Here is a 52,750-nt window from a genome sequence, read left to right on the forward strand (position 1 = left end):
CGCTATATAAATAAAGGTGACTTGACTTGACTTGACATCAGTGAACAAAGGGTGGTGGCAGCTTTGATTTGACTTGTCCTGGCAATTCGTTTTTCAACAATTCTTCTTTAGGGGGCATATTACTTAAAGATCCTAGCTTTAGAATTCCATCTTATCTGTTTGGTGACCATGGCAATTTGAGTTAGGACAAACCTATTACAGAATAGCATTTCCTGAGTGCATTGTCTTAACTACAGAGAGAAAAAGAGGCTATTGCAGAAGCATAGGATAACCCCTGATTAAAAACTTTTTTTTTTTTTAAATCCAACAGTAGCCCTGTCTGAGAATGGTGTTACATTTACTGTATCAATGACACAAGATGAAGACCAGCGATGTTTGATGGTGGAAAGACTTTTGAGGGTCCAGATGCCGTGCTGCGCATTGATGACAGAGCACTAAAAAAAATAGTTACAGACTCCCACGAAATATGATAATACCGAGCTTATCGAAACTTCTATTTCTGCAGCATTGAAATTAAAAGGCCACTGATTTTTATTTCTCCATTTTAATCTAATGTTTACTTCACAGCAGCAGTTTGCGTGTTGCTGGTTGCTTGGTAACAGACGTAAGAGTTGATTATCGAACTCATGGAGCGTCACGAATGGTTGCAGAGACGAAGACGATGAAGAAGGCAAAGTTCCAAAATAAGCTTTAACAATATCCACGGGTATATCCAAACGTAGGCAGGCAAGCAAACACAACCATAACACCAGACAAGGAACTGAACTAAACAGGGAGTATAAATAAGAAGGAACTAATGAGGTAATTAATGAGGACACAGGTGAACATAACCATAATCAAAGCAACAGACTGAGAAACTAGGTCAAGAAGAAGACTGAGCCAACACACAAAGAAACAGAACAAAGCTGTGACATGAAGTAGTTTACAATTTACTAATTTATAGATAAGATAAAATAAGATTTTGCGAGATAAGATAATAATCCTAAATGAAGTTAAGATTTGCTTCTGCAATAAAAATGTGTGAAGAAAAAAAAAAATCCAATTTGTCGTACCAAATCTTAGGTTAAGCCGTGAGAGAGGTGGTTTCTGTAATAGGTGTAAATTATTCAACTCAATTATTCAGTTCTGCTGTCAGAGCTGTTTATTAATGACAATAGTCCAGGAAATGGTCATTTTTTAAGGTTTTTTTTTTTCCCGATGAGAAAAATGCTTTTAGTTTTGTCTGTAGACATATTGTCAGTTGACATATAGAAAATGAAATCTGTGAATTATGAATGGAAAAATTCACAAAGCCGGACACCGGGCACCTCATATAGCTCTTATAATAATTGCTAATAGAATTGTGTGAATCCGTAAAGCAACCGATCATCTGAATAGAACATGGAATTTCCCTGCGTTAAACATCTCCATATAGAGCTACCGGCCAACTACCCGGCCTATAAATCATGAAGACCTTGACCGACATATTCGGCCACTCATATTAGTAGCAGATGCCACCCATGGGGAGCAGGTGTTGGTCCGTTATGCCTACCAGACCTGAACAACAGTAATAAAAGGTGAACAGCGCTGTACTGTTCATCTGAAGATCCCAAGCTCAGTCGAGCGTTGCCCTCCACCAGATCTGTGCCTCCAAATGTAACAGGGCCTCCTCTCAGGTGAACACAGGGAGAAGATTTCCTCTGGCTGTGTAAAGAGTCTTGATTGCAGATGTGATGTAGTTACTGCACATATCGATGTATACAGGCATATCTGCTCAAAGTTCATTTTGTTCAATAAGCACATAGATGGTTTCAAAGTTAACAGACAGAGAAAATCACAAAACCTCAGTTTTGATTACGCTGGGTGCCATATTAAAAGAAATATACATCTATATCTCTATCTATATCTATCTATATATACTGTATGTATATATTACATATAAAAAACATCAATAAAAACAATGAAACTGAGAAAGATTGTAGATTAACATGATAAATAGTAGGCAAGTAATTTCAACATGGTTAATGAAATTTGCATTACAGCTAGGTGTTAAATCCGCCTGTCTTTTGGGGAGCGTTTTGAGATACTCTTAAGTGGCGAATGGCGTCTTCATTGGTTGTGCCTTACGTAGTAAAAATTAATAGGATATAATCATCGTAAACCAGCCAAACACTGTTATCAGCATAGCCACGTCAGTGGTCAAGATCGGTCTCTACCAGGATGAAGGGCATACCTTGAGCTCTCTCTCTGTTTTTTGTTTTGCCTTTTACATTGGATTAATTTCAAGCATTGATTTATTCCAAAGTGTGTGGATAGAGCAACAGAAACACCTAATATACTAATATCAAGTACCTTACAACGAAGAACCACTATTTCTTTTTTAAACATTTTATTTTATTTTATTATTAGTAGCAGTAGCAGTTTTTTTTTTTCTTTTCAGAACAGCTTTCTTGGTGATACTATCATACTGTCCCTCTTTGGAACGCTCTTCAATGAAGACTAAAAACCTTTGAATTCATTTGTATTGATAAAATCTCCGCTGAATTTCTTTAGCAGTGTTGAGGGTATTATGACCCTGTAATATGAGTATGTAATGAGGGGACTGTGCATGCATTATAACTTATTGTTGGTTGTATCCCAAAGACGGGTGTGAAAACCTCACCAAAGCATTCGTTGTGGATAAAGTTGCCTTTATTTCATAATACATCATAACATAAACACAAAGGCCCAATACAATGTGTGTGGTTGAGTGTATTACAACAGGCGCGGTCACAATAGGCTTTAAAGACTGACATTAAAGTCATACATTAGGAACAACTGTGCTCATCGTTGCCATATAGTGCTACCAATTAGATAACTGAGAAAGATCCTGTGATGGCAGCTTGTTTTTACTTGTAGGCCAGGTATATTTTCCAGCCTTTGTTGCCCTCGTTCAGATTTTTGTCGATAACGGTGATACCAGCTTTCTGATACTCATTCCAGGCGTTACAGTTGATCAGCAGAACCATGGCTTGGATCTGCGATTCACATCCTTCTTTCTTGTGCCAGGCGTAGACATCTTTTCCACTGGTTCCTTTATTGAGATTAACACTGAGCTTTTTAAAGCCTTCAGCCTGAAGCTTTGATACCTCCTGGAGGGAGGTGGATATGTTAAGAGCAGTGAGAGCTTTGCTCTTATCGGTTGTGCGCCGATACCAGAGGAAGACGGGGTTTCCACAAGCGCCTCGATTGGTGTGTTCATCCACACGAGTGTAGCCCATCTGAAACAGGAGCTTGTCAGAAGAGAAGTCAACTGATGCTGTGATCTCGCAGATATAGCTCGGCTTCTCTCTCTTCACCCACAGGTAGATGAAGTTTCCTCCTGCATACGGTTCAGATCACAGCCCAGCCTTTCCCAGCCATCTTGCAGAAGAGCAGGCTCTTCTTTGGCGTCTGTGGTTACCTGCAGGTTCACAATAGGAATGTCATATTCAGTGCTCCCGTAGAAGTACCACAGAAAGACGTGATCTCCACGAACTCCTGCGTTCAGATCTCGGTTGACCAGCTCATACCCAGCATCAGCCAGACCAGGTTTCATGTTCTCATTGAATGAAAACTGGATCCTGGTCACAGGTCTGTTGCCACACTCTTTCTTGTACCACAGAAGGACCTGGTTTCCACCAGCACCTTGATTGAGGTCAACATTGATGAGCTGATAGCCTTGAGCTCCGAGTATTTCCTCTTCGTCCTTAGAGGTGGAGACACTGAGCTTTGTTATTTGCTGTCCATTGGCCATTTTGTTTTCTTCTGTATTTTTGGCACTGAAGAAGTAGGTTAAAATTCTGAAAAAGAAACAAACAAAAAGCATATTTAATTATCGCCTTTTTTATATGATTAGGAAATTATATACATTCAAGAAGTCTGAAATGCATACTGTTTCTACATTTTAGTACTAATTTTATGTCTTGGCTCACCAATCTTTTTGGTACGAAATAACGTGTTTTTAGGTCTAATGTTACAAGCGCTTCAATGGCAACATTTACCTTTTTCTTTTTAACATGTACTTTATTTTATTTATTTGTTTAATTAATGCATTTATTTATTTTCTGCTCATAGCTACTTATTATACTTTCCTCCTTATATTTCAAAGTAGGAAAAGACAAAAATGTTAAATGGTTGTTGTCAAATTGTCTAGATTTTCTCCAGATGAATAAATGATCACCCTACCAGAAAATGTCGTGGAAGACAAGGCTGTTTGACTGACGATCACAAAACAGATCTATAAAAAAAACCTTCACAGGGCTCTCCCTTATATATCACATAATCGAGTGGGATACTCCCCCTAACACACACCTGTAAGATACGTGTGTTTCTGAAGAACATGACTGACTGGTTCAGTCATGAATATATTCTCAAGAAAAAAGTTTTTAAGGTAAATTCCAAGGTGGAGTTCTGAAGAAGAATTGTTGAGAAATGAACTGCCATTGGTAAAACAAATGAATGCTTTTTGTTCACTGATTTCATTTTAATCAAGCCCGCTCCATCCAATGGGAAATCATTTACCAGTGGATAATTAGCGTCTCCCAGAATGTCTAAATGCACACGTGAATAAATAACCAACACGCGCAAATATTCTAGCCATACTAAGTTGCATTGTAACGGCCATAGATCCTGAAATCTTGGTGGAAAAGGATGTTTGCCGTCTCCATAGCAGTGAGTAGACCTTTCAGGAATGTCCGTGTGATCGCAGAGCAAACCACAACACAGAGTGAAAAAGAAAGACCAGATCAGACACAGAAACCTGACATGCCTTAATGCATGTAGTAACATCATTGATGAGTGAAGGCCACTAGAATGGGTTGCGTACCAAGAATATAGTCCTTTGGATGCCAGGGTGTCCATAGGATCCATTGGATCGTTCTTTTTTGGCGTAGAGTGTGTGGTACAGTGCATAAGGCTTGGCTGGAGGGCATTCAGGTGGTACCGGGTCTGTTTGCTGCGCTCTCTGAATTTCTTCCATGATGTCCCTTGCTTATGGGTGCGGTAATGACAGAGGGTGGTTATATGGGCTCATTTAGAGCATGACGACGGGGCGAGAGCATCAACTTTGCTGTTCTTACTGCCGGGGCGGTAGATGACTGTGAATTGGAATCTTGTAAAGAAGAGTGACAAAACATCACATTAGGAGCATGTTATCTCACTTTTCGGACACCCTTTGGGAGCCGATGGAGAAGGTTTAGATGCAACAGGCTAATATGGCGTGGAATGAATGTCACCTTATTATAGCTGAAGCGAAGGAAAATAATAATGCAAAAGAACAAACAAGAGAAAGTGACACACGAGTGCATGCAAACAACCTTTTTTTTAGCTGTCCAAAATGTTCTCCAAAGTCACTGCAATGGAACTCCTTAAAGAGTGCATCAGCCTCCTCTGCACTGTGCACAACTTTACACCTGTTCTCTCGTTGGGATCCTCTGTTTCGGATGTAAAACTGAAAAAATATATATAATAGTAATATTATGTACACGCCGATGGCCTCGTGGGCAGCGCACCGACATACTGCGCCATTGTGCTTCGGGTGTCACGAGTTTGAGTCCCGGCTCGCGGACCTTTCCCGATCACATCCCCCTCTCTCTCACCCACTTCACTTCCTGTCGACCTATACTGTCCTATCTAAATAAAGGCATAAAAACGCCATAAATAAACCTTTAAAAAAAAAAAAAATTTGTAATATTATAATAGTTGATTCCAAAGTAAATGAGTTCAAAAGGGAAAAAAGGTTGGGAGCCACTACTATATATGTCCTTCGTGGTATTATAAAGAACAATATTTTTAATTTATAGTTGAATTAATATGACTTCTCATTGTACGAACTTTATGCTTGGTTCTGAATGGGGAAACACTTTGATAACCCATATGGGTTAGGCATGGTCAAACACAATCAGTCCCATACAGGCTGCCTACATGGGGCCAAGGTAGTACTCACATAGTTAACACTAGAACCGCCAGAGGTCGCTGTATACCTAAAAGCGCCAGCAGGTAAATTTTACTCACGCCCATGACAACTGTATTTATATGGCTAAAGAGCATATTATTTCACTGTATTATGCCACTGTCTTCACAAAGAAGTGTCTATAGAGTCATGAAATGATTATGTCTAGTCATCAACTATATTTTTATCCTGTTGTTTTATGTTCAAGACTTTTTAATGCAGGCTACACTAATCCATAACGGTCAGCCTAAGATAAAAAAAAAGCCTGCACTGACAACGGAAATTAGAAGGTAGTAGCCTAAATATTTGTGTGGTGTAATATTATAATACCATAATAATATAATAATGACATTAATCAATATATTAAGATAACCCATGCTATTTAAATGACTAAAATAGCCTATAGACAATAATGAGCAATAATAATTCACCACACTGCATAGGATGATGCGATGACAAATTCAAACGCACAGCTTCACCTAAATATTTATTCATTTGTTTAATTATATAATTTATAATTTGAATAAGAGAACAACACCATTAAACTTTGGGTAATCAAAAAAATGGTTTTATTCATAACATATAGCTAGATCGGATTTTTTTTTTTCCTTCGGGAAACGGCAAGACTTAGAATAGCAACACAGTAGTGAACAATAAACGATATGGCAAGACAAAAATTAAATAATTAAACCAAAGTTTGACCAATTAGAGTAACGTTAGGCTAAAACATGTAAATATGATATCTGGATCACTGTCAGATGAGCCGTCAGATGCTGAGCCGACCCAGGACGCATAACTTACCATCAGACTCTCCATCACTCGTGGCATTTAGCGTTTCTACCTTCCATAAATCGCCTTTTTTTAGTAATTTTGACTTTATTTATGAAACTGATAACCGCTAAATCAGTGAGTGAAAGGCGTTGCCTAGAAATGTACAATGTTAAAACATAAGTGGCAAGAAAATGTGAAAATACATGCATTATATAGGTGGGTAAAGTTTACCCGCTGGCGCTTATAGGTATAAATGCCCCGTTTTTTTTATCTGGTTTTATCTAAATAATTTTTAACAACATTGGATTGTAAATTACATAATTTTAGTAAAAGTCAATGACTGGGAGACTTGAATGTTTTATTTTAAATCTGTTATGTACATTTGAAAAACAGCCATGGGTAAAATTTACCCCATGGCGGTTCTAGTGTTAATGTCTATATGGGTCCTGAATGGGGAAATACATATGGGGCCCGCTTGGCCTTACCAATTGTGTAAGACATGGGCAAACACAATCAGTCCCATATAGGGTGCCTACATGGGGCCAAGCTAGTAACCACATAGTCTTTATATGGGTCAGTTTGGTTAATTTATAGTTACCAAGGAATAACTACAATAACTATGGTTTTTTGGTTTTCATTGTAGTAAAACCATGGCTAATTTCATAAGGGACATATGGGGTCCTCTTGGCCAAACCAAATATGATTCTAACCCTAATCAAACATAACTGTCTAATTCACAAATAATTTGGAGCATTATGATTCGCTTGTTTGGCGTGTTTGGTTAGAGTTAGAACTAAACTCAGCAAGACAATCACTCACAATTCTGTCATCACAACCCTCTACATTGCGAGTAAATCACTCGCATATGCGACTAAACTTCATGCTGGGCGACTAAATGATGTATAATATTAGCCAATGGCTAATAAATTCTCAGATTTTACTCGCCAGTGTGTGAGTTGGAGACTGAGTATAAGTTTAGCACAGATATATTTTCACTCACCAAACACTCTCTGACTGAGTGCTTCAGAGTTTCACTCTCCGTCAAGCGATCTGTGCTATTTATCATTTCATCTCAATGGATGCGCAGCGCACCTGTGTTTGTGTATTTGGCGTAACGTAAACTCTAGTGTGAAGGCGCACAACTCGCTGACGCTTTCTCTCACACGCGCAAAGTGAGAGAGAGAGAGAGAGCGAGAGAGTCTTACATAACATGCAGAATTGATGTGATACATGTAAACGATATTCTTTGTTGTATTTTCCTGTCAAAATAACGAAGTTCCTTTGGAATTCTTCTGCTTTTAAGAAATGCCGGGTTTTCCGGTAGCGGGCGGAACTAATGCGCAAACGGCAATCTCATTGGCTGGTGCTCACCTATTATCGTCCCTGTTTAGATTTCAGCAAATCAGTTCGAGTGAACGCACACAACCTGATTAATATTCATGAATCCAGAAGCTCGTTAATCCTTGGTGCGCTTTATATTGTTCTTATTAGTAGAATTCGTATAATTATAATAATAATAATATCAGTATTTTTCAATAATATCAGTATCTTGTCAGTATTATTGTTAGTTTTTTTTTTTTTTTCAATTTTTTACAGGAACACTGAATGACCAAAAAAATCACCAGCACCAGTCCTAAGTTCATGGTGTGTGTGTGTGTGTGTGTGTGTGTGTGTGTGTTTGTAAAATGGCACAGCTATATATATAGCTATATAAATATAGTATTTCAGTCTGGCGAGTAAACAGAAAAATTTACTAGCCAATGGCGATTCAATTGCCAAGGTGTCCGTAGAGGGTTGCATCATTTGCTCACTCTCTGTTCAAAACCTGCATGAAGTCTTTCTTCTGTTGAACATTCTTCAAAATATCTAATTCATAATTTGGATAATGTTGAAAACCAGCCAGTTGCTGGACTCTATTGACGTCCATATTAGGAAATAAATAAAACATTTAAAAAAAAAACTATGGAAGTCAATGGGGACCAGAAACTTTTTGGTGAGCCAAATTCTTCAAAATATCTTCTTTCGTTTTTATTACAAGAAATAAATGAATACAGGTTTGGTACAACTTGAGGGTGAGCAAATGATGACAGAATTTTCATTTTTGGGTGAGCTATCCCTTTAAGGACGGTTGAAAAGTTCAGGATCAAGTCAGGAGTTGAAGAGCCCTGGTACAGGCAAACCAGGTCAAACCTGGGTGTTGTCAAAAATGTCCTACATAGCACATGCCTTCTGATATCTGAAATTGGGCAATAGAACTGTACAGTTATTGGACATTAAATATCCAAAGTGTCAGATTTTAGTGGTCTGATTTTGTGAGTTACAGCAAAATGCTTATCACAATGGCTATTTTTAAATGTATACAAATGCTTCAAAATATACAGAAAACTGTGCCCTTTGATGAACAGGTTACAGACGGCTAATTATCTATCTAAATAATGGGATTGTAATGGCTTTGAGATGGGTGGAAGAAATCAAACCCCTAGCAACTTGTCATGTGCCCTGATTTAGTGGAGATTCCCCAGTTTTATGGTCAGTCGGAGTGAAAATGCAATTCTAGAGATGAGGTATATTCTTTTAAATTTTGGCACATCGGTTCAGATGATGAAATAGCCCAAGTGAAGAAAGATAGAATGGAATTTCATGTTTCTGAAGGGAAAATCCAATGTAAATTCAAAAATCATATTTGCAGCATATGATACAGGAGTACAGGATAAAGTGCGGTTTCATTACCATTTTTGTTGTATGTCCATTTTTATGTCCCGGCACATGACCAACCTTCAAAGTTATAAAATGGTTTGCTAAATGATTGAAAAGGATTAACAAAAATACTTGTAAAAGAAAAAAATCAACTTTGATTTATAAGATCTGTACCATGTCATGGCCAATGACAACTCCCAGATAGCAAGAACGTTTGGGCCAAATGTGGCTGATAGCTGTCACATTTGGCCTAGGTATGGCATGGCTGAGCACATATGGGCCAAACTTTAACCGTATGTTTTGCCATGGATTTAGAATGGGAGGGAATTTTCTTTTGGATGACAATTTTTTTTAGGTATATGGTCCAGATGATAGCACACAACTGAGAGCCATATGTGGCTTGGCTATGGCACACCATGGAATATGTTAACTTATGGTTAACATTTGGCTTTTATTTGGAAAAACACATATAAACTGCTGGCAGGTCAGTGGCAGTCCACATCTCAGCTCATTCAACAATGCTATTGGTTGCTTTGTGTCTTCCCTTATTCCTATTGGTGGATTACTGACATTTTGAAAATATATCCGTTATTTCCCGCTCTGCTTCCTCTTTCAGTCGCCGTTAAAAAAGAAGATGATGAAAAAGCTCCCTATTTACAACAACAGCCTTTGCCCAGACACATTCTTATGCAGGTAAGTGCAGTTTTGGTGTTTTAAATGTTTTCTAGGGGTGTAATGGTACACTTATTCGTACCGAAAATTGTAACGAACAAATACAGTGTCATTTTAACCACTGCACGTGCGGAACTTAATCGTTTAGCTGTTGATATGGGCCAGATCCGCGCCAAATGAAATTTGCTGACTGGGATATGTAAAAGAACAATGTTTATTCTTTCTCAGAGATACCCAGTTTATTTGTCAGCAAAATTCTGCTGCATGACACAAAACACAGATTTTGTCATTTTGATGCTGCAAAAAATTATTATTATTTTTTTTTTTGTCATTTTGTCAAAACTCGTCATTTCATTTTGCGTCATCCTGCGGAGTGTTGCTTACAAATAAAAGGGGACATATAGGTGCACATGAGAAACATTGCAATAATACAAAGTGGGTTGAAAATTGTCAAACTTGCCATTAAAGGCAATATAAGGATAATATTTGTCAGTTTTGAATGGCCATTTACAGTTGCCAACATCTGAAGTCTTTGTGAGTGTTGGCGTCATCTGAAGTCTTCACAAATGAGGCTGGATCCAAACTGGAGCTGGCGTAATCTCTAGTAACCTTGGAATGGACATCCTGAGATAGAAACAGGAAAGCAAAAGGATAAAGATTAGCATTGCTGCTGTTCATATTTCAGACAAAAGATGACTTATTTCATCACATATAATTGGAGTGCAGATGAGATGTGTTATGTGAATACTTGGCTAAAAATGTGTAATTTAATCTAATTTGAACTAAAAGATTGTGCCTGAGTCCCAAACATTATGAGGAAGGCTAGTTAGTTCATAGTTAAGGAATAAAATACAAAAAAAAAAAGCTCTACTTTCTTTAGTGGACTTTGATATATCCTCATTATTATCAATAGTCCAGTGTTTTGTGACCTCATTACAGGCCAAGCATCATAGCTGCTGTTGCCCCTATTTGTGCTTATTTTTGCTACTATCTGGTTTAATCACAATCAGAATGTGTTTAGATCCCTTGGTAAACAAACTACTTGTCCTCAGAATTCGAGAACAGACAGTCTCTATAGAATGGACTACATATGCCACAGTATCAGTTAAAGCAGGGGTGTCAATCTCAGTTCCTGGAGAGCAACAGCCATGCAGAGTTTAGATTCAACTCTAATTAAACACACCTGATCCAGCTAATCACGTCATTCAGACTTATCTGAAAACTACAAGGTATGCGTGTTTGGAGCAGGGTTGGAACTAAACTCTGCAGGGCCGCATGCGGCCCTCCAGGAACTGAGTTTGACACCCCTGATTTAAAGGGATAGTTCAACTAAAAAATGAAAATTCCATCATTAATTACTGACCCACATGTCGTTCCAAACCTGTAAGATCTTTGTTCATCTTTGGAACATTAATTGCAAATTTTTTTTATGAAATCCGAGAGCTCTCTGACCCTCCATAGACAGCAAGGGTACTACCACGGTCAAGGACGTCATTAAAATAGTCCATCTGACATCAGTGGTTCAACAGGTAATTTTATGAAGCTACGAGAAAAGTTTTGTGCACAAAGAAAACAAAAATAATGACTGGAAAAAGTGGTATCGGTGCATCCCTAATTGTTATTATTACTCTATTCTAATTTGTTTGGCTTGTAAAATACCAGTGTGGATGTAATTTAGACTGAGACAGTATGCATAACTAAAAAGAGGGTTGAGCACACTTTAGAGTTCAGGTACAAGTCAATTCACTGACTTTTTTTTTCTGACTTAAGTTTTCTTAGAAACATGGGCTGGAGCTCTTAATTTTGAACTCTCAAAGTGCATTAGGTAGGTAGAAGAATTTCATTTTAAAATGTACAACATTTTATTTATTTAGCCCAAGTCTTCATTTGTCTTTTTTAAATATTGCAATAAATATTGTATCGTGGACTTCTGAGAGTTGTCATGAACTGTTTTTAGCAGCAAATCATCATATTGAAATTATTTCTGTGACGCTGAAGACTGGAGTAATGATGCTGAAAATTCAGCTTTTCATCACAGAAATAAACTACTTTAAATATATTAAAATAGAAAACAGTACTAATTTCACTATATTACAGTTTTACTGTATTAATCAAATAAGTGAAGCTGTGGTGGGCAGAAGAGACTTCTTTTCAAAAACATTAAAAATCATACCAACCTCAAACTTTTAAACAGTATTGTATGTTTGAGATTTGACTTACTATGGTTAATAGCATCTTGAAGATGTTGGCTCCAAATCTGCTGGGGTGCAGCAGGCCATCAGCATGGAAGAATCTAGGAACAAAACAAGCAATCTGTCACAAAGCCAACAATATTTAGTATGCAGTTCCAAGTTCTTAGACGGAAACAAGCTAGAGCAGAGGTGAAATGCAAAAAAAAAAAAAAAAAGGTTTGTCAATTTAGTGTTTTTAACATTGTAATACAGTTTGAACATTAACACTGCACTGTGCTTACATACAGGTCAATAAATAACTTAAATAATGATTAAATTAAAATGACCTAAAAGTTAAATAAAAACTGTACTGTACTCAAATGTTAAAAAAATCATAAAGATTAAATTGAAATGTATTGTATTTTAACATTAATTTATATTTAATGTAGTGATTCCTCTGCGTACCACTAGAGTACTCGAGTACTACTCGTACCACACTTTGAGAACCACTGGTTTAGAAAATGGTAATAAAATCTGACAAACTCAGAGTTAAACTGTGCTAGAACAAATTCATCTTGATAATGTCAGATAACTTTGATAGAAAGGTATTTAATTAATTCTGTTGAATAACTGTCATCTATTTTAGCTAATTTAATAATTTTCAGTCCCAAATTCAATTTTACTGGTAGTCCACTGTATGCAGAATTTTTGGGTATAATATGTCACAGTTTACTAATTCTGCTATCCTCACTTACATAAATGAACTATAGTGTCCTGCACCCACTTGTAAAAAAATCAAAAATTATATCTGGTGTCTGAATACTTTTTGGTATACTGCTTTTCTGGGTCCTCAAAGCGCTTTACATGGAAGGGGGGAATCTCCGCAACCACAACCAATGTGCAGCATCCACCCGGATGATGTGACGGCAGCCATACTGCGCCAGAACGCTCACAACACACCAGCTTACTGGTGGAGAGGAGAAGGAGTGAAGAAACCAGTCAGTGTTTGGAGCTCTTAAAGCAGCCAAATATAACCTAATAACCCAGCTGCTGTGATGTCTGTAAATCAAAGAACAAATTAAAGAAAAAAGAAAATCAGTAACTTTTATAGCTTTAAGGATTCATCTATATTTAATTTATCATTTTGTTTTTGATAACTTTATTCAATTTATGTATATTTAAGTCTAATAAATATTAAAACTGATGGCTCTAAATTATGCTGTAATGTTGAATGGCTAGTCAATGGGGAAAACTATTTCCTAGAGACATCAGTAGTATTGGTATCAGTGAGAAGTAATCAGACCCAGTTTAATCCCACCTAACATTAAAGTTTTTAAATATACTTTTATATTGCAATAATTTCACATTCAATCTTCAAATTAAAGTACAAACAACAAAAAGACAGTATAGTTTTAATATGTATAATTATAATGAATATTTCTAATATTTGTTTAATGCCATCTTTTTTATCACTGAAGGACAGTATCACTGATACCAATACTACTGATGTCTCTATAAAATTGTTTTCCCCCTAATATTTAATCATTGCCTACAGCCATTCAGCATTACAGTATAATTGAGAGCTACCATTTTTGAACATTTATTAGACATGTAATTTAAAACAACTTGTAATTTAAGTGAATTTAAAACAATCTTAACATAAACCCATTCTAATGTCACATTTAGCTACCTGCCCTTCGGCAAGTAGTTAATATGTAGAAATTAAAGTTATCAAACACTAAATTCTAAATGAAATATAGATGAATCCCTAAATTTCCTATTTTTTCTTTGATTAACAGCCATCACAGCAGCTGGATTATTAGGTTATTTTGACAGATAAAGAGCTGTCGCTGCTGAACATGACGTGGATCTGACACGCATTGTATTTTCTCAACTCTTTACCTTTTCTGACCCACCTCAGGTCTTAAAAGTCTCTGGGCTGACGAGATGAATCGGGTGTGTTAGATGAGGGATACAGTGCTGGGCTGCTCCAGGACAGTTCTGAAAACCACTTCAGAGACATGTTCTTAAATGTGACCCATATATAACATATTACATGCATGCACACATTTAAGTCAGCTTTAATTGTCTTTTTGGTAACTTCATGAATTACAGTTTTTTTTTATTCACTTTGGTACTATTTTCACAGAAAACTGTATATCATCAAAAGTGCACTTTTTCAAACATTTCAGCATATTTTCAATTTTTCTTAATAAAATACACACATTTACAAAGTATCCTTTTCACTACACAAAATAAGTGTTTAATCTATGTAAATGTTTCATTCACAGTATCAGCCTCTCATAAAGCTCTTACTATTAAACTTTTCATTTGCATGTCTTCTCATTCAGTTTAATACATTTGTCTATTATGTAATCTAACTCATTTTACAGTTTTTTTTTATTTGCTTTGGTACTATTTCCCAAGTAAGGTGCAAATTTTCAAAACTCTTAGTACAAAAATCCAAACTGATCACGCTTGTAACACCACTAGACATTCTTTCAAAACCTAATCTGATGCTTTCATTACAGTTACACATTTTTATCCACTCAACCATTGTTTCAAAACGTACGATTATTGTATTATATATTGAGGACATTTGATTTAAATCACCGAAACACAACATTGTGATCTTCTTTCAATTTAGTACTTTTAACAATCAGTTAGCCTACCTTGTCTGAAAACGGTTGAGATGTTAACAGACTTTTTGAGATGTAAACTATACTAAGAATTCCGCTGTTGAGCGCCTAGCCCTTCCCCTTTGAGAAATTGCTGGAAACACATTAAGACATTAACAGTAATTTTAAAAATACAGTTGAAGTCAAAAGTTTACATACACCTTGCAGAATTTGCAAAATGTTAATTATTTTACCAAAATAAGAAGGATCATACAAAATGCATGTTGTTTTACCCATTCTACTTAAACCCATTCTAATGTCATATTTAGCTACCTACAGTGTTTTTTATTTAGTACTCACCTGAATAAGATATTTCACATAAAAGACATTTGCATATAGTCCACAAGAGAAAATAATAGTTGAATTTATAAAAATGACCCCATTCAAAAAAAGTTTCGATTCTTAATATTGTGTTGTTACCTGAATGATCCACAGCTGTTTTTTTTTTTGTGTGATAGTTGTTCATGAGTCCCTTGTTTGTCCTGAAAAGTTAAACTGCTTGCTGTTCTTCAGAAAAATCCTTCAGGTCCCATGAATTCTTTGGTTTTCCAGTATTTTTGTGTATTTGAACCCTTTCCAGCAGTGACTGTATGATTTTGAGATCTATGAAAACTCTGAGCTTCTCATCTGTTGTGGAGTGTTTCTTTCTGTCCTCCTGAAATCACAGAACAATTTCTATTAATATTTGTTTACCATGAAAGTTCAAAACACCTTTGAACTAGTTTTCAACCAATATTCATGGTCCTTGTAATATAAGTTACTGATTAACCATGCAGTGCATAAGTTTAGGTTAAATAAATTAACCAGTTTTCAATCACCAATTGACAAATTACCAGCAGAACCTTTAAAAAGCTGACAAAAATTTTCATAAACAATCTTTCTATAATAAACAAACAAACAATCTATCACAATCAATAGTTAGCCTACCTCATCTGAAAACGGTTGAGATGCATATGGACATTTTCAAATATATTTTCAAAACTATTTTTATGAAGCATTCAACAGAAACCTGTCAATTACAAGTAAGAAAAGTGTCAGGAACAGTATGTAATATTTGTGTGATTTTAGGGACTAAACTTACCTGAAAGCAGTGAAATCAGTAGCATGTTTTGCTGTTTGTCAGTTGCAGTGTTGCCGCCCCATTTCTATGGCAACTCTGCTCCACCCTTCAGTGTAGAATGACTTGAATGTTCAACGCACACGCATTAAACCATGTCACAGTCACAGAGCATTGGTTGTAACATTGTCGGTAGCTTTGTTAGAAATACTGCATGATGATAATACTCTTATCTAATAATACTGCAAGAGTGGAACTTCACTGGAAACTTCCAGTTTTATATATTGTTATTTTTGATAAGAAACAAATTCTCATCTTTATAATTATGTCAATTTTTTCAGTAAATTCAAACAATAATTGCCGTTTTGATGCTGGTTGATGTGGCGTGACAGATCGCTGTATAAACACCTAGTTCTAGAGAAGTGCATTTTGTGGAAATATTAGACTATATACTCATAATTTATTTAAGAGATGTCTTAATTATTTAATTAAATAAATCTGTTATGAAACAAGTTATGACAGCCACAAATGAATATATTTCAACAACAAATAGAAATTTTTATAATTTAGAAGTTTATATTTCTTTACTTTACTTTATTTAGAATTTCTTACGTCACCTTTAATGCCACATGCTTGTAAAATTATATTGTTCCTTTTTTCTGGGGAGGCAGAAATTCAAGATTAAACAACAACAAAGAAAAGTGTTCAGATATCTACTGAGCCCTGAATGATCTGGTTAGAGATGAGGTAAATGACTAAAGGCTGAATCCATCAAATTCCCTTGTTTTTAAAAATGCATTTTATTCATTTTATTGTAATTTCATCTCTGTACAGTAGGCCATAAATGAATGAAATGTAAATGTCAGGGTGCATGTAAGGAAAATTAAATGTAATTAAGTTGCTATCTTTGCTTGAAAAAGAATGCCACCTTTAAAATGTGTGATGAGCTAAGCAGCATCAGTGTGGCTCAGGGGAATTTAAAGTAGGACTGCAAAGTAACTAATCCCTAGCTTTTTTAGATTTTGAAACCACAACCTAGATTTCATATTGCACTGCCTTAGCACCAGTCAAAACCAGAGCTGTAGTTTCATTGATTGGCACACTTTTAAAGCTGTGGTCTCTGCCTTCACTGCCCTCCAAGTCTATCTTTGCTCAACTCGAGCCAGTTTTGTATAGCCGTTTCTATCTCGGCCTCTGTGATGTGTGTCAGGGCACCATTCCTAAGAATTGACACTACAAGGGAAAATATTTAGAAAAAAAATAATACTATCAAGAGAGGGAAGCACCAGTTTGGTAACACTTTATAATAACTTTCATTAATAAATCATTAACAAACATTATGTAATGCTTAATGGATCATTAGTTAATATATATTCACATATCTAGAAATGTGAAATAATGTGCTTGTTAATGTTTACTAATAAATAGGGATGTGACGAGATCTCGCGGCACGAGATCTCACGAGATCCGACTGGTCTCGCGAGAATGTGATGATATCCTCGCAAAACAATTTGCAGTGTTTACATTACAGCTGCACGATTAATCGTTTAAAGATCGCAGTCTCTTTTCAAACACGCACACAATCTTATTCCTGAATGACCATGATTCAGCTCACATCAGTTTCACATCGCGAGCTTCAGTGGAGCGTGAGAAGCATGTTTTGTCGCTGCCCATGTTAATGAATCATTCATGCTGCTGCTGATCCAGAAAGAGCAACACAAACAGTCTTTTCAACCACACATCATTATTTCTGTGTTACAGACATTTAAATAACATAAGTACTGGGATAAAAGTTTATAGTTTGAGTATAAACGCTTATTCTCTACAGTAGCGAACAAAATGAAAGTATCTTAACACGTGTATGTATTGTAACGCTTTTATACTCTTCCGCCAGGAGGTGGCGATAACTGCCCGTTAAAAAAAGTATTTGTCATTGAATCATTCATTCAGGAGATTCCAATAGTGAAACAAGTCTTTATGAATTGACACTGACTCCTTCGTTGAATTTTTTTATTTTTAAAATTTTGTTCAAATAAATATATTTAGAGCCCGACCGATATATCGTTAAGCCGATATTATCGGCAGATATGAGCCTGTCGCCGATATATCGGTATTGGCGAATATGCTGCCGATATGAACATTTTTTTACATAACATATAACGCAGATAAAATGCTTGAAATGGTGTAATTACTTAGTCTGTCCGGCAGAGCGTGCTCCATTGACCTGGATGAAATTCTTTAAAGCTTACGTCTATGGAAAACCATTGAAACTTTGAATTTGAATGCAAATCGAGTGTATGTCTCGAGGCCCTCTTTCGAATGAGACCACCCCCGCGTTGATAGCCCCCGGGGTTCGGGAGTTAGGGGTGGTTAAATTCGCATGGTGTAATTACTTAGTTTGTCCGGCAGAGCGTGCTCCATTGACCTGGATGAAATGCTTTAAAGCTTACGTCTATGGAAAACCATTGAAACTTTGAATTTGAATGCAAATCGAGTGTATGTCTCGAGGCCCTCTTTCGAATGAGACCACCCCCGCGTTGATAGCCCCCGGGGTTCGGGAGTTAGGGGTGGTTAAATTCGCGGTCTGGCGCCGACCGATCTGACGATCCCGGGGGGCTACCGATGCGCGGAGTGTGGCAATTTGGTGGAAATCCGCCGGCACGTTCGCGAGATAGTGACACCAGCCAACACTTTCACTTCACTAAGGAGGTCTCTTGTTCAGGCAGCAGCATTCAAGCGCTGGCTTATTGGACCGTAAGTGCCCTGCGAAGTGGACTTCACATGATATTCCCCCATGATTCCAGTTCGAAGGGAACGTATACGTTACATTCAAAGGGCATTAAAGTGCGTGAGACGTGAATTTCTATTTATTTACAGAGGTATATTATGTCACACTTCACACTTCTCTAGTAAGTTTCGTCTGTGTGTAAAGACAGCGCAAGTCCGTGAATGAATGTTCCAAAGTGAAATAAACTTCAACAGAATAAAGTTGAATGGAATTTAATTGAATTTAAGTTGAATAAACTTCACTGATGTGAAGTGCACTGATGTCAGACTCATTTTGGATAATAAAGTTTATTGTTAAATTGTTAAATGCCCTGCCTCCATCATTACATATCTCTGTCACATCATTATAAGTGTTTGATCACCACATTTGAGTGATCATTGCAAAAAATTTGTTTAATATCGGCCTTTTTTTACTCTCTAATATCGGTCCCAAAAAACCCATATCGGTCGGGCTCTAAATATATTTTTTAAAAAGACTTAATGTACATTTTGTCAGAACCACTAGTAAATTATGTTATTTTGTTTAGTTTTCTAATCTTTTTTTGTTCAGAATCGTGATCTCCAATTTATATAAAAAAACATGATTCTCAATTTATCTGAAATCGTGCAGCTCTAGTTTACATGTTGTTTATTGCTGCATATAATTCATTCAAATAGAAGTTTAGTTTCATAAAGTACAAGTTGATTTCAAAATGCACCTACGTTTTTTGCATTTTGTGTTTTTTCAGTTGAATAAAAGATATTATATATTATATATTTTCCTTATATATTTCATCATTGAGGCTTTCTTGTAAAAAGTCTAAAAATCTCGTCTCGTTCGCATGGACCCAGTCTCGTGTCTCGTCTCATCTCATGGGATAAGTGTCTCGTCACACCCCTACTAATAAATGTATTAAGTAATTAACATTTAATGTAAATTAAAATGCTTACCAATTTCATTAAACTTCTAATTCATATGATCATGCACATCTTGAAAATCTACAAATGACTTTGACAGATGTTATACAATGATTAAAAGCGTTTACTATAAAAGAAAACGATTCAATCTGTGTATATTGCATTTGTTTTTATAGATGATAAATTAAAAAAAAATAAAAATGTGTTTTTTCCCCTCCTGTTGATGTATGATTCAAGGAATGTTCTGTTTAATGATACAAAATAATATACTCAGGGGCGTAGCCATTATTTCAGAAGTGAGGGGGACAGGAATGTTATTATATATATATATATATATATATATATTCAATATACAGTAGTCTCTTCTGCTTACCAAGCATGCATTTATTTGATCCAAAGTACAGCAAAACCAGTAAAATTTTGAAATATTTTTACTAAAAGTCCAGTGTCAATAAATATACTAAAAAAATTGTAAATGTATATAAACATTCACAAATTATGAATAGCCTCAACTCTAGATTGGGTACTGCAAAAACATGAACAAGTGATTAATAAATGATTTGTAAAGATGTGAAAATAGGGTGAATTCTGGTCATTTGAGACAGTTTTTATCATCAAAATGACTGCTCATAAAGGTACTAATGATTAGTAAATGTTTATAATCATTTACAATTGATGAATAGTTTCCACTTTAGATTGGGTACAGCAAAAAACATGAACAAATAATTAATAAATGATTAAAGATGTGCAAATAGTAGAAGTCTACACAACAAACAAAGACCAAATATATGACCTTTAAAGACTGTGATTGAGTTAATGAATATATTAACATGAATAACTTGCGAAGTGCTTAAAATGACTAATTAAGCTATATTTTTACAACATTTGTTAATGTAAAAATGAGCATTAGCTAATATGTGAACTGAAGTTTAAGTTAATGATATTTGTAATCATTCAAAAGTATATTAACAAATAAACTTGTAATGATTGAATAATTTCTGTTAAAATCATTTGTAGATTTTTAAAATGCATTGAAAGTTATGACATTTGTAAACATTAACTAATGATCCGTTAAGCATTATATAATGTTGGTTAATGATTTATTAATGAAGCTTTTAAACATTGTAAATCATCTGTCAAAATCATTTGAATATTTAAAAAAAATGCATGATCATATGAATTGAAAGTTTAATGACATTTGTAAACATTTCAATTTATATTAAATAATGATCAGTTAATCATTTGGTAATATTTAATCATTTCATTTGTTAACATTAACAAGCACATATCTCTTATTTCTAGATATGTGAATATATTAAGTAATGATTAGTTAAACATTATGTAATGTTTGTTAATGATTTATTAATGAAAGTTATTATAAAGTGTTACCGGTAGTACTTACACAATACATTCTTTACAACCTTTTACCTTCCATTCTAAAAATAACACCTCTCATGCTCCCTTCAACTTAGAAAAAGTTAGAAAAACAACTCCCACACACCTCTTTTTTTTTCTAAACCCTAATTCTGTTTCCCCTTTTTTCCCCCTAACCCAAATCTCTTCCTAATCTTATTTTTAGTTAACCCATAAATCTAATCCCACCTCCTTTTCCAATCCTAATCTTACCTTTTCCATTTATCTAAAACTCAAAAACTAAAAAAAACCCTAAAAATTAAATATTGGCATTTAATTGGAAATAAGACTGATCATGCAAAAAAAAAAATATATATATATATATATAGCAACGGAGAGCGGTATTGCTGTTTTTCCCACTCAGGGATCCAAAAATACTCAAATGTTTAATGTAAGATGTAAAAAAAAAACTATCTAGATATAATCTTACCTTTTCCATTTATCTAAAACTCAAAAACTAAAAAAAACCCTAAAAATTAAATATTGGCATTTAATTGGAAATAAGACTGATCATGCAAAAAAAAAAAAAAAATATATATATATATAGCCACGGCTCAGTATCCATTTAATTCAGTTCATCCCCTCGAGAACTACATTAAGAGAATCACTAACTACAGTATTTTCACACACATTTATTACAATTACAAAAAGTCACATGTGTAGAAATTGACCTCTGGCAGCTATGTAAACCTGTGTGCAGCAACTTGTGTATGAGGCCAAACATTCAAGGGTACGTAAAATTTTGATCAGGGCCATTTTTGTGTTTTCAGTTATCATGATTAATAAATGAGCCAAACAACTCTGTGATAATAAACAGCTTTGTGTGGCCAATATCCTTTGTGTGGCAAAAGTCTTTTGCATGATCAGTTATATTTTGCAAATAAATGGCAGTATTAAACAACATGTCGATGTATGCAAGCTTTTAAGCACAACTGTATATAAACTGAAAAAGAAATATTGATTAAGTCTCCCATAATGTGATTGTTACTGATAACCCAGTAAAACTTACAGAGTAGAACTTCATGCACTGGTCGTGACTTGATGCCAGTCTTCTGTCCTCTCCCACACCAATTTAGTTGGGTGGCAATTTCAGGACTAAAGACCTTCCTGCACACCCGCCACACTGTTTTTTTAACAGAGTTTCCCCCTGTTGTGGACAGCTTTGCGATCTGTAATGAAATACATAATTAAAGCAAGGGTATGTAACTTCTCCTTTCCAGCCATCCTACAACATGCCCTCTAGACCCAATCCCCTCACACCTTCTCCAAGCAATCTCTCCCACACTTTTACCAGCACTCACACACATCATCAACACATCTCTCCTCACAGGCACCTTCCCCACTGCATTATCTCACTGTTAGGTCTTTCAGGGTGGCCTGGGGAGGGGAGTTATCCAAAGCACATCAACTGCTCACTGGCGTTTCTCAGGGATCAGTTCCTGGACCCGTCCTCTTCTCCATATACACTACATCACTGGGTCCCATCATACAGGCACATGGTTTCTCCTACCATTGCTATGTACTTACTTGAACAATGCCTGAAACTTGGTATTACAAGCACTTCCTGTGTCTGTTTGCCTCTTTAAGAAGAATCGCTTTATGTATTCCCCAATTGTAAGTCGCTTTGGATAAAAGTGTTTGCTAAATGTAAATGTAAATTTAAGCAAATGTTACTACAGACAATCTAAATCCTATTTTCTGTCACGTCTTGTTACTTTGGAACACATAAGTTTAACCCTCCTGCTCAGATTTGTGCAGGCCAACACAAACAATGGACTAAACTGATCAACTCAACGTTTTGTTGTCGCTTACACACTGTATACACATCTCAAAGTATTAGAGAACCTACCACATGTTTCTTAAAATCGCCATCTCGAAGAAGCCTTTCATCAAAGCAGTTTAATTCACTAAGTGTGGAGATGGGAAATAAATGGTCACAGTCATTGCTCTGAGGTTGTTGTTCTTGAGCCCTGGTTTGACTGAGAGATTGAACAATGGCTGTCAAATGGTCCACCTTGATGTGAAGTTCCCCAATCTGCTCCAGGATGATCCTTTCAACTGCTGTTAGAAATACAGCAAAAAATCCATTATTAAACTTTTCCTTATTACAGCAATTTTCCAACATCAAGAGAAAGATGTGACCAAACGTACCAGTGCAGGTAGTTGGCATTCGTTGATGTGTGTCACGAAGGCTATATCTTTGATCTAGGGAAAGAAGTATATGTCACATGTCTCACATGTAGGTAACATTCAGTTGGGTCATAGGCGCAGATCCCACGCGATAGTCTCCGTTCATTTTAACCAGTAAGAAATGGATTGCAGCTTGTACGGCTTTATTCTCGTTTTCATAGTCCATTCGAGTTTTTGCCGTTATTTTAATGGATGTCAAGAGTGCATTATTGTACACTGGATAAATTAAAAATACAGTAGTTAAATTTAAACCTTTTTTTCTTCTGCTTTTTGTTTAAAAAAAAAGTTATAAAAACTTCTTATTACATATTTATTACAAATAATTACAGATACCAATTGATATGAAACATTAAATTGTCATAAGTTTCTTAGCTATTGTCACGGTTCACACCCACGAGGAACACGGGAACGAAAGAGCGAGGAGACACGGAGTAAAGTAACTCAAAAGGGTTTATTAAACGAAGGCTGGGGATCACAGGACTCGACACATCAGGAGGACAGGATGACGTTTACCGACTGACCAAGGACAAGAACTAGAACACACTTTAAATACACAGGAACTGATGAGGGGAAGACAAGGGACACCTGGAACTAATGACAATTAACATTGGAAACACCTGGGAACAATGAATTCAAAGCACCAGACAGAGAAACTGGATGACGGAGCACATAGGGAGCAAAGACACACACAAAACCTGGCCCAGAGCCTGACAGCTATATTACCCAGCCTTAACTAGTACATTAATTCCAGCATGTTTTTTTTAGTAAACATCAACAAAACAGATTCCATAGACCCAAACAATGTAATAGGATTAAATAGCTTACGTTCAGGAAAGCCCAGTCTATCATCAGGCCGTGGAGTTGGATGATGTGCCTCCACCTCGTTTGGTCTCCAACTAACTGTTGTTACTTGGAAAAAAAAATGTCATTATCTCATGTTTGTGATTAATGAAAGAATCCTAAATAAGCTATTAACTCTGCACATGTTAGGTTAATTTGAAAGGCCTACTGTCTGGAATTTCTGAAAGATGCTTACGTTCAGTGTAAGCTGGCCTTTGATGACAGTCTGTTTCTAGTCTGATCTCCAAATCTTGCCTCAAATTTGATGTCATCCCTTCGAATAAGAAATCATTTATTGATGTTAGTCTCACATGTCTCACAAATAAAATCAGAAATGCTTGGGTCAGTGATTTTTTTCACATATGCTATATTTTCACTATGTCATCTTGTTTACGTTGAGAACAGTCAATATTGCTGGGTTGCCAGGCTGGAACAAGGCAATGGTGACTGTTGGAGGACACTGGTCGGGCCTGTGAAATCACTATTTTGAAATGAAAAACATTACACAAAAATTAGACTAGCATGACTTTGTCACTGGAAGCCTTTTGTAAATTTTTCAGATACACCCTATCTTCACTATGTCATCTCATTTACGTTGAGAACAGTCCATATTGCTGGGTTGCCAGGCTGGAACAGGGCAAGGGTCACTGTTGGAGGACACTGGTCGGGCCTGTGAAATCACTGTTATGAAATGAAAAACATTACACAAAAATTAGACTAGCATGACTTTGTCACCACAAGTCTTTTGTGAATTTTACGTTACACATGTTACATGTAATTACTATTGTACAATTAATTATGCATAATTACATGCAAGTAACCCTAATCCTAACCCTAACCATATAGTAAGTACATGTAGTTAATTAATATTACTATTACTCTGTAACAAGGAAACCTTAAAATAAAGTGTAACCAAAAATTCCAGTAGCAGAAGTAAGCATTGTAGGTCTAATTTGTCAGGTGAACATTTAAATGGAAGCTGCACATATGGGAAATAACTTTTTAGATTCTACTTAAAGGGAGGGTCTTTTAAAAGGGATGATTTTTAAAAATCTGTAGGCTAAAGCTATTTTCTTACACAAATGCTGACGTTTTGTTATCTGACATTGAAACATGCTAAACAACATTTTATAAAAAGCATGCAAATATATACCACCAGCAATGCTATAGTAGGCTAATAGTATATGTGATTTTCTGTGTACATTTGTGAGTTTGGTAAGAATGAGTAGTTAAACGTTCTGATGTCTTTAAAATATTCTCTGTTGTATCATGTCTAGCGATGTTGAGTGTTAGATGTGATTTACTTTGATACAGATCGGAACAAGCTTACCAGCTCTGATGGCATCTGTGCTCTTTGGTCTTGTGACCACTGGTAAGGGAGGAGGGGCTGTTAGGTTTCTGGAAGGGAGTCGATTAACCCTTTTTGGTGTTTTGGGCAGGCAAGTTTCTTGTAAAGTTGCCAAATGGTCATCTTCCTCTGATGGAGGTGATGATGTTGATGAGGGTGATGGTGACCTGAGACGTTTTGGTCTATGTAAGTAAATTAACCATTATTATTTGGTTTTCATGCATAATATTATGCAATACAAGCAAAGGTACAAGCAAATATGACAACATTTCCCTCAACCATAAAGACAACACAGTTCCATAAATGTTGTGGGATACAGTCAAAACTCAGACTAAAAGGAGGATTATTTCATATTCAACAAAGAAATATGTGCTTACTTCCTTCGTTGTCGTACAGTTGTAACTTCGTGTTCTTTGTCTGTGTTTAGGTCTGATGTTACACATGATTTTTCCCACTTTTCTTGTATTTTGTTAATTGAATCTGTAAGCAACATTTAGCATGTTAACTATTCAACTATAACATAAACTGGTTACATGTAGCCAAAGTATAGGTAGTGATAGTAGTTAAAGTGGAAGTGAAGCAGGCAGTCAAATTTACATTATTTAGTAAATTGACTTCAACTTTAATTAAAATAATGATAACAAACACGATTAATGTAACCATTTTAAAGAAAAAATTATGTTTTGTTATAGCTTTTGGAGCAAGGGTGCCACCATCTTGCAGTACCACAACGTGTGACGTCACGGGGTTGGTTCGCTCCGTTGGCCAGTTAAGTAATATATAAGCATTTCTTTACTTTTTGAACACACGCTTGTTTAAATGGAGAAAGACGAACTTGAAAGGACTGTTGAGCCCATAGTAAGTGCAAATGCTTATGCATTTTAGCCGATATGGCTAGGTGACCGAGTAGTACTGCCGTTACAGGTGGAAGAAGTCGTGAACCTGCTCTGGTTTGGGGTGAAGATAAAACAAATCGCGTTTGCATGGATACTCTCAAAACATCCATTAACAATATTCTGTGCATTTGCTCAAGCAGACTAGAAAGAGGACTCAGTTTGGTACTCGCGTGCAGTCCATAGGTCAGTATCAAATGAGTTTAAAATTATTATTTGCAGCACAAAAAATGTATAAGTTCACATGTATGCATCTTTTGAACTTTTTATGTTGCAATTAACATAATTATTAACCTAATTATATCCCCTCAACAGTTTTACATCGGCCGTTTTGACATTATTCTGATGAAGTTTGAAGCAAATTGAGTAAAAATAAGATGCTGAATTCAAAGTATTTTGAAAATGACACACTTCCTGCTGCCAGTTGGTGGCGCTATAAACCCCTGAAGTTTGATCAAAATCAGACAATGTATGTGGATGTTATTAGACACTTCCTGTTTCTCATTTCTCGCCATAAATTCATCACCTCACCACGAGCAAACCGTTTGAGATATCAAAAATCCCTTCCCAATTTAGCATCCCCAATGTCTTGAGAGCCCCTGTGCCACGCCCGGGGTCTCCTAACCCAGGGTTAACAGCAACGCCAGATGCTGTAATACTCAAATGCATGTTGCTACACTGAAAATTACCTGATTCGTAGAGCACACGTGCAGCAAATTGTCTCCAGCCCTTTGATGGATTGGGGACAACCTTTTTTTGGACACTTCGGAGAATCTGGGACTTGTTCCTGTATGGGGGCCACCAAGCAAGGCCATCTAAAAACCACTCCTTTGCCACCGGGCCAGTTTTGTTTTCCTCCTCGAAAAGTACTATTAGATACATAATCACCTAATACAAAATATGTAACACAATAAAAAGTGTACTTTAATTAGTAATCAGTTGGGTATAAAAATACTACCTAGTACAGGTCATGTTCTTGTGTGATGCAAAATGTCTTGCAACAAACTAGTTTATGTCATGACACCAGGGTTAAAAGTTGGCACCCACCCACCCACCAAATGCAGGTAAAATTCAGCAATGGTGGGCAACACACTTTGGCTAGTGGAGCTAAAACACACATATCACAAATAACGCACCTTTACAGAACAGCATTTACTTACTTTATGATAGCTAACTCACTTGTCATTACAAAATTTTAAAAGTTTCAGAAAAAAAAACCTCCATAATGCCTACATGACACCACAACACAGTGACCCTTCATCAAGCTGTCAAATGCACCCCGCCCCCTCCCTCCCTATTCCTCACCCCCGTCATCCTTCTGCCAGAACAAAGCTACTCTTTACAACCAAGCCGCAGTGCTGTGTGAATGCAGACGCATAGGAATATCATGATCACAGCCTATAGAGAATCATGTAAAAACACTAATAGCAAATAGTAAATAATTTGATGTTCATTTTTTGATTAATAAGTTAATCAGTTGTGTGTTTTAATGCGTTTAAAACGGATTTATGCTTACTTGGCCATTTATACTTAAATATACTTTAGTTGTAGGCCTAACTTAGTGAAAATGTGAATGTGAGTAGTGAGCAAAAAAGTTCACTTTAAACCCTGCACGGCAATAGAGAAAACATTTTACAGTAACTACTTACTGTTCAGTTAAGGAGATTACTGCAGATCAGGGGAAGAAGCTTTGTTGGCAGGAGAGGCAGCAACAAGCAGGGCAGACAGATGGATGGACAGCTAGACAGACGGATGGACTGACAGACACACTCACGGACAGACAGACAGACGTAATACATACTACATATACAACTTCATAAGACTGTGGAAAGAGTCAAGCAAGAGGCTGAGAGATAGTGGATGGCAAGGGGGTGAGATAGTTCTGGTGTGTTGTTGGATGGAGTTTAAATTGTCAGTTCATATGTATTAGAGGTACAGCAACAAATTGTCTCCCATGAGGTATAAGGAAAACCTTCCCTTCAACCAGTCCAATACTGCAGTGCTGTGTCATGTCCAAGAGGCCATCTACTAAATGTATGCCAAATGTAGAGGAAGATGTGGGGTACTCAAAGAAGGACTCTTGATGGGCAAATGTGGAGTAGACCAGGTGTACCTCCTCTTTCTCAACAATTATATTCCTGATCTTTGCTACCTTTCCCTGAATGTAGACGTGGCTGTTGGCTTGGTCAAGTTTAAGGGTGAAGAGCTCTGTGTTATATTGGGTGTACTGTTGTGGACACTGAAAACATGGTGGTAGAGGTCCAGATGTGTGTTCTCTCCTTACACCTGAACTTTCTACTCTTTGCATTTGTACTGACTCTCTCTCCGCAAGCCTCTTCACAACCTGGCAGCAGGGAGATTCTGGTTTCCTAACAAGCCTCTTTAGTTTTTGCATGAAATTTTCAAATTTGAAGGCACTGAAGGAATCCAGGTTCCCATGCACTTTGACATCTTGTGCAAGGTGCACAAGGTTGTGCACATTGTAGGAAAGGTACATGTCACCATACAGCTTTCCAAAGTGCTGAACAAACAACACAAGTGCATCATTTGCAGTCAGTGTACTCCTCAAGCAGTGCCTTGTTAGACAGTATGAACACTCCAACAAACAAAAGCAAGAAGTGCTGGTATACTGCAGTATGCAGGAAATCTTTAAGGAGCACAGGACCAGTATAAAGCAGGAACTGGCGGAATTCAGAGGCTTTCCATCGACCAACTTCATTCAACGATCTTGGCCTTCGTGCAAATTCCACTGGCACACTTTTTCTGATCTCCAAGAGCTTTTCAGAGAGATTATTCACCTGTAAACCTGAGAGCCTACAAGCCAGTGGACCCTTGAGCCACAGGTACAAGAGTCGCCTCATGACACCCAAGCAGACAAGATGCATGTAGTCTAATGGAAACCCACTGACCATGCCCAAAGATGTGGCAACAAGAAGTGAAGATCCAAGATGATGCCCTTCATCAGCCATTTCTTTGAAGTCTTTATCAGTGCGAAGGCGGGCATCAGTTTGAGGGAATACCACCCTATTGTTCACATATTCCCCCTCCTGCATACATTTCTCACACCCCGAGTAGCCTGTGTGCCCTTTCACATTCTTCAAAAAAGCTCTGGCTGGAGCATCACAGACCATTGAGCACAGTTGGAGCCTCATTGTAAATCCTTGAAATGAAAATCCTTTCTCCAACAACACAACTTCAGCCACAAAATCTTCCAGGTACTCAAGAAGGCTTGCTGGCTTGCTGGTGCCACAGAAAAGCCCAATCACAAATGGCTGATGCTGGGGGAGGTTCTTGATGACTCCAAGAATGGGCCAGAACTGGGTGGAAGAACTTTTAAATACTGGCAACCCATCCACATTCTAGGCATACACCATTAGCCAAACTGCACTTATTTGCCTCCAAAGTGGTCTTCATTGACTTCAGGATTCCAAAGTAATGGTATGTCCCACCAGCCTTTTCCTGGACAACCACTGACTCTGACCGTGAAGTCCTGAGTAGTGTTCTTGCATCAGCTGGCAATGATGGATGATTGTCCTTTAGAATTCCCAATAATTTATTCAATGCACTGTGTGTTGTTTTCTTCCAATGCCCAGGTTGCTAGTCTACTTTCCAGACAAGCTTCCTCTTCTTCACTAGAACTACTGTTATCAGAATGTAAATAATCTAACTCCTCAGGGAAAGATGATTCATAGTCCATAAAGTCCTCATCAGTGTTAACTGGATATTCATAACTGTCAATTGGTAAATTTTCAGCACTACAACCAAAACCACACTGAACTGACTCCAGTTGTTGTTTAACTCTTTCTCTAGATTTTCGTTTCAAAGTCCAGTAAGAGGGTGTATTTGCCATACTTCAGAGACACACAAGAAACAAAGAAAATACAAGAGAAAAAAACATAAAGGGTACAAAAAGAAATGGCAATCAGTACTCGCATTGAGTTTCCTATGCTAGGGTTAGCTTACAAAAATTACATCCACATTATGGCCATTTCAAACAGACCATGCCTGCTTGGACTGTGTCTAATAGCAAATCAAATTAACTATATCATTGGTTTTCAATTCCAGTCATCGAGTACCACCGCTCTGCACATTTTATATGTATCTCTTATCACTTCAGACGTTTGTTCTATTCAATGTAAGTGCCCTGCAAATTGGACATCACAGGATATAACACCATGATTCCAATTCGAAGGGAGTGTTGAGGTGCGTACCATTTGACCGTATGTGGACTGCAAAGTGGTATTCCGCCATCTTAAGTGAGATTCCAATCCGAAGGAAGCGAACATGTTCAGTTCAAAGGGCACTGCAAACCGCATAGGGAATAAGGGAACACTGATACATCACTTCACAGGAAGTGGAGAGAGAAAATCACCTAACTGTCATTGTGCACTGCATCACCAGTTAGAATTAACGATGGAGCAGAGCCGTTGAAAGAGTTTTTTAAAAGCTCTGCAATGGAGTGGTTGCAATAAATGTTGTTGTTATTATACAAATTAAGAGTATTTATGAATGGTTATGGCGACGAATGTTACATTTGCATATTGCATTGTGTGAATAGGTTAAACTAAGTAAAAACGGCAAGAAACAGCTGAGGCTCTGTCATTTTTTATTTTGCTTTATTTACCACAGGAGAGTTAAATGTAAGGCTGCATGTGGGAAAGAAAGAGCACGAGATGAGACCACTACAATCTGCTAACAATCTTAACATATAAATGTTGACTATATTTATTAGTTTCATAATTGTATATGTATTTGTGATTGGTCAGAAGGCGCAGTCCATTGTGCAGTAGAGAGATTAGCTCTGGATTGATCTACCGCGTACAGCGTGTGTCAGAAACGAAACGTCCATTGCCATGACGGAATGACAGCCCTGGAGACACGGTCGAAGTGGCTGATTGACAAGAGACTGAATCACAAGCACGACTGGAGCAGGACGTTTCTCAGTGGTAAGTGTCAAGTGTAGACAAGTTTGGTAATTATAAGATTTGATAAAACAAATTTACTCTCACAGCATAGGATACAGCGTTTTCTCGACATGATGTTAACCACACAGAAATGTTACTGTGTTTGTGGGCAGGCAAGTTGGCGATGTAGAACGTGGGCGGATATTATGCAAATGTGTTACTTCGTGACGTAGAGCCGTAACAGAATAAGATTCGAATTCCTGACGACTCGTTTAGGCGATTACGAGCCGATTCTTTTTTTTTTTTTGATAGACAATAACTTTATTTATCGTGCACTCTCGGCTTCACTACTTTGCAGATAGTTTATGTTCACATACAACTACATGACACACTGCATGAAAGGTAATATTCGAAAAGGCATAATAGGGGCACTTTAAAGCCTTCTTTTTTATCATTTATAACTATTTATAGTGATACCCCAATCAGGATTTTTAGACAGTTATTCAGGGCCTGAATTTCATTTTTGAAAATGGGGGGAATTCCCCTCTTAGGTGACTCTTGTGAGAGGGTAAGCAGCATGGACTGTGCTTTCACAGTGCTTTTTTTTCACATGGCAAAAAGCCATATGTGTTGACTGTGAAACACAGTAGACTTTAATAATATGCCTTTATGGTGCAATTACAAAATTTTCGTGTCAATCCATGTTCATATTTACTGCAAACCATGCGCTGTTACTTTAATTCAACACTTGCAGCGCAGCAATAGACTCGGTGCGGAAACGATCTCAGCACTACAGCAGACGCACCGCTCCTGGAACTCACTGCCAGACCGCAACCGTGTGCAGTGAACGCTGTAATCCGTTAACATGAGCACAGAAAAAATACGCACCACGGATGCACTGCAAACGGAGTAATGTGAACCTGGCGTTATGTGTGTGTGCTGTGAGTGTGCATGAGCGTACGGTCTCCAGGAGAGCGCGCAAGCGCTGAATGGTTAAACACTGGCAAGAATTAAAAATAAATGCAATTTATAAACTTTAGTGACGATGTGACACTGCCTCAATTGTGCAAGTGACAATTCCTGTGTCAACTGTGCAGCGTGCAGCTCGCTTATAGACAGACGCGATGTGTGGTGATTTGAAGCCATTTGCGTATTTTGAGAGAGAAAGAGAGAGAGCGTGCGGTGATTCACTCACGCTGTTTGTGAAATTACGTCTCACACAAGGTTTTCAAATTACTTTATAAGTTATTAAATGAAAAAAACGTGAAGGTGAGTACCTCACCTTCAGCATTATAATTATTTCACCCGCAATAATTATTGTCTGTGCCGGACAGAGACTGAGACGGTGCCGCTGCCAAACCTCTCACGGCAGCATCATCAAGCTTGAGATCGTTTTTTTTAGATCGGCCTTTTAGAGACCGCAGATCAATCATCCAACGTAATTATCGGCCGATAGCGATCGGTAGCCGATCAATCGGCGCACCCCTACTTTCCACCTACTAGATTTTGCGTATTAAGCAATAGCGTTGCTTGTCTGCAGTTTGCTTTCCATGATACTTTCGAGATATGCCAAAATAAACATTACTAAGCCATTTCACATCTGATGTCTTCCCACATCTTAAAACTAAAATAATTTCCCTTATCAGTTTTCACACTATTCTTGCCTTGTCCAAACACCCACACTTGAGGTCTTTGCACTTGACCACTTGAATAATTATATGACGTATTTTCTGTATTTTTACATGAATACTCTAACTTTCATTAAAAAAGTAAGTCCATCCATGTTTCTTTCTATTCCTAGCCTCAGTAACCTACATACAGGTGCAGGTTAACAACCAGCGCTTCTTTACCATGAATCTGCGCTGACAGTAGGCTAGATAACTCCCCTACATGGTCTTTTCTTGTCTTCCTCACAATCTCCTTTCTGAATTTTTTAAATTTTTTAAAAAGTTTTTCATAATCATAGCCTACTTGCAAACAACAACCAGATGCCATCAAAGATAACACTTCCCACTTCACACTCTCTCTCTTCAGAAGAGTCCCGTGAAATGCATATGTCATGCCATGCCTTGCAAAAATGACTTATGAGTGAAATCAAGGTCCTATGTTGCAAGCAGAAATGACATCCATATTTCTGGCCATTCTACGGTGACTGAGAAGTGCAAAGCAAATCACAATTCTGAAAACAAAATAACAAATTACAAATGCAAATGCAAGTCTAAAAAACAAAATAACAATTCAGAAAGCACAACAACAATTGTTGAAAACACACAATGACAAATTTGAAAACAAAAGTCAGAAAACACAAGGACAAATCCGAAAACAAATTAACAAGTCAGAAAACACAACGACAAATCAGACAAACCGGAAGAGGTAGGTATAGTTTGAGACAGCGCCATTGGTTTGGGATTACTCACCGCTGACTGGACGAGACATCTGTCAATCAACGTATACAGGAAGAACCAGCCGAAGAACAGCAGAGTCGTGGTAGAAAGTTCGGAGATGGTATTAAAGTAGCTCAGTTTAAATGTATTGTATGAATTGCCCTTACTATGAAATAAAAAATACGGGGTGTCTATTTACATTTAGTTAAAAGTGGCTATAAATCGTCAGCTCCAGCGATGCAGATGAATAAGCGTGTGACCTTGGCTTTTTGACGCGATCGAACCGGGTTCGATCCCGCCTTTTGCCGAACTTTTTTTCCTCCCTTTTCAAATCTCGTATTCAACTGTGATTTGCTTTGCACTTCTCGGCCACCGTACATTCACAATGATATTGTGATGACCTTCTAAATAATGATACAAAAATGTGGTTAGAAAAATATTTGTTTACATCACATTATTTGTACTTTTTCTGAATATTGTGAGTTTAGGCTGCATCACTGTAGGTAAAAATGGTAAACAGGCTCCAAATTAGTTTTTTTAAGTGTGAGCTCTTAAAATTTTTGCTATGTGGCAAGGTCACCTAAAATCCTACAGGCACACCCAAATTATTATTTCTGGATACACCACTGTTATAAACAGCTGCTAATCATCTGTGACATACCTTTCTGTAAGGACAGGATTGTCGCTAAGTGTCAGGAGCCTGTTTAAAGCAGAGAGAAAAGCAACATATAGCACATTAAAATATAACTGAAAATAGAAGTGACAGACTTACTAATTTCACAAATAAACATGAACAAATAGTCTAATTTACAGTTGTGTTTGTCCCTTACAAAAACTGAGACACGGAACACATGGGGAAGAAACCACAACAAAAACAGTCCAGGGGCGTGACAACTACACTTTTACTATAATAAAACCAGGCTAAATTTTCATAAGGGGTGGTATTAAGACTAGGTGCAAACAGGCTCGAAAACAAGTTAAGGACCAAGTTGAAGCTAGCTAAAATGAGACGTTAGGCCAACTAACTAGATAAAATATTTTTAATGCTGTGCCTCAGTAAGCAGGCTAATGGGAATTTGTAAAGTGCATCTTAACTAACGTTAACAGTCAGTATTAACAAAATAGGCACAGTGTAGCTATTTTCAAAATGTTCCACACCTTTCTGTCTCTTCAACTGTGCTGTAGTACACAGAGTGCTTTTAAGTGTCACAGAATTAACATGATACCCACTGAGCAAAAGTACATCCAAACGACATCTTTTGGACGTCTTTGTTGCACTTTGAAAAGACGTCCCCTGACGAGAATTGTTCTGCCCCTTTGCAACCCTAAAGCCATTTGCCAACTTGGCAGACATTACAACCACTCCATGTCTGATATTTATGGAATTTACATGCTTGTCTGATAGATTTTGGTAATTGAATGGATAATTTTGCATGTGATGCCTCACACGATGATAGAACATTTAGAAGTTGTGAAGAGTTGGACAATTTCACTGAGAATTCAATCTGTTTTGATCTACAAGCCATTTGCATTTCGTTATTGTGCAAATGTTAGACAATTGCACTTACTCATTTGCACACAAACACAATTTGCTTAAATTAATAGGAAATTCAAATCTGATGTTAAAAAATAAACTAATTGTTCAAACATCTGAAATAATTGTTTTGAGAAGAAAAAAAACACTAATTTGAGAACTGAGCCAAATCGATTGAGAAAAACTATAATATGAATATCTGAGATAAATCCGAAGTCAAACTCTGAGAATATGCCTGATGGTTAAAATTATACAGATGCCAATTATCTGTTTGCAGAGAAGCAAAAGGGGGAAAGGACATAGGTCTGTATAACATATGTGCAGGATAACTTTAACTAGAATAACTAGAGTCATTAAGATTAAAGAACAGTTATTTACAAACCATTGTTACAAACATGAGCCTCTAAAAGGTGTCATACCGTTAACATTACTTAAGCAATTAAAGTAAATAATGTAACTGTCTAAAATGCATGTGCAGTCAAAACATACTTACAAAGCAAAAAGCCGCTCTGTTCTATGGCTCTTAAAAGAGCCTTTGGGGTGTATTCAGCAGCTGTTGAGACACAAGCAGAGGGGAGAAAAAGAAAATACATGACAATATGAGTGGGATATTACACATGTCTGTAGGAATTAAGATGTACTTGGTTTTAATTGATATTTATTGACTAATCAGTATGGCAAATAAGAAATGCAGGATGACTGCTAGATTGTTCACTTACAAAAATCAGATAGAAGTGTTAGACTGTAAAAAAGAGAGAAGATAATCATTTTCATTGTATAAATTCCAAAAAGTCTCTGATTTAATCATATATGCATGCAAAGACTGTAACGTTACTAATAAATTTGTAATAAATTTAAGCCTTAAATATTCAAAACATGCACAAATATGCACAATAAAATCTGAAATGCACTGATGAGCTGAAACCGCACAAATCAACACAAGAATTAATTAATGCACATTAAGAATTGAAATTGTATTATTTAATATTATAAAATGACGGATGGCGAGTCTTTTCTGTCTCTCTCTAATTGCACGCGCCAGGGTCAGAGAGGGGCAGCTTGCGCGCTCACAGCCAAGCCTGTGAGACAGCGTCAATTTTCAAACAATGTGAAGATATTATTGAGGATAATTATATAATTAGTTTATTTTTCAAGTAATTTAAGCAATGTCAATGTGACACAAATAACCCTGAAACGACGAAGCTTCTCCGATACTCGTTTGATACTCCTTCAGCGCAAATGACGTCACGCAGACATAACGGCATTTAACGGCAACAACATAACAGTGTACGGCGCTGACGGGTGGTTAGATGTAGCACGGAAAAAAGACAGAAATACAGTTTATGTGGGAAGTATATGTAGTATATTTACTGAAAAAGTCAATCCGTAGAATTTCTGACAATTTATTCATATGTGAAGGCGACGGTTATGAGAAAAACGAACTGTTCCCCTCAGTTCCCTTATCTACTTCGATTTTATTAGTATCCTCTCTTTATATTTTATGTTATCTTGTTTTGTTGAGGTGTTATGTCTGTTTTATTTATATTTTGCTGAATTTAAATAAAAGTTAAGTAGAAAGACCTTTACCTCAGGAAAATTTACAGTAGTCTACGTGGGGTCCACTCAGAAGTGCGTCCGGCTGTGCGCGCGGTGGGCACAGACCCCATCTTATATATAGCCTACCCACTGCCAGGTTCGCGTGCCAAGCCCGCGAAACCAGGCGGGCTTGGCACGCGACTAATTTGTGACTGAAAATAAATAAATAAATACAATTTATTTATTTTGAAAACGTAACATACATTTATATAAATGCATTATAGTGCTAATAATTGCGTTAAATTACTAGAAAAAAAATCTGTGACGGGGTTCCCTAATTAACTGGTGTATATTGTGATCACCTTTGTGTATATTAACTACTTGTGTGTGTGTACTTGTTCATGCTACATTGTGGGGACCAAATATCCCCACAAAGATGGTAAAACCTGACATTTTTTGGGGGAAATTAAAAATAGTATATTATGTATATCTGAAAGTGTTACAATGCAAACAGGTTTTCTGTAAGGGGTAGGTTTAGGGTTAGGATTGGGTTGGTTAGGGGATAGAAAATATTGTTTGGTCAGTCTAAAATGAATAGAAGTCTATGGAAAGTCCCCACAATTCACAGAAACAAATGTGTGTGTAGCGAACCGTGTGACGCTTGAACCTAGGCCCTCTCCCCCTACCCTGGTCGGGAGGAAAAACAAACTACCAGCCTAGCATCGTGGTAACCGGACAGTTCGTCGCAGTGACCAACCAAGTATGTCATAACGACCAAAACACCACATGCACCTTTATTTTTTATATATTTACATCTCACCTTAAAATGAGCCGACCATTACCTTAAAATATAACTAATAAACAAAAAAAACTTCTAAAACCTAAAGGTCAATTTAATTATAGGGGATTTTTAGTAAATACATTCATTACATGCAATACAAACCAATTAAAAAACATTACATTCTAATTGAAAATAGACAAAACACACTGCATTCATTATTGAATCATTATTTATTCGGTGTTACTTTCTACAAATACTAAGCCAAAACATTCTGAACATCACACCTGTTCTTGAACCATGCAGTGTGTTACCAAGTAAGGAGCACAGAAAACTGACCACATCAATTCATAGATTACGCAATATAATCAGTTGAAAAAGTTGAAGTGTCACATTGAGGAAGGGTATAGTTAAATAATAATAATAGCAGTGAAAAGTATCAATAATTATCAGTACTCTTATTGATACAACTCCCCATAATTTGGTGAAAAAAAACAAAGACATGATAAAAAGATATGAAACAATTTAGTAGTTACTTCATTATTACTTTTTTGCAGAAATAAGTTAAATTGTTTCCTGAGTGTCCTGTATATGAAGCACCTGCTACAAATGTCTGGTGGTGATGTGCTTTAATACTGCTTCACTATCAGAAGATAAACCTGAACAATATTACAATTACCAAAGAGGGTACCAGTTCTTGAGCTTCTCAGAAGATAAAAGAAAAAGAAAACAACAACATTCATAAAGAGTAAAGATATGTAAAATGAACAATATAAAAAATTCTAGCATCTCTCCTGTATTATTTGCCCCCCCACCACCCAAAAAAACAACAACATACAAACAGTTTTTGTTTAGGAAAATGAGCATATTGACTTTCTCAGGAGAATCCGTGATCTCTGATTACTGACTGTGGAGAACTTAAGACTCTTTCAGACAGTGCTGAGGAGGCAGAGTTAGGTGCTGGACGGCTGTGAGAGAAGAGGAAGAGTGTCTTTCTTACCCCAGCAGCAGAAGTAAGGCTCTTCTGAGGGAAGGACAGGAGGGTGACACTTCTCTCTTGATCTTTTCATGGAGGCTTGATGCAGTGTTTTGCTGTAGAACAAGGCTCCTCCTCAGCACTTGATCTTCTTCAGCAAAGAGTTCCTCTAGTGCAGAGTCAACAATATATTCTGGAAGCAAATTTTTGTGATATTTAGTGGTATTTGTACAGCTGGTATTTAACTTGTTTTGATTTTAATTTTATTATAAAGCACTTTGTGACTTCTTGTCTGTGAAAGGTGCTATATAAATACATTTTACTTACTTTTAATACTGAACTCTCAAAGTGTACCATATAGACAAATTTAACTTTAAAATGTACAAAATTTCTTACATGAGGCCATGTCCCCAGATCCCACAGACAGAACAAGTCACAGCCTCCATAGTCACACAAAAAAAATCCTGTGGGAAACACATCAAAGTGATGTGGTTGTGTATGATTTAGGAATAGGGGAGAGCCTTTACACTGGTCAAAATCAGGTAGACTCCAATATGTTTTAAACATTTAAAAATGACTAGGAGCTTGGGAGGTGCTCATAAAGGCAGTGGTTTCACAATTGTGGTCCTGGGGACCCATAGTACCGCACATTTTGTATGTCTATCTTGTTTAACACACTTGATAATCAGCTCCTTGGGAAAGAGCTCCATGAACTAAACTAAGCTCATGTCAGTAAAGAAATGTGTACAAAATGTGCAGTGCTGTGGGTCCCCACGTCCAGAATTGAAAACCATTGTCATAAGGTACTCTGCTCAGCTCGTACTTTTTCTCATACCACAAGCATACGAGCATCAACGACTTCAACAAAACACCTCCTGACTGGGGAAAAACTAAATCGCTTGCAGGCTCTGGAATTAAACTATTAATTAATATCTACAGGTCTCCAGACAAAATATTCAACTAAGGAGCCTCTGGATCCTATAAGAAACAAAATTAGGCACCAGATTATTATTTTTTTAGGTGCCACAGAATAAACATGTTTTATTTTATTTTTTTTAACACTAACATTTCAGTCATACTATGTTTTTATGTGCCATCTTTTCTTGTCTTTATCAGCATTTTAATCCACCGTGTAGATGTCCTGGGAACTAAGGTTCACTTAAAGTTGGAACTAAAAGTCTTTTCCAACTTGAGAACAATAGTCACAAAGAATTATTTATTACACAGAATCTGTGCCAATATCACAGACCATAACAATGTCAGCATCACTTGGCCTCCGAGTGTAGTTTGGGCTCCTCATCAATGCATCCTATAACTGTTGTATGTCTTGCACATATCCAGTCTGTTTTTCTTCATTAGTAGAAACATGCATTTATATAGGAGGAGTTGAATTTTATCTTTAGCTTTTGCATTCTCTTATCTTGTAAATATACGAATATGCAATATGGAGCATGAATTTAGCAAAATGGTCCTTTTTATAAATTCTTCTTGCTGACTGATGAACTTATGAACGCTGAATGTTATTCTGAGGTAAATGTATTGATACGTGGCATTGTTTACAAGCTTTACACGTTTTCCACAGTTTGAAATGCTGAATGAGCGATTACATGAGACATTTCAGTAAGTTGTACTGTAGGCTCTTTTATAAAATAGTCTACCTTTTGATGTTAATTCTTGTTCATTTTGCACTATAGTAGTAGTAGTATATTTTTATTTAATGGCATGTCAGCATCTTAGACTATTTTTATGGCAAAAACTTTCGTACTATAGTAGTAAAGAGAAAGATATGGGTTCATGTGCTACTCCTGCCGCATTAAGGAGCACCAAAACCGTATTTATTGTTTGAATTTCGTTATGAATTTGGCAACATTTTAAAGCTGATAGCCTAGGCTACTTTGTTTATTAAAAGCTAACAAAGCACAAAATGTACTGCGATTACTGGACAGCAAGTGTGCTACAAATAATATGAAGTTCACGCATTAACAGAACACAGCATACACTATAGAGCTTGATAACAAGAAGCCATAGTATCGATTATAAATGAAAAGTGTTAATGATATTGTTAATATCCCCACATCTGACAGCTTTACCTGTTGTAATTTGTGCAAGTTGTGCATAAAACAAACTTTTAGTTTGCACGTCTCCGTCATTTCGATCTCTGTCGCGCTGCACAACCTTAGCTGCGTTTAGCAGGTGTGCGTCAGCGCTGGCATTGGGCAGAGATGAGGACTGTTTGAAAGTTTTTTTTCCACTAAAACATTGATGCGCATCGTCTCAGTTTATTACGTCAACATAACAAAAGACGTGATCACAAAACAATCAGGAAAAAAGCATTACATGCAAATTTTTAAGTCATAACGTAAATGTATATAGTCGCCAGTGGCGACCTAAGCAAAAACTTCACTCGCAAATTAATATTTTTGGCGGCAAATGTGACCGTTGTAATCACAGTCTGGAGCCCTGTATCTAGCTATGAGTATCTGATTTGTGAAATCCAACCTTGTGGATTACCGGTCTCTCCTCCTGAGCTTTTAGTCGTGTGGGTCCAGGAAGGCTGCTTATATGTCTGGATACTGCTGCACAAATCTTTCAACCATGAGAAATGCAGTTCCAGCATGTCCTCACATCCAGGACAACAGAATGGTCAGGATAACCTGAAACATAACCAACTGAAATCAATTTAAATGTATTTAGTCTTGCCTGAGTGATGCTGAAACAGCCAGGTTTAATTTTTTTGGGGTCCTGTATCTTATATCAATGTTTCAGTACTGAACAAGTCAGGAACCAAATTAGTACCAGTTCTTGAAACCCATCTCTACTTGTAATCATGTAGTCCTGTTGCTGCTGCCCAGACTGTCTCCACCTGCTGATAAAAAAACAAGAAGAAAAGTATGCTAGTTTTACAGCTATGAAACTACAAACATTTAAACTACTGGGTGGTAACAGATGAGCATTTTTTCTTATAAGAAACTCAGTGAATCATTGACTCAGGTGGCAGTCAGGACCTAAAAAATGAATTTGTTCATTAAAGATTTGTTAAAACTAAAGTATCAGATCTATTTGTGAATGAAACGTCACTAGCATAAAAAGCACGCATGTAAAAAAAGACAATAGGGTATATGTCGAACGTCACGTGACCACACCGGAACCCTGGGTTACTCGCTTCCGCTTGCCGGTGTTGTGCTGAATTCTGCACCCCTGCCAGATTATGCACCCCCTCGTTGAAGTCACTACCTGATTGCCTAATCCCAACCCCACCCCTAATCCTAACCCCTCCCCCACACCTACTCCTAAACCTACCAATACTAGGGGGTGCATAATTTGGCAGGTTGCAAATTTCGGCACTACACCGGCAAGTACGTTAATGTGCTATCGTAGCTTGTTTGTAAGTTTGTTGTTGTTATTCGTATTATTATTATTATTTGCATGTTCTTTTTTATTTTAATATCTGAATGTTTTTGAGAAGAAAATGCCTTTGTCAAAAGCTATAAAGTATCAGAAAAAGGAAAATCCTAACAGTGATTTTTGCTGTGTACCTCAATGCGCGGTGTCTGGGCAGTTCAATTCAAGTGTACGTTTTCACCGCTTCCCAAAGGAAGAAACGTTAAGAAAAATATGGATTCGTGATATTCATATCAATGTGGTAATGACTTTGTTGCAGACTTGGACTGTTCACATTCATTCTTTAAATAACCTTATTATACACATTCATAAGGGGAACCCTATGAGCACAAGGCCATATTTAAGAATATAAATAAAAGTAAGATGAGACTTAAACAAAACACATATGCCTGGTTTCACAGACAATGTTTAGGCTAAGCCAGGATTAGGCCATTTAGTATATTTTTATAAACATTATTAGTGTGCATCTTGAGACAAAACAAAGGCACTGATATGTGTTAAAATCAGTCAGTGCAAGTTTCTTTTAGTAGAAATAATCTGGTATGCTTTGAAGGTAATAAATGTTTCTTTCAACGTTTTAGATTTGCCAGCTACCGCCATCTGCAAGCATTTTGGAGAATGATTGAACCTGCAACTAGGAGAATTGTGCGTGTTGGTACACGGACATCCACTTCCAACACAGCTGGAGCACCTGACAAGGCAGCTGATCCACCTCGTCGACCGGTAAGAATGGCTCGTACTACATCATTTGGTTGCTTTAAGTTGTCCATGTTACAGTGTAATTTATACAGTGAGTAATATTAATCAATAACACAGTGATGGGCAACTTCAGAGTTTAGCTCCAAACCTAATTAAAACACCTGCCTGTAGCTTTCTAGTGATCTTGAAGACATTGATTAGCTTTTTCATGTGTTTGATTAGGGTTGGCGCTAAATTCTGCATGACAGTGGCCCTTCCAGGACGGAAGTTGCCCAGCCCTGCAATATCATGTACTTATTGTAGGGTTAGGATTAGTTATGCATAGTTACATGTAAGGACATGTAACATGTCTAACAATGACACTAAAATAAAGTGTTACCCATTATTTAGTTTTTAAAAGCAACTTGCTTATTAATCAGCACCCAAGACGACAGTAATATCTATTTCAATATACTTAAAAACATACATTTATTATAAAAAGGCAATGATCATCAGTATTAATGCCAAGACTTGCTGCCCTGCCTCCCTACCAGAGCCGATGCCTTCCACTGATCGACGAACTCTTCCTCTTCTTGGTTTACCTGTCGCTGGGTCTGAAGGAGAAGGATCTGGGGGATCGGTTCAACATTCATCAGTCCACCGTCAGCAGGATCATAAAGACTTGGGTCAATTTTTTATATACTTTACTGGGTGCTGTCGGAATATGGATGTCTCCTGAGGACATTAGAGCCACAATGCCAAGTGTGTTTGGCAAATACTCTGACACCCAAGTTATCGTTGACTGTACTGAGCTGAAATGTCAGACACCTTCATCTTTACTCTTACAGAGTGAGATGTTTTCTCGGTATAAATCCCACACTACCTGAAAGGAATGATTGGCATGTCACCACATGGCGCTGTTACTTTTGTTTCCTCACTGTATTCTGGTGCTGTCAGTGACAAAGAATTGTTCAGGCAATCTGGCATTATCCCTCTTTTGGATAAAGACATGGCTGTAATGGTGGATAAGGGTTTTAGAATTGATGACCTAGTGCCCTGCAAAGTTTACAGACCAGCTTTTCTTCGCAGCTGTCTCACGAGGAAGTGCTGGTCACTCAGGACATTGCACGGTTAAGGATACATGTAGAGAGAGCAAATAGGCGCATCAAAGAGAATAAACTGTTTGACACTGTTATTCCTCTGGCCATTGCTGGCAGTATCAACCAGCTTTTTGCAGTAGCCTGCCTCCTTGCCAACTACCAGAACAAGCCACTGGTCAAGGCATGGGCCAAATAACCTGTAGCCATACAAGTTATGTTTCAGCTTGAGTGGTTTTCATTAACTGTCCTCTACTCTTGTATATATGTATCTTATATTTAGAGTGAATGAAAATAGAAAACTTACAGTGAGAAATTATTTTTTTTATTTGAAATGTTTATTTTGTCATTAAAATAAAACTGTAGAAATCATTTTCTCTTTGTTCATTGTATTATATACACATCCCAATCCTTGTTACTTTTGAAAAAAGATTTTAATTATTAAATGAAACATTTAATTTTAATACATAAGAGCTCACAAAAAGTATTAAAAAATATTAAATATAAAAATGGTCAAGATACCAACTTAAGGGGTTAGTTTACCCCAAAATGTCCACCCCCCCAAATAATTTACTCACCTTGAAGTTGTTCCAAACCTGCATGAGTTTATTTCTGCTGTTGGACCCAAAATAAAATATTTTGAATACTGGTAACCAGGCAGTTGACTGTAGCCTTTGACTTCTATGTAAGGAAAAAATACTATGGAAGTGAATGTCTACAGTCAACTATCTGGTTTCCAGCATTCTTCAAAATATTTTGTGCTCAATTGCATTATCCTGCATCAATCGTTACACCCTTTTGCAGAAGGACAGGTACTTTGGCATATACACATTAAAATAAAACTGGTCCACCCTCTCTCTGATAGCTACTGTTACCTTCGGGTCAGCATATATTCGCTGCACCATCATATCTTCCTGGGCACAGACAACAAAATCGCACCACTGCAGGCCAGTGATCAACAGTTGACCTTGGATCTGCCAGAAATAGGAGTGGCTTTCACGGAGTGCTGAAATGCCATGCTGCATTTGAATATACTTACAGTCCACGTAGCTCGTTAGGGCACTTGATCTCGACCACTCCAAAAGAGGGCTGTGTGGACGGATCGTAAATCAAGCCATCTGGTGAGGCACCAAGCCAAGGAGCATCAGGGTGAATGATGAGGCCGCAGGGTCTGTAGTTAACATTTTTCATTTTGGAGTACTCAACAGCAGCTTCAGACTCCATCTCTGCACCTCTTTTCATTTCAGCAGTCTGCTTTGTTCCTTTGAGGATTCTTTCCGCAAGAGACTCTGCAGAACTCACTCCCCTGACAAAACACACCTCTCTGAAACGTGAAGAGGTAATTCTATGCCTACGTAGCTGATGCCACTCCTGTTCTGCTGCTTGCTCTCTTGTGGCAGCCTCAATCTGATAGGCCATGTCCAGTGTGATCATCATGCTCTTAAGGTGGAAATGCTCCTCCTCAGTGCACACATGCACGCATTTTGTAGGGTCAAGCCTGTACTCACCAAGAGGCAGTGGTTGGTAACATGGATAATCTTGGTGCATGTTGACCGACTTTGTTGGCATTATAGGCTGCTGGTAAGAGAGTACACTCCCCTTCTGCGCCAAGCCAAATGCTGTCTCTACAAGGGTCTTCTCTTCACATATGCCCATAGTTGCCACTAAAGGTTTCTCTGTGATTGCAAAGTCTTTGAATGTGACTTCAATCTGCACCAAAGACATGTCAAGGGGGTCCCCAACCAAGCCCTTGTAGAGTGTACTTCTGTTAAAGACAGTAATAGTGAAAATATTAAAGGCAGCAATGGTCACGCACTGACAAGTAAATATGTTTAAGAAACAGTTTTATCATATTATTTCGAGAAGTGTACAGCAGGGGTATTCAAAAATACCTATGAGTGCAGCATCTCCTATCCACCTTTTTCTTTAACACGCAAGTAAGCCTATGGGTGAGACTTATACTATACTGCCTATGACCCTGTAGATTGTATAACCATCCATGAACCATGCAGTATTTACAGTGATGGGTTCGGGTCCAACTTTTGAATAATGGTCGGGTCCGCGTAGTACATTTAAGGCATTTCTCGGGTCTGCACGGGTTCGGGTCCCACTTTTAAATAAAATATGGGTCCGGGTCGGTTCCTTGCAGCACATTTATGGGTCTCTTTGTGTTCGGGTAAGAATTTTTGGACCCGTGAAGATCTCTACTCCACAAACTATAGGAACAAAACAGTTAAATCTAGGATTTCTATTGCCATTTTTGTGGTCTCTCATAATTAAAAAATCTGATAAGATTTTCTTTAATGTGGGGCAGCTTTAATTGACTCACCTGATTCCTCCTTCCAGTCGGGTGAGTCTTGGTCTGGTGATGACCTTCTTGTTTATTGGCCCAGGTTTCACTCCCTGATGGGAAAAAACACAATAATATATCAAATATAAGAGACAAGAAAATTAAAAAGAAATAACACAAAAAAACTAACTAGTCAGGCAAAGTAACATATTACCTATGACTAGGGCTGGGTATTGTTCAAAATTTTTCGATACCGATACCTTGACTTCGATACCGGTTCCTGAACAATACTTTTTTCGATACCAATTTTATGAAATAAATTTTAACAAGATTACATTATCTAAAAAAAAAACTTTGGTTTTATTTTTCAGCTTGTTGATGTTTATACACAAATCTGCTCCAAACACAGACTTCAACAAAGAGAGTAAGAAGGTGGGCTATAAACACAAAGCTAGCAAGGCTCAACTGAAAAGACAAGACAGCAGCTCAGATAGTGAGAGTGTCGGACTAATGGTGAGTCATGCACTATCAACAAGTTCTGATGAAGGAATGGATTGCTGGATTGTAGATTCAGGAGCAACATGTCACATGTGTAATGACAAGAAACAGTTTGTTGAATTTAAAAGCCTGGAACCCTCACAAGAAGTAACACTGGGAGATGGTTACTCTGTTGAAGCAACAGGACATGGAGTTGTGCGGCTGAAGATGACATTGACTGATAGTAAGACAAAAGAATGCAAGTTGAATGATGTTTTGTATGTACCACAATTGTCATACAACTTACTGAGTGTGTCCAAGGTAACTCAGTCTGGAAAAAAAGTAAAGTTCACAGAGAACAGATGCTGCTTCATGGATGTTAATCAAAAGCTGATTGCTACTGCAAAAAAAAAAGGCAGTCTCTACTATGTGAACTGTAGATAAAGTAAAAAAGTGCGTGTAACAGAAAATGTAAATGTGCATAAAGAGACCAAGGAACAAACCTGGCACCGACGTTATGGTCATCTAGGTGTACAAAATCTGAAGAAGCTGCATAATGAGTGTCTAGTTAATGGCTTTGACTTTGATGTGTCAAAAGACATAGACTTCTGTGAATCGTGTGCTGAAGGAAAGCATCATCGCAGTAAGTTCACAACTAGTAATCACAAAAGGGCTGTTGAACCACTTGGCTTAGTGCACAGTGATGTATGCGGGAAAATGAATGCAAAATCTTTGAGTGGAGCTGAATACTTCCTGACATTCATTGATGAAAATACTCACTATGTATGGGTTTATGTTCTGAAGCGGAAAGATTAAGTTTTTCAGAAGTTCCTGGAATGGAAAGCCATGACAGAAAAATCTACTGGAAGACAACTGAAAGTCTTACGCACAGATAATGGAGGAGAATATACTTCATCTGAATTTCAAGATTTCCTGAAGAAAGAAGGAGTTCGGCATGAGCTCACAGTACCAAAGACTCCTGAGCAAAATGGAGTAGCTGAACGAATGAATAAAACACTGATGGAGACAGTGAGATCAGTGTTAGCTGATGCAAAGCTACCTCAGAAGTTCTGGGCTGAAGCACTATCAACAGCTGTGTATCTGAGAAACAGAAGCCCAACGAAAGCAGTGAAGGAATGACTCCTTTTGAAGCCTGGACAGGTGAGAAACCAAATGTTGATCATCTACGTATATTTGGATGTACTGTATATGCACATGTACCCAAAGATGAACGGAAGAAACTTGATCCCAAAGCAAAGAAATGTATCCTTCTGGGCTATGGAACAGACACGAAAGGATATTGACTCTATGATACACAACTCACAAATGTGTTCTACAGCCGAGATGTTATATTCAATGAGTCTGATCATGCAGTTGAGAAGGAGCCTAATGCAAGCGAAGAAAACATTGTGAAACGGTATGTGGAATTTGACTGTCAAGATCCTTACAGTGAGGACTCAGCGGAACAAGATATCCAAAGATCAGCAAGAGTGAGAATACCACCTGACTATTATGGAGAGTGGGTAACACTTACTAATAATCAGACAACTGAACCCAAAACTGTAAAATATGTTTTCAGCAGTCCAGACAAGGCAGAGCGGAAAGAAGCTATGAAGAAAGAGATGGAATCGCTGTATTCAAACAATGTGTGGAATCTGGTAGAACTACCAAAAGATCGAAAAGCAGTGGGCAGTAAATGGGTGTTCAAAGTAAAAGTTGATGCTGATGGAACATTTGAGAGACACAAAGCACGTCTGGTTGCACAAGGTTTTTCACAAAAGTTTGGATCAGACTATGACGAAACATTCAGTCCAGTAGTCAGATTTGAATCTATCAGGACAATAATTGCTCTGGCTGTACAGCATGGACTAAAGCTTCATCAAATGGATGTCAAGACAGCTTTCCTGAATGGAGAACTAAAGGAGGAAGTGTACATGCAACAACCTGAAGGTTTTGTTGTCAAAGGAAAGGAGCATCTAGTGTGCAAACTAAATCGCAGCATCTGTGGACTGAAGCAATCACCAAGATGTTGGAACATCGTCCTAGATGAACAGCTGAAGAAAATGGGGTTTGTTCAAACAACAGCTGATCCCTGCATTTACACTGCAGCGACAGGTGAGATGTTCATTATTGCTGTATATGTTGATGACATTCTCCTGGCTGGACGCAATGATAAACAAATGATGGAGGTGAAGAAAATGCTTGCAAAACACTTTGAGATAAAAGACATGGGTGCGCTAACTCATTTTCTTGGAGTGAAGATTGTCCAAAAATCAGAAACTGGAGAAATCTGGATGGGTCAGACAACATATGCCAAAAATGTGTTGGAGAAATTCGGAATGGAAAATTCAAAACCAGTAAGCACACCAGTAGACATGAACTCGAAGCTCATCAAACACTCTGATGACAAAGAAGGAGTGGATTTGACACAATTTCAGTCTGCTGTTGGTAGTCTGCTTTATTTGTCGACAAGAACAAGACCAGACATTGCTTATGCTGTGAACAATGTTGCGAGATTCTGTGCTAAACCAACAAAGCATCACTGGACTGCTGTCAAACGAATCATGAGATACCTGAAAGGCACTCTGAATCTAGGTCTGCTGTATAGCAAAGAAAAGCCAAAGGAATGCATTGGATTTTCTGATGCAGATTGGGCTGGAGACCAAGATGATCGCAAATCTGTATCAGGATACATGTTTCAAATCAGTGGAGCAGCGGTGAGTTGGAGAAGCAAGAAACAGATGTGTAGCTCTCTCTACTGCTGAAGCTGAGTACATGGTATTGGCGAGTGCAGCTCAAGAAGCAGTTTGGATGCGATTGACTGATTTAAAGGTCAATCAAACAGGACCGACGTTGATGTTTGAGGATAAACAGTCTGCTATCTGCATGGCAAAGAACCCACAATTTCATTGACATGCCAAACACATTGAAATCAAATACCACTTCATTCAAGAGAAAATTGCAAGTGGAGTCATGGACTTGAAATACTGCAAGACTGAAGACATGATTGCTGACATATTCACCAAAGGACTGAGTGAAGAAAAGTTCACGAAGCTGAGACAGTTGGCTGGAGTGAAACCAGTTAATTAATTATTTTGTGTGCGAGTGAGAAGGAGTGTTGGGGAAAATAAAAAATACACTCTTACCAGAATAATTATGTTTTTAGATTGTGTAAATTTAGTTGAAGCTGTCTCATGTGAATTCTTCCTTTAAGTTCTTTAAGACTACCACTAGGTGGAGCCCTAAGCATATGTTTTGTATTCTGGTTCTTTTACTGAAGAAGACTTGTACATGTTGTTTGGTTTGGTTTTGTTGAACACGCAGTAAAGTATGACACACTTTTTTGGTCTGTGCGTTTAACAAGGAAGTCACTGCTCCGAGTCTTTATTAAAACCAACACTTGTTACATTAAAAGACGCTCCTTACCTTAAAAAAGACCAAGCTGTTTGTTTCATCTTTTTTTTTTTTTTTTTTAATCTTGTATTGTTTTTAAAGAGTTTTCAGATATACAGGCACTTCAAGTTCATGGTATATGTACTGAATTCCTTCTCAGCTCTTCCCAGGTATTGCTGTTGATTTAACTGGGTTATACAGTTTAAGAATAAAGCAGAAAGTTTAGATCAAAGCCCCTTTGTGTCCACAATACATTGTGTGCAAAAGCTTGAACTTTCATGTTGATATTCTTGTCATTTCACAATTATGCCATCATTAATAACACACCGTTTATCAGTATTCCAAAGGACCAAGTCACCACTTTAGTTGAGGGGCCACAAACATGATGAAGTCATGAGAAGCTAATGCTTAGTTAATGATGACTACTGTATTTGGATGTTAACAGAATTCACATACTATGTGCTGTGATTGGCCAATGTTGGGGTCTGTCCATTTACCTGCATGCTACTATGAAGAAGATATGAACATGCTTGATAACTCATATCATATTTAATGAAAAACATTAGTTCTCACATTAATTGATATACTGTTCTAGCCTGTATGCATGCATGAGGTAATGTGGATGTTTGTATATTCCTTTAATAATTCAAGTAGTCTTAAATGCACAAAATAATGTTTTTTTTAATCATGTGCCATAAGCATAGCTTTATTAACAATGGATAGTAAAGACCTTGTTTTTTGTGAACAGAAAACATCATGATCATGCGTAATAAATTATAAATCATGATGTACTCACCTTACTTAATGTCTTAATTAAGGTGTTGTTCATCCATGAAGTCATGAATGAAAGACTTTGAACTCAGTTTTATTATTGTTGTGAGCTGTACTCTATTCACACATTGAATTCTTTTATTTGTTACAGTTTTTTACTTTTGCAAAGTGAAAAGGTAATACAAATTGTATTCGACTGTTCTGATTTACAACAGTGAATAAATGTCATTAAAATATAATAAGGTATTACTGTTTATTGCTCATTTTAAAGCTTACTGAACTTTAAATGGTTTGAATATCTACAGTTCTACATATATATATATATATATATATTGTCACGGGAGGAGCACACGACAAACACAGTGGGGGTGGCGTCAGGCCTCGGAGAGGCTTTTATTAACAAAATAATACAAACAACAAAGTGTCCAGGGAAAAGGGGAATCTAGTGTCCAAAATAAAACAGGGGATCTGGTGTCCTCGTCGTGCTGCGGGGTTCGTACAGGGAAGGGCAGTGTAAATGTCATTAAAATATAATAAGGTATTACTGTTTATTGCTCATTTTAAAGCTTACTGAACTTTAAATGGTTTGAATATCTACAGTTCTACATATATATATATATATATATATTGTCACGGGAGGAGCACACGACAGACACAGTGGGCGTGGCGTCAGGCCTCGGAGAGGCTTTTATTGACAAAGTAATATAACAACAAAGTGTCCAGGGAAAAGGGAAAACTAGTGTCCAAAATAAAACAGGGGATCTGGTGTCCTCGTCGTGCTGCGGGCTTCGTGCAGGGAAGGGCAGTGATCAGGAAGGAAGGGTCCAGGTAAGGGGCGGAGTCCGGCGGCCGCATGCGTTCCCCTCTCCAGTCCGGGACGCGAGGGGCGGCAGCTTCTTCCAGCGGCTGCATCCTTCTCGCCTTGGCCCCGGCGGGTAAAGGGTCTAGACGGCCCGGCATCCTGGCCCGACGGCCGTGTAACAGGTGCGGCTCTCGTCCGGACCACGGGTCCGGTAGCTCGCATCTTCGGCGGCCCGGAGATCCCTCAATGCACCCTTCCTGGACCCACGAGGACACCAGCGTGCATGCACGGGGAAGAGACCGGTCTCCTGAGGAGAGGCGCGCTCGGCATTTAAACAGCGGCGATGATGAGGCACCATTCGGTTCAGGTGTGCCCCATCACACGCCGCCAGCCCTGGCCATTTCAGCGCCCCTCCTCTCTCACGCACCCACTCCTGTCGGGAGCCTGGCGAAGGGCGGCGATTAAGGGACGGGGGTATTTCAGCGCCCCTCCTCTCTCACGCCTCCACTCCCGTCGGGAGCCTGGCGAAGGGCGGCATTTAAAGGACGGGGTGATGATGATAATTAGGGGGAGGCAGCCGCCTCTCACAATATATATATATATATATATACACACAACATAAGATTGGCCTCTCTGTATTAACCGGTCTCCTGAGGAGAGGCGCGCTCGGCATTTAAACCGCGGCGGTGATGAGGCTCCATTCTGTTCAGGTGTGCCCCATCACACGCCGCCAGCCCTGGCTATTTCAGCGCCCCTCCTCTCTCACGCCTCCACTCCCGTCGGGAGCCTGGCGAAGGGCGGCATTTAAAGGACGGGGTGATGATGATAATTAGGGGGAGGCAGCCGCCTCTCACAATATATATATATATATATACACACAACATAAGATTGGCCCCTCTGTATTAATTGTGGCCCCTCTTGTGTCCCCCAGTTGAAAAAATCCTAGAATCGCCCCTGTGTCCATATTATAATGTAGGGTATCAGACCGAATCAGACAATTTAAGAGTCGATCAAGAACATGGTTGAAACACGAGGAGCCGAATTCCACAGAAAGGCCCAAGACACAGGATGTTCGTAAATCAGATCCTGGCGCCACAAGCCTGAAGCAAGTCCACCAACGAGCAGCTTTGTGTAGCTCACAGCATTTAAACAAAAGAACACTTATTGACAATTCCAAGGAGATTGTCAATTTTGGGGCAAGTAATCAAGATTGATGGTCAAAGAGATGCACAGCATGACCATCACATGTAAACCAGTGATAGCAATCACTGGTCACGAGCTCTTTGGATTGACTTTCCCCCACCTAGAAGACAAAGAACAGACTGAGATTCCATAGGAGACCTTTTTAACCTCTCTGGTCTTCA

The 52,750-nt window shown here is 37.8% G+C and overlaps 2 protein-coding genes, 1 long non-coding RNA gene and 1 pseudogene across 3 annotated transcripts; all 4 read right to left on the minus strand.

The window, feature by feature from the left end:
* Window positions 1-2,494: 2,494 nt before the first annotated feature.
* Window positions 2,495-3,754, minus strand: LOC107667727 (uncharacterized; annotated as a pseudogene).
* A 6,637-nt stretch (window positions 3,755-10,391) lies between these two features.
* Window positions 10,392-12,379, minus strand: LOC107667726 (uncharacterized). The gene is made up of 2 exons (XR_001631812.1): window positions 12,311-12,379; window positions 10,392-10,714 (listed from the first exon to the last, which is right to left on the minus strand). It is a non-coding gene; the product is annotated as an uncharacterized LOC107667726 (long non-coding RNA).
* A 3,765-nt stretch (window positions 12,380-16,144) lies between these two features.
* LOC107667721 (uncharacterized) lies at window positions 16,145-29,333 on the minus strand. The gene is made up of 12 exons (XM_016459445.1): window positions 28,995-29,333; window positions 28,360-28,885; window positions 27,054-27,233; window positions 25,849-25,951; window positions 25,454-25,653; window positions 24,718-24,804; window positions 24,320-24,397; window positions 24,109-24,192; window positions 23,245-23,298; window positions 22,943-23,154; window positions 22,103-22,262; window positions 16,145-16,206 (listed from the first exon to the last, which is right to left on the minus strand). The coding sequence occupies exons 1-12, from the start codon at window positions 29,331-29,333 to the stop codon at window positions 16,145-16,147; spliced, it is 2,085 nt and encodes a 694-aa protein (XP_016314931.1).
* A 14,921-nt stretch (window positions 29,334-44,254) lies between these two features.
* On the minus strand, window positions 44,255-46,945 carry LOC107667722 (uncharacterized). Its single transcript, XM_016459446.1, has 3 exons — window positions 46,931-46,945; window positions 45,983-46,056; window positions 44,255-45,418 (listed from the first exon to the last, which is right to left on the minus strand). The coding sequence occupies exons 1-3, from the start codon at window positions 46,943-46,945 to the stop codon at window positions 44,689-44,691; spliced, it is 819 nt and encodes a 272-aa protein (XP_016314932.1). The 3' UTR covers window positions 44,255-44,688.
* Window positions 46,946-52,750: the final 5,805 nt, after the last annotated feature.

The sequence above is a fragment of the Sinocyclocheilus anshuiensis genome, unplaced genomic scaffold (genome assembly GCF_001515605.1).
Source record: "Sinocyclocheilus anshuiensis isolate Anshui unplaced genomic scaffold, SAMN03320099.WGS_v1.1 scaffold2381, whole genome shotgun sequence".
NCBI lineage: Eukaryota > Metazoa > Chordata > Actinopteri > Cypriniformes > Cyprinidae > Sinocyclocheilus > Sinocyclocheilus anshuiensis.

Bases quoted from the DNA above. Each gene is read 5' to 3' on its own strand.
- LOC107667721 (XM_016459445.1), bottom strand. From the start codon at position 29,333: ATGGCTGATGAAGGGCATCATCTTGGATCTTCACTTCTTGTTGCCACA. The intron at 28,886-28,994 runs GTATACCAGCAC...TTGTTTGTTCAG, and splicing joins AAGATTTCCTGCATACTGCA to CACTTTGGAAAGCTGTATGG. The intron at 25,952-27,053 runs GTAATTTTCAGT...TGTTGCTTACAG, and splicing joins ACGTGTGCTCTACGAATCAG to ATTCAATTAACAAAATACAA.
- LOC107667722 (XM_016459446.1), bottom strand. The intron at 45,419-45,982 runs GTGAGTCAATTA...TGTCTTTAACAG, and splicing joins CGACTGGAAGGAGGAATCAG to AAGTACACTCTACAAGGGCT.